Genomic DNA, 72,089 nt, shown 5'->3' with positions numbered 1-72,089 from the left:
TGCTGTTGTCTGGGACATCCAGCACTGAGAAGGCCATGGAGTTGTGACAGCTCCAAGAGACAATTACTCATACCTGAGGTCACGACTGCACCAAACCATTGTTCCAAAATTGCTAGTAATTGCTCGGCACTGTAGTGAAGGAGAGCCTGTCAGAGACCAAGCCTACACAGTGGATAACTGGAGCTTTGTCTATAGTTCTTCATCCCTCCTGCCCATACTTCTTATCCGGAAGCAACTCAAACCAATCAAAGCCTGCCATCAACCAACACCTCTGACAGCACTACCAAAGTGGAAAGGAACTCTGGAAGGTCACCTGCTCACCCTACCCCAACCTCTTTTTCCCTCTTCCTCTTTCTGGCGATGGGTTTCTCAGCATAAAACAAAGGATAGAGTTTCCTTCTTACATAGGTTTTGCTCTCTTGTCAAGGGTGTTGGGAATGAGGAGGCTTTTTCTTCGCAGAGTGCACATACGCGGGGTTCACTATACATTCTCCTCACCTTTTCTCATCGAGCCCCCACCTCTATTGTGTCCAGCCGCTTCCAGCAGGTGTTGTCACTGGAGACAGTGCAGCCCAGCAGCTGTCGAGGCAGTATGGGACCCAGCATCTCATTTTGGACATCAGGGTTTCTTCTTATGACTCACCCTGGAGACTTGAGGTCTTCTGTCCTTGACCTGAGCTCCAACACCAGTACCCCTGGTTGCCCAGAGCAAGAAACAGTCCGCCCATCAGGGAAGCCAGTTCTCACCTCCCAGTTGAGCATGCAATTATAGACTTTTCCTGACCAAAACAAGTAACACCATTCTTTTCTTAGTGGGAAACATATTCCCAAATGCATGAAATTACTGCTAGCCAACAGAACCGTAGTCAGCTCCAGGCATTAATCAAGAGGTCTGTTTCCTCAGTGCAAACACTGAATTGTCCTTTTATCTTAGCGCATAGCTTCTGGCCTGGGCCTGGCCTGGATTGTCGGGCGAGTTCTCTATGCATATGGCTACTATACAGGAGGTGAGTACATGTTGACATCTACCAAGGAAGTACATTTTATATTTATCTTTTTAAACATGTATTATGTATCTATGTGCATGTGCCCACAGAGGGCAGAGAGCATGTTAGACCCCCCTGAGCTGGAGTTGCAGGTGGTTGTGAGCCATCTGACATGATGACTAAGCCCTGGACCTTGGCAAGAGCAGCAAATGCTCCTAACCCTCACCATCTTTACCCCCACCATCTTTCCAGCCCCCAAACAAACTTTAAATTTTAAGTTACTGTTACTCTCAGCAGAGCCTTGAAAGGGATGGGATAAAGCTAGAGAGATGACTCAACTGTAAAGAGGACTAACTGCTCGTCTGTAGGACCCAGGTTTGATTCCCAGCACCTGCATGGCAGCTAACAACAGTCTGCAACATCAGTTCCAGGGGATCCATGCAAGTGGTACAGACACACATGCAGAAAAAATACCCGTGTATATAAAATATGATAAAATGTTAATGAGGAAATGGCTTAATAACTGAAATGAAAGGTCTGTTCTCTTTGTTCTTACTGCCCTAAGGATAATAACAAACCCCTGAGCATTTTCTGTGTGCCAGTTGCTTGTCTGTGAGCTTTATATATGCTATGCAACCTTGCAGTCATCTGTGTACAGCCACCAGCCTGTCTTATAGATGAGCAAGTAGGCATTGAGATAGAGTTGCTAACCATAACCCCCAGGCAAAACCTGACCACCACTGTATTAAGTGGGTAGTCTGGAAAAGGCTTTGTTCTGGAAGGAAACACTCCTCATGGTCCTAAGACAAAACTTTACTTACAGAGTTCTTCAAGGTCTAGGCAATGCCATTGTAAAATTACTTTGCACATAGCTTCTAGCATACTGATGGCCCTAGGCTAGAGTTGGTCAACCTCCCAAGAACAGGTGGTTGAATGTATGACCTCAGATGATAGAACAGAACAGCTTGTGGATATTTTGGTAACTTCTGCGCTCTTGTTTTTCAGACCCTACCAAGCGGTCTCGAGGATCCGTGGGGTCTATTGCCCTCCTTGCTTTGATGGGCACAACTGTGTGCTCCGCTTTCCAGCATCTTGGCTGGGTTAAACCTGGCTTGGGCAGGGGACCCAAACCCTGCCACTGAGGAATGGTAGGCCTTTCAACTCCCGTTCACTTTGAACGACTGACTCTCTTTCCAGTTCCACTGTTTTTTTTTTTTTTCTTTTTTTTTTTTTTTTTAAATATAATAAAAACTTACCTGGCATGAGCCTCATACCTAAACATCCTGACTCTACAGTTCTTTTTGAGTTTCTTTCCTAGATAGTTAGGCCATTTCTACTAAATGAGAGTAAAGCTGTGAGTACCCCCCTCCTCACACTGCCTGTGAGGCTGAGAAAAAGTATGATTATGGTGATGTGTTCCTGATGCCACAGTGCTGAAAAATTAAGTCTTAACTATAGTTCAAATGTGTAGCATGAGTTCTAATGGGTCTTGATAGTAAAAACCCAAAGACAGATAGTAGGGAGTGAAAGCTGAAAGATCAGAGAAGCAGAGCAGCCAGCTACTAGAGCTTGTACCTCTATGAAATCCTCCGACTGAAAGAGACAGCTCCTGGCTCCTCCCACCTTATATTCCTCTCTCCGCCCAGCCATATCACTTCCTGTTTGTCTGTATAGACCTCCAGACCTCTATGGTTAACTAGTGGCTAGCTCTACCCTCTGATCTTCAGGCAAGCTTCAGGCAAGAGTACAAACAAGATATCACCACACAAATGTAGTATTGTTCCATGCTAATAACTAACAGTATGGACTTAAAAACAAATATTGAAGATTGCTTATTTTTGCTTGAAATGTTAAGTATCAGGGATCCATCCAGTCATATGACTTAGCAGGTAAAGACACTTGCCACGAAGCCTGGTGGCCTGAGTTCAATCCCTGAGACCCACATGTTAGAACTGACTCCTACAAGTTGTCCTCTGACCTCTACAAGTACACTATTGCACATGTACACAAATAAACATAATTGCATAAGCCTTTTTTTTAAGTTAAGCAATAGATACAGATGATGTAACTAGGGATGGATGTAAGCTAGAATTACTAACAGCCCATTTCATAGAGGAGGAAGGCAGGTTTAGAAATGTCTGTGTCTGGGCTAGAGAGAGAGCTCAGCCATTAAGAGCACTGACTGCTCTGCCAAAGGACCTGGGTTCAATTCCCTGCACCTACCTGGCAGCTCCCAACTGTTAACTCCAGTTCCAGGGGACCTGATACCCATGACAAAACACCAATGCACATAAAATAATAAATTTTTATAAATTAAAAAGGAAAAAAAAGAGTGCCAATGTCTGATTAAGTACAAATAGGAAAGGCTTTACAATTTGCAGAATGATGTAAATAGACAATAAGATCAGTGCTACAAAAACTAAAGTTGACTATGAAGTGTAGACAAGAATAGTGTCTAGACCTTTGCTGTCCAACATGGCAGCCATGTCTTTTGGGTGGATAAAATACAGCAAAGCCACAGGGTCTTCATTAGTGCCATCCACACTCCACATGCTCTGCAGCCTCTGATGATCAGAGCTAGGATTTGGACAGAGGGATAACTATAAACTCCACACATTCTCCACTGTACTGAACTGTGCAATCTTCAGAGATCAAACACTGAAGAGTGGCTTCACTTTGCCTACATGGCTGTGACACCCTGGAGATTATATCAGGAAGACACTCCCAGCTCAAGTCATGAGAATTTGTCGCTGATGTACTGAGGCTTTAAATTTGCCTTCATTTTAGCATGAAGTGTTTATGAAATGATGCTGTTGTAGAGGGAAGTTTTAGGTTTGGACTAGAAAAGGTGACATCAGTAACCCCCTACAATAGTCAGATTTTATTCATGTTATATAAGAACTGACCCATATAGCAGACTTTCTTGGACCACCAGCCCCCAAATCATGACATGCAGACTTATTTTCAATTAAGAATGCTCAGTCTAATACTCCTCAAAGTGTTCCACACAATAGAAGCAGAAGGTTCATTGACAAACTCTTTTTATGAAGCTACAATTACCTTGGTACCCAAGCCACACAAAGACACAATTAAGAAAAAGAACTACAGGCCAATCTCCCTCATGAACATTGATGCAAAAATACTCAAAATATTGGCAAATCGAGTTCAAAAACACATCAGAAAAAATCATCCACCATGACCAAGTAGGCTTCATCCCAGGGATGCAGGGATGGCTCAACATAAAAATATCCATCAATGTAATCCACCAATGTAATAAACTGAAAAAGAAAAGCCACATAATCATTTCACCAGATGCTGAAAAAGCCTTTGACAAAATCCAACACCCCTTCATGAAAAGTCTTGGAGAGATCAGGGATAACAGGATCATAGTAAAAGTAATATACAGCAAACCAACAGCCAACATCAAACTAAATGGATAGAAACTCAACATGATTCCTCATTAGAGGAATAAGACAAGGTTGTCCACTCTCTCCATATCTCTTCAATGTTATACTTGAAGTTCTAGCCAGAGCAATAAGAACAAAAGGAGATCAAGGAGATAAAAATTGGAAAAGAAGAAGTCAAACTTTCACTATTTGCAGATGATATGATAGTTTACATAAGTGACTCTACCAGGGAACTCCTACAACTGATAAACACCTTCAGCAAAGAGGCAGGATACAAAATTAACTCAAAAAATATCAGTAGCCCTACTATATACAGAAAATAAATGGGCTGAGAAAAAAATCAGAAAAACATCACCCTTTACAATAGCCACACACAACATAAAATATCTTGAGCTAAGGCTAACCAAACAAGTGAAAGACCTCTATAATAAGAACGTTGAGTTGCTAAAGAAAAAAATTAAAGAAGTTACAAAAAAACAAAACAAAACAAAACAAAAAACAAAAAAAAAAAAAAACCAAATTGAAAGATCCATACTCTTGAATAGGTAGGATCAACATAGTAAAAATGGCAATCTTACCAAAAGCAATCTACAGATTCAATTAAAATCCAAGCACAATTCTTCACGGACCTTGAAAACAGACAATACTCAACTTTATGTGGAAAAACAAAAGACCCAGGATAGCCAAAACAACCCTGTACAATAAATGAACTTCCAGAGGCATTACCATCCCTGACTTTTAGCTCTACTATAGAGCTATAGTCCTGAAAAAAGCTTAGTATTGATGCAAAAATTGACAGGTAGACCAATGGAAAACCCTGATATAAACCCACACACCTACAAATACCTGATTTTTGACAAAGCAGCTAAAACTATACAATGGAAAAAAGAAAGCATCTTCAACAAATGGTGCTAGCATAACTTGATGCAGACATGTAGAAGACTGCAGATAGATCCATATCAATCTGCTACACAAAACACAAAGATCTCAACATAAATCCAGCCATACTGAACCTCTTAGAAGAGAAAGTAGAAAATACCCTTGAACAAATTGGTATAGGAGACTACTTCCTGAACATAACACCAGTAGCACAGACACTGAGATTGACAATTAATAAATGGGACCTCCTGAAACAGAGAATCTTCTGTAAGGCAAAATACACAGTCAACAAGACAAAACGGCAGCCCACAGAATGGGAAAAGATCTTCACCAACCCCACATCTGACAGAGGGCTGATTTCCAAAATATACAAAGAACTCAAGAAGCTAGTTACCAAAACACCAAATAATCCAATTAAAAAGAGGGCACAGAACTAAATAGAGAATTCTCAATAGAGGAAATCTAAAATGGCTGAAAGACACTTAAATTGCTCAACATTCTTAGTCATCAGGGAAATGCAAATCAAAACAACTATGAAATACCATCTTACTCCTGTCATAATGGCTAAAATAAAAAAAAAAAACACTAAAGACAGTTTATGCTAGAAAGGATGTGGAGAAAGGGAGAACACTCCTCCACTGCTGATGTCAGTGCAAACTCATACAGCCACTTTGGAAATCAGGAAAATGGGAATCAGTCTACCTCAAGATCCAGTAATTCCACTCTTAGGCATATACCCAAAAGATGCATGTTTATACAACAAGGACATCTGTTCAACTATATTCATAGCAGCATTATTTGTAATAGCTAGAACCTGGAAGGAACCTAGATGTTCCTCAACTGAAGAATGGATAAAGAAAATGTGGTAAATTTACCAATGGAGTACTACTCAGCAGAAAAAAAAAAATGGAATCTTGAAATCTGAAGACAAATGGACAGAACTAAAGGAAACCATCCTGAGTGAGGTATCCCAGTCACAAAAAGACAAACATTGTATGTACTCACTCATATGGATTTTAGGCATAGCAAAGGATCACCAGCCTACAATCCACACTACCAGAGAAGCTGGGAAACAAGGAGGACCCTAAGACATACATGTTCCCCCAGAGAAGGGGAAAGGGACAAGACCTCCTGAGCAAATTGGGAGCATGGGGGAAGGGGAGAGGGAGTTAGGAGGAAGAGAAAGGGAGAATAGGAGGAGAGAGGAGGACATGAGGAGCAGGAAGATTGAGTTTGGGGCAGAACAGAAGAGAGCAAGAAAAAACATACAATAATAGAGGGAGCCATTATAGATTTAAAGAGTAATTTGGCACTAGGGAAATGTCCAGAGTTGGGATGATCCCAACTAACAGCCTAAGCAATAGTGGAGAGGCTACCTTAAATGCCCTTGACCCATAATGAGATTGATGACTACCTTATACACCATCCTAGAGCTTTCATCCAGTAGCTGATGGAAGCAGAAGTGGACACCCACAGCTAAACACTGAGCTGAACTCCTGAAATCCAGTTGCAGAGAGGGAGGAGTGATGAGCAAAGGGGTCAAGACCAGGCTGGAGAAACCCACAGAATCAGCTGACCTGAACTAGGGGGAAGACATGGACCCCAGTCTGATAGCTGGGAAACCAGCATAGGACCAACCCAGACCCCTTCAACGAGTCAGTTAGGAGGCCTGGGCAGTCTACGTGGCCTCTGGTAGTGGATCAGTATTTATCCCTAGTGTACAAAAGGACTTTGGGAGCTCCACATAGAGGGATACTTTCTCAGCCTAGACACATGGGGGAGGGCCTAGACCCTGCTCCAAATGATATGACAGACTTTGAAGATTCCCCATGGAAGGCCTCACCCTCCCTGGGGAGCAGAAAGGAGTTAGGATGGAGGGGGGCAGGGGAGGAGGGGAGGGAGAGGGAACTAGGATTGACATGTGAAACAAGCTTGTTTCAAATTTAAATAAAATACAAGTCTTTTTTACTACTGATATTCGGTAAATTATCATTTATGTTATAAAAAAATGTTGGGTCTTAGTTTAGGGTTGTCCCACTAGCTCTTATAACTTTCTTTAACCTGTTTCTCATCTACATTTTACCTTGGAGCCTTTTATCTTTCATTCGTAATTCCTACTTTCTTGCTTTCTCCATGTCTGGCTGGCTGGGGGGGGGGGCAGGTGTCTCCTCATTCTCTCCCTTGTTTTTGCCTCAAGAGCCTAGATTCCTCCTCCTCCTTATTCTGTCAGCCCCCTCCCCATCCCTGTACTGCCTAGCTATTGGCCATACAGCTTTTTATTAGACCAATCAGGTGCCTGAGGCAGGCAAGGTGAAACAAACAAATGCAGCTGCACCTTTACATAGTTATAAGATTCACAACATACCCAGTGATCCTGTAGATCATGCAGATGCCCTCTCACTACAGACTGCAGGCTCAGCAAGGCAGGATGACCCAGTGCCGGTCTTGGGAATACTGGCTTCCCTCTGTGGAGCACTAGTAGTAATTGGTGGGAACAGCAGCCTGAGTACATTCTACTGACACAATCCTATGCAGGCCGCAGGCATTGTAGTTCCTAGGTATGCCTCTAGGTTAGTGATTCTCAACCTTCCTAATGCTGAGACCATTTAACACAGCTCATGTTGTGGTGACACCCAACCATAAAATCATTTGTGTTGCTACTTGATAACTGTAATTTTGCTACTGCTATGAATCATAATATAAATACCTATTTTCTGATGATCCAAGATGACCCCTGTGAAAGGGTTGGTTATTCATCAACCTGCCCCCCCCCCAAAGGGATCTAGATGTTGAGATTCTTCTGCCTTTGAGAGCAGCCAGTTATAGTCTTTGGCCTGACCACCTGAGTTCAATTCCTTTAATCCACATGGTAGGAGAAAACCCCTGGGAGGTAGGTCTCCTGACCTCCACCGACATCCACTTACGCAAATCATAAGCAGTCTCTCTGCTACATCCCTCTTCAACACTTTTGATCGCTTTCTGACATGAAAAACATACTCTCGACTGTCCAATTAACTAACGCCTGTGTTTGGCTTCTGAGAACTTAAAATGTGGCTAGAGCAACTCACATGCTTTTTGTTTCATTTTAATTAAGCTTAAGTGGTTACACGCTAGCAGCTACCGTACATAGAACTCAGAGCAGTTCTCAACTCCAGCTGCCTACTGAATCCACCTGGAAACCTTTTCTGATTCCAGATGCCCAGATCAATTATATTAGCACCTTGGGATTGTAAATGCTCAATAGGCAACGCTAATGAAGAGCCAAACTTGAGAGCCAGTCTCTCAAAGCACTGCCTGGCAAGCTATAATGCACACGACTTAGCTGAGAATCTTACTAAAATGCAGGTCTGATTGACAGGTCTGAGGTGGGTTGGGTCTGCAACTCTTAACAAGCAGATGCTGTGGCTCCCTGGGCCACACTGAGCAGCCCATGTGTGCCAGATGACCGGGCAGTTCTTGCTTTCAGTTTGCATTCTAGTTAAGGTTAGCAGATAAAACAGTTTCAAGTAACAATGGAGTAAAGCAGGGTTATAAGAGAACATGTGTGCTAGTTACATTACCTTGAAACACATTTTTAGTTTGTGGGTTTGGTTTTGGTTTGTCTTTTGAGACAGGGTTTCTGTAGTCCTGACCACCCTGAAACTTATTCTGTAGCCCAGGCTGGCCTAGAACTCAGAAAGTAACTCGCCTGCTTCTGCCTCCCGAGTGCTGAGATGAAAAGTGTGAGTCACCACCACCTGACTAGTTTGGAATTCTAAGGAGCCTGTAAGGTGAATTTCTGAAAAACATGGTCTAAAGAGGGAACAGCCTTACAGAAATAAGAGGAAAGTACAGAAGATGACATCCAGATATTGTGGATGGTGGGGATGAGGCTCATAGGCCTTATCTTAACTGCAGCTGGAAACTACAAGGGCCTAAGTGAGAGCACATTGTAATCTTAGTGACCATGAAAAGCCCTGGGATCATCCTTCATAGCATTGTCTAATTACTTTTTTCTTTTGGCAACCTCACCCCCCCCCCCAACCCAACCTTGAAAAGACAAATAGGTCTTTGTGTAAGAGAAAAACAAGGATGGATTCATAAATATTTCAGGGCAAATAACACCAAGAAGGGCTGATTTAATCATCCCAGTGCTAACTGCCTAACTCACCCATGCAGGAACAAGAGGATCAAGACCCAGTAATGACAATCATTCCTTATCTTTCAATGCCACCTTCACTATTACTCACCCAGAGAGGATGGGTGAGGATTAAACTTCATGCTTCAACTGTGCTTTCTCCTCTGTCCTTTCCAGCCTTTGAGACGTGGTGAGACACAAATTAAGACAGCAAAAAGACTAACAGTGTGATTGATTTCAATTCACTGTCATAGTAGCATACAAGTAATTCATGTATTCTAACAATTCTCTTCGGTTGTAGGACAGCAAGCTTGCAGTGCAAGGACCAGGGATAAGTGTTTGCTGAGGCATCAACTGTCTTCTCTAGCCAGGTTGTCAGATTTCTCAATGAAATGACAAGAGAACTCAGCTTTTGCAAAAGGTTTTATTATGGTGCAAGTATGAGATACGGGGAAGGGCACACCACCCTTTATGTGGGACCTGGGGACAGAACCAAGGTCATTGGGCTTCTGTGGTAAGACCTTACCCACTGAGCGGTCTTGCTAGCTAAAAACAAGTTTAAATACGAATGAATGACTTTTTCCAAAAGTATTAACACTTTTCTGACCAGGCATTGGTGGTACACGCCTTTAATCCAAGCACTTGGGAGGCAGAGGAAGGCAGATCTGAGTTTGAGGCTAGCCTGGTCTAGGACAGGCTAGCTAGTTCCAGGACAGGCTCCAAAGCTACAGAGAAACCCTGTCTTGAAAAAAACAAACAAAAATCCCACACACTTTTCTGTCTCAGGGGAAAACGAACTTTAAGAAATTTTTATCGGTCAATGAACAAAGAAAATATGTCTACTGATTCATCGGGAACCCAAGAAGGCATCTTTAGAGCAAGTTGCCATTGTTGGTGGGACAGATGTGTTCGAGCAGAGCTGTGGCCTGGCTGTTTTGAATAGTGTCTTGCTGGGGTTTGTGTAAAGATCATGGGGACTTTCAGGAAGAACAAGTTCCCTGGCTACTGTGTCTGGAAGGCACTTGTGCACATTTTCAGCTGAGAAGGGGGACTGCAAGATGGAAGACAATACTGACCCATTCCCTCATCCTGAGTGACCCAAAGCATGGATGTAAGCAGCTAATCAGTCATACTGCTGTCAAGGCAGCCAGTTCATTCCACAGCCTGGCCCTGCAGACAGGCTTCACTAGCTTTCGAAAGGCGATTCCACGTCACCCATCTCCACATACACCGTCTTTAGCTGTGTGTAGTACTCAATTGTCACTCGGCCATTCTCTCTGCCAAATCCTAAAAAAAAGAGATGGTGTCAGGGTAAACTGGTCACTACAGAGGTCTGAAGTCACACACCCTTTCCAAGGCAGGCTATGCTGGTCAGGGTGGGGAAGCTCACCCTCAAACCAGCTACTTCTGCTGGGGCCCCAAGTTTTAGGACAGGGAAGTACACAGCCTCATTTCTTACCAGAATGAGTCCGAACTTCAGGTGACTGCCACTTTGGGTGAACATCTGGGGAAAAGTGCAGTCCTCTTTTTTTTCTTTTTCTTTTCTTTTTTTTTTTTTTAATTGGTTTTTCAAAACAGGGTTTCTCTATAGCCTTGAACTCAGATCCAACTGCCTCTGCCTCCCTAGCCCTAGGATTACAGGTGTGCACCCCCACTGCTCCACTTCAATGTTTTTAAGGAAACACAAAGGCAGGCACTATAGCTCAGTGGGTAGAGTGCTTGTCTACCAAGCACAAAGCCCTGGGTTCAATCCCCAACACCACATAGCCTGCGTGTAGCAACACCTGCCTGTAGTCCCGGTACTTCCCACAGACAACGAGGCAGAAGAATCTCTGCTCCACTACACACCAAGCTCAAGGCTAACCCTGGATACATGAGACCATGTTTATAAACACGGGCCCCAAAGAGAAAACCCACTAATCTAAGCTTTCTGGGGTATGACTTTAGAAGCACCTAAGCCCTACTGATGGATAGTCCTGATGTGGAACCCGAGAAGAAGTATTTAATGCTCAGAGCAATCAATCCAACATTAAAGAAAAAGTAATTCGACCCACAAGACATACTTGAGATGTAGATCAGCCATTCACAAGCCATGACACACAGTAGAACTTCCTGGAGATGCCTGGCCTGCACTCCAGTAGACTGGGGAGGACTGAGTCTGTATTTGCTGAGGCTATGCTACTCACAGGCTGAGAAACACTGCTGTAGCAGTACTGGCTAGGATGGTTGGTTTGTACATTTCCCTCCTCCTTACCTGACTTCTTATATCCACCAAAAGGCAACTCCACTGGACTGACATTGTAGTTGTTAATGTAGCACGTTCCTACCTGAAGCTCAGCTGCCACCCTGTGAGCCCGCTGGATGTCACTGGGAGGAAGAAGACAGTACTAGTTATTCACAGTTCAAGCTAACTTCACAGGAAACATCAAAGTATAAACTCGAAGGACCTGAAATCCTGCCCAACTGTTGTTTCTTCAAACTGTTTAAAACCCATTAAACAGGCAAAGAAGATACCAGATTTTTAAAAAAAAAAAAAAAAAAAAAAAATCTATAAAATGACAAGCAGTGGTAGCACTCGCCTTTAATCCCAGCATTCTAGAGGCAGAGGCAGGTGGATCTCTGTGAGTTCGAGGCCAGCCTAGTCTATGGAGCTAGTTCTAGGACAGCCAGGGCTGTTGTTACACAGAGAAACCCTGTCTCAGAAAAAAAAAAAAAAAAAAAAAAAATCTATTAAGCAAGCAGGGTGCCACTATTCAATGGTGCGGGAACAATTCTAGCACCTCATATAAGATGATAAAGATGGAGCTCCTTACACCATACACATACATGCTCACACAGAACACAGACCTGAGAACTATAAAACGATTAGAAATACAGAGATATATCTCCCTGATACCAGATTAGACAAAGCCTCCTTAAGTATAGCACTCAAATTAACATACAAAAGCAAAAGGAAAACCCACAAAAAGGAAAACCAAAACCACAATGGAATATGACCTCACACCCAGGAAGACAGCTGAAAGAAACATGCTAATAAGGGCGGATACAGATATGCAGGAATTAGAGCCTTTTATGTTGTGTGTAAACGAAGCACATGTGTGGAGGCCAGACAACAACTCTGAGTCAGTTCAAGGCCTACTTGGGCTACAGAACTATGTCATGGCCATGTACATCTGGCAATGTAGAGCACCTAACTCAAAATAAAAAGTGAAAAAAAGGACAGGTGATGCTGGAGATATACAGTTCAGTATAGGATACATGTTTAATATTTCAAGGCCCTAGGTTTAATCTTTAGTACCCCAACACACACACACACACACACACACACACACAGAGAGAGAGAGAGAGAGAGAGAGAGAGAGAGAGAGAGAGAGAGAGAGAGAGAGAGAGCACTTAGCCCACTCAGCACTCAGTCTCCAAAGTAGAAAGCAGAGTCCCAGTATTCTTTCCAGGGCCCAAAGGGAAGCAATCACATGAAGGCCAGCTTCAGAGCACCTCCATGGAAAGCAAACTCAAGCCTTCTTTTCCAGGTGTCTGACCACAAGGCACAGCATTTGACCTTAGTAATCAGCAAATACTCTGCCCTCTCAGTGAAACCTTAGAAAACCACCTTCCTAACACCAGTGACTACTCAGAGTTTGCATATGACCTGGAGACTTGCAGACCTTTTTCCCTTTTGTGTTGTCTTACTATGTAGCCCAGGCTGGTCTCAAATATAAGGTCCACCCGCCTCGGCCCTGTTTGCTGGAGTTCTAGGCTTGTACCACTATCCAGATTATTTTGCAAGAAGCTTTACATCAAAATCATTTTTACCTCTATTATAGTAGTTAACACTTATGAACAAGGATTATTAATAATGGTACCACAATATTTAAAATTGAAGAAACATAAATATGCAACACACAAAGTCTATGTGAGTTAGAATGCACACCAGCCAGGAACTACTACACTGCACCAAAAATGACATATTTGAAGATCAATGTCCAGTATTAATACAGTTAAGTCTTCTAAATTCCGTGATGTGAATCTTTTCAGTACCTTGTCCAAAGCTTTGCAAAGATCAGAATCTTAAATATTCAATGAAAGAATGAAGCCAGAACTTTCATTAATAAAGTTTAGAGTTCATTTTAAACTCCAAAGCCATATAGAGTCCATTTTAAACTCCAAAGCCATATATAGAGTCCTCTGATCATTAATGAAAACTATAAAATTCAGCTTTGGCATCTTCCGAACGAAGAAGCACCAAACAGAGCTGGGGTGTAGCTCAGTGAGATCTTCAACATCATGAAACAAAAACAGATGCTGATGGCTCTAATGACGGCAAAGTAAGGAGGAATAAGAAAAAAAAAGATTACATATCCAAGATACCACCATAATCCTTCCCTTCCAAGATGCTTGTGGGTATCCTGATCTACATACCTGGTAAAGACACCAGCTGCTAGTCCAAAACTGGTATCATTGGCCCGTGCCAGAACCTCAGCTTCAGTTTCAAACGATAAAATGGACATAACTGGTCCAAAGATCTCTTCTTTCACACAGGTCATGTCATCTCTGCAATTAGCTACCAACATTCATAATGAAACCAGAGACAGAGAGGGGAGTATACTCTCATATATCCAAAACACATTGTCTGTAGTAAACAATGAAACATGTAGCTTTAGAGGAACAACATTTCAAGAGAATACAGCTACCATCAATAACAATTAGACCTTCCTTTTGCATGGCAATTTGGTAATACATATTAAAAGAGCGTCATCCTCTGTGCAATTCTAAAATGACTTTTTAGAGTTCCTAAGGAAGTACCCAGTGAGGTAAACAGATTTACTTAAAAAAATCTTCACGATAGCATTAGTTAGAATGATGAAAGAGGGAGCAACAAACCAAATGCCCAAGGAGGAGGGAATATTCTCAAACTAGACACACCCTAACGATGAACTCTTAGAAGGCTTCTTAAAAAAAAAGTCTTTGAAGAAAACATTAAGTAGATGTTCATAAAAAGGTCACCGAAAATGATCCAAAAATACATCAACATTTCTGTTAAAATGCTATATATATATATATATATATATATATATATATATTAATATATATATATATATAAATATATATATATATATAATATGAAGGTATATTTGCTTTGATAAAAAAATGCACTTAAATATTCCTATAAATGACTAACTCCCTAAAACCATTTAATTCACATTTGCCATTTAAATTTTGTACTTAGAACTCAGGGAAACACCTGTACTGATCCTCAGTGAGCCTCCAAAGGGGGGAGGGAACATGAGCCTGCATGATTTCAGCAATGCTCACAGAAACAGTTTTGAGGAAGCTGCATGGATAAATGACGTGCTTTGAAGTACTCTTAGACACTCTGGCTCATTATAGCCAGAATCTAAAAGACACAGTCTACCAAAAAAAAAAAAAAAAAAAAAAAAAAAGATTTACAAAGATGACAGTTTTAAAATCTCTTCAGAATTGGGGGAGTGGAGGGAGAGGAGGGTACACTTGGTATATATTATATGAAAGAATAATAAACTTAAAAAAAGAATCTCTTCAGAGGTAGGTTAGATGCTGCTCTATACACAGTACACTGTATCAGTGCACAAAGACACCTGTACTTCAAGGATATGTTAGATTGTATTCTCAGATAGCTGGATGCGTTCTAAGTCTTTGAAAACCAGTAATCCACATATAAGTTTTATTTAGTTACTCAAAACAATGAATTACCAATCATCTCTGAAAGTATTTTATCAGTTTACAAAGGTTGCTTACACAAATGGCTCTGTAGGCCATGAGTTTTACCCTGGAGAGCTAAAGGGAATGGGTATAAAAGGCAGCAGTGTGCCTGTCTAAATATAATCAGTCCTTCATTCTTAAATTAAGAGCCAGGAGGTGGGGGTGCTCGCCTTTAATCCCAGCACTCAGGAGGCAGAGACAGTCAGATCTCTGTTAAGTTCAAGGCCAGACTGGTCTACACAGAGTTCCAGGCCAGACAGAGTCACACAGTGAGAACTTGCCTCAAAAAGAAAACAGAAAAGTAGTGTTTACAATAAGGGTACATGTATACCTGACTGTCCAAAGCAGAGTTTTAAGAGTGAAAAGATGTACCAAAACTTAATAAAATTACATCTGACAAATTGGTTTTGTTACAACGATATGTTGTAGTTCAAAGGAAAAGTATGCTTTACATTTTACATTACTAAGGAGTTCATTACTTTTTTTTTTTTTCAAATCAAACATATTTGGGAGGTGTTTTGTTTTTAAAGTGTGTTCCAAGAATAAGTGTCTCCACTACATATGTTGGTACTTAACCATAAACCAACACACATGGTTGCCCTAGCAGAAGGGTACCTAGAGGGTTTCAAAAGTAATGAAGTAGCTCTACTTCTTAAACCTGGGTACCTGGGTAGTGGAACCATTCAATTTGCCAACCCTTTCTCTATGGCATTACACAGTTCATAAATATCCATTGTTATCTATCTACTATTTAATTCAAGTCATTTAAAAGCAAACAAGAAGACATACTTAAAATGCAAGGTGTCATGTAATATCCAAATTTTAATTTAGGATCCGTCGGAACATACACATCTCCACCATACAGCACAGTAGCACCCTAAGTGAAAAACAAAAGACAGGCATTTTCTGTATTGAACACACAATACAGATTTGAACTCCGTATGTGTTCTCACAAGGCAAAAGGCAGCCTGAGCAGATACACACAGCATTTACCCTCCCAAAAAGCAGCACACTGATGGACGGTAACCACCGATGTCCATGTGGGAAAGGACATGGGGAAAGCAGCCTGACATAACCCCTGCCCCAGCTTCCACTCATGCCTCACCTGCTCCTTTGCTAACTTTATAAACCCAGAGACCCGTTCCAGATGCGGACTATTGATGAGTGGCCCCATCCTAGTGTCTTCTAGAAGGGGGTCTCCGATCTTTATCTTTTCAGTCTGTTTCACAACTTCTTCCGTAAATTTATCAATAATTTCCTTTTGCACAAACACTCTGGTGCCATTACAGCAAACCTAAAGGAAAGACATAAATTTGTGCATATCTAAAAACACTTTAAATGACTCATGACCCATTTTTTTAATGCTTTATTTTATGCATACTAATGTTTCACCCGGATGTCTGTCTGTGTGCGGTGTGTGTGCCTGGTACCTGTGGAAGCCATAAGAGGGCACTGGATTTCCTGGACCTGGAGTCACAGATGATTGTGAGCCACCATGTGGGTACTAGGAATCGAACCCAGGTGCTCTGCTAGAGCAACCAATGCTCTTGACTGCTGAATCATCTCTCCAGCTCCACAACACATTTTTTGAAAAATATTTTCTTTTCTAAAACCTGTCCATAGTAATTGGGAAGGATCACATGTGATTGTGGACATGATCTGCCCTCTAACAGAAAGGTTAAGTCTTACTCGGCTTAAACTGTCTTAAGACCATTAATGGCCACAGGATCAGAGCCCGCTCTCACCCTCCCCCAATAGTACCAGCTGCTCATTCTGGTTGTTTCTGTAGGAGGTAAGAGGGGACATAAAATAAAATGGGGTTAAGAGTATAGTCTTGAACATTTTAGTGTTATCTCTGAAACTGTACATAATCACTACTTATTCATTCTTGCACAAATGAACATGAATACTGGTCAAATACCACACACATGCAATAGAATAGAACAGAGAGTGAAGTCCCAGAAACAGATGATCCCTATGAAGTTAAATGACATGATTCCCAGGATATATTAAGTAAAAAATGGTACTTTTTGTTTTGTTTTGATTTTCGAGACAGGGTTTCTCTGTGGCTTTGGAGGCTGTCCTGGCACTGGCTCTGTAGAACAGGCTGGTCTCAAACTCACAGAGATCCACCTGCCTCTGCCTCCCAAGACCTGGGATTAAAGTCATGCGCCACTAAAGGCTGGCAAAAAATGGTACATCTAACCCGATACCATTTGTGAAAGAAAGTAGTGAAAATAGAAATATACAAATATCTGGTCATTTTGTTCAAGGAGCAGAATGGGAAAAGTAGGGATGGTAACAGGTAGAAAAATGAGGAGTTACAGTTCTCAGTTCTGAGTGAGGCTCTTTAAAAAAAAAAAATCCTGACATTAGGAACTATGTTCATCTTTTGCCTGATCAAACCAAATTTTAAAAAATCTTTAAAGGACAGAGGAAAAGACACCTCAAATGAAATAAAAACAGAATCCAAAGGACCCACTATTCTAACTGAACACCGTAACCAAAGTAAAAGCAGGGGACAATAGAATAGATCTAAGTTAACTTCTGAGTGTAGCATTCAGCCTGTACAAAAAAAAAAAAAAAAAAAAAAAAAAGATGGGTAATGGTGGGATTAATCCCAGCACTTGAGAGGTAGAAACAGAGGGATCTCTGACTTAAGGCCAGCCTGGTCTATACAGTGAGTTCTAGGACAGCCAGGGCTACACAAAGAAACCCTGCCTTAAAATTAATAATAATAACAAAACAAGAAAAACACAAAACAAAGTATGTGCAACTATGTCTCATATACATACAGACATGCATTCTCTAGCCCTGGCCTCAGAATTACACACAATATAGATACCACAGTAGCAATGAAGAGCCTGGCACTGACTGAGGTCTTGGTGGTTTTTTTCCCTTGGCAGTACTGGAGGTTAGACTCAGGATCACAAAAATGAAGTAAGCAGTCTATCACTGAACTACATCCCCAGACCAAGAGCTTAGTTTCTAGGTTTCACTTACCACTCACTGAAACCAGGCCTGCCTAGACAAGTGGCCAATTCCAAAGTTCAGGTGGAAAAAATAATAAGATGGGTCTAAAATGCCTCAATGTGTCAGAAATCAAAGAAGTTACTGGGGTCAAAGAGTTAAAACCAGGTGTGATGGCTCATGTCTGTGACCCCAGACTTGGAAAGCTGGGAATTCAAGGACAGCCTGAGCAACACAGAGTCTCGTGAAATCATAAACAATGCTAATTGCTCCAATTATTTCAGATCGAGTACCCATCACTTATCATGACACATGTATCGGATTACCACCTTGTACCACATACTGTGTATAGTTTAGAGAAATAATAACTAAGGCTGGAGAGATAGCTTACTTGTTTCCTTTTTTTGTTTTTGGAGATGGGATAGCTCTGTGTAGCCCTGGTTGTAGAGCAGGCTGGCCTTGAACTCAGAAATCTGCCTGCCTCTGCCTCCCAAGTACTGATGGCACTGTATCACCATCACCACCACCACCACCACTACCACACTGGCTTCACTTGTTGCTCTTGGAGGTTCAGTTCCCAGCACCCACACAATGGCTCACAACCATCCATTAACTCCAGTTTCAGGGGGACCAAACACCCTCTCTTCTGGCCTCCAGAGGCACCAAGAACACCTGGAATGAACATTCACATACTCAGGCAAAAGATTCACACTCAAAATATGTCTAAAGAATTTTTTAAAAAAAGAAGTAACCATGGGGGGGGGGCAAACAAAACAAAATATGAAACCTAATGTTTCGTCATCTCAATTCACTGGATTCTTGTGTTTTTGTGGTATTATGAAAGTGCTTTACCACCATACTACAGCCTTAGTCCCTTCAGCTGGATTTTATCCCAGAAAAAGAAAGTCGTTTTCTCTGACTAATCACACTGTACTTATGTAAAAGAACATGGTTTTTGGCTACACTGCAGTATTTGACAGTTAGGGACCTTGTGTCTATAACTTCCTCTGATAGTTCAGGAAAACGTATTACTTTTGTATTGTGTATATAAACAGATTTAGAGAATGACAAACAGGTAAGTTTCTACAGTGGTTCTCAATCTGTGGGCCACAACCCCTTTGGCAAGCCTCATTCAGAACAGCAGCAAAAATTACAGTTGTGAAGTAATGACAAAAATAATCTTATGGTTGGGGGTTACCACAACAGGAGGAACTGCATAGAAGGGCAGCAGTATTAGGGAAGTTAAGGGCCACTCCACAGAAAGTCTTCTGTTTGTTCACAACTATCCTGTAATTCTTAGTGTGTCTGGTGTCACCATGCTGTTAGGAGGAGAGGAAGGCCTTCCTTCCTCTCCCTCCCAGGAAGAGTTCTTACCTGGCCTTGTGAGAGGAAGTTGGCCAACAACGCCCCCTTCACAGCATTCTTTAGGTCACAGTCTGAGAAGATGATAAGAGGAGATTTGCCTCCAAGCTCCAAAGTGACAGGTTTGATTCCTTTAGCTGACATCTCCATGATCTACAGACCCAAACAAGGCACCCGGAAGTTTAGCGTAAGTTAGGTCAACTCAACCTGAACCCACCAGGTCATGTTGGTCTGACAGAGCCCAGAGCCTGTTCTCATGTACTCTGGGCCCTTCATCCTCTTAGAAAGCTCTTTGGCAAAAACTCCTGAGAATTTACGAACTTCACTTCACACCCTGAAACAGGAGTTCATTTCGGATATATTGACAGTTCCCAGGATTCTCGAAGCCAGGAATTCTCTTTGTGTTTTTACATTTAGGGCTCTTTAGAACTTGGAACAGAAATTCATGTCAAGAGTAGCAAATCCTGAAGTAACCATAGTTAACTCACCAAACAACAGAACAGCACAGCCCAGACCCCAATCCTGCACACATATTCTCTCCTGAGGCAGGTGGAGAATTTCTACCCCACCTGGCCTACCACAGACCACCCACACACACATGCTCTCTTTCCCTTCTCATGTGCACATGAAAAGTAGAATTTCCTGGCCCATTCCCAACATAAACTAGGAAATCCAAACTCAGCAAAATACACAGCAGACAGGATCGGCTTTGCCAGACTTAGCCATTTGTTGTATTGAACAAAAAAAAATAGTTTCATCTGTACCTTCATGCCAGTAGGCACACTTCCAGTAAAGGAGACTTTGGCCACATCAGGATGCTGACACAGAAACTGGCCTGTAGCAGCCCCACCCTGCACCACATTGAAGAGCCCAGGAGGCATGCCAGCTTTGGTGTAGATCTCAGCCAGGAGCAAAGCAGACACAGGTGTGAAGGGAGAAGGCTTAAAGATCATGGCATTACCTGCAGAAAAGCAAATGCTCTTCTTAAACAAGACTACACAATCTCACCTGGTTCCTGTTTTTCCAAATTCACCAAAGGATGTTAATTATAGAAATGTCTGGGACTGAAGCAATGACTCAGTGGTTAAGACCACTTTCTGGTCAGGAAGAGGATCTGGGTTCAGCTTCCAGTGCTTAGACAAAGGATAACTTAGAACCAGGGAATCTAGCTCCTTCTTCTGGCCTCCGCAGGTACTAGTGGTCCTCATGGACCACTATATACATGCATGCAAAACACTCATACATAAAAAAAAAAAAAAAAAATCTAAAATTAGCTTTTTTTTTTTAAAAAGGACATATCTTGTTTTCCCACCTTGGGTTCTCTGTATCATGGTCTTTACACATGGACTATCCCATTTAAAGCTTTCAACTTCACCATCAGTCTCATTCTAAAAGTTAAACCAAAGACCAGGAGCTTTCATTTCCCTTAGTTCCAACACTAGAGGGCTGAATCAAAAGGATAGTCTAGATGACACAGCTAGTTCCTACATCAGAAATAAACCGGATAGATGCAAAATAGAAACACCAAGACATAACCTATGTGTGCAACCTAAACTTGAAATTCCTTCAGGGGCAAGGCAAAACAGGAACAGACCCACATCCTCTCTGAGATTTGACTGCCCCAAGGCAGGTCTTTCTGACTGAGGAGGGGTGAGTGGGAGGGAAGGCTCACTGTGGAGCAGTAACTTATGCTTACCACATGCCAAAGCAGGAGCAGACTTCCAACAGGCAATCTGGAAAGGGTAGTTCCATGCTCCTATCCCCACACACACCCCAAGTGGCTCTCTTCTGGTGTAGCCAAAGGACCCTCCTGGGAGTTGGACATGCTCTCCTAGGGGTAAAACAGAATAAGAAATATTGCAAGTCTATGTTCCCCACCATTTCGCTGGCACATTCATCCGAGTTCATTTAAGTCTCTCACAGAACCCCCTGCAGGGGCTGGAGAAATTGGCCAGCAGTGAAGAACACTGGTTGCTCTGCCAAAGGACCCAGGTTCAGTTCTCAGCACCGGCATGGTAGCTCACAACCATTTGTTAATTTCAGTTCCGGGGAATCCTACACACTCATTTGGCTTCTGCAGATACCAGATTTGGAAGTAGTACATGACGTACGACGCAGGCAAAACACCCATACACATATAATTTAAAAAAATAAAAGCAAGCCAAGTATGGTAGTGTAAGCCTTTAATCCCAGCTCTGAGTTAAAGCCAGCCTGGTCTATATAACAAACTCCATGCAAGCAAGCCAAGGCTATGTAACAAGACCCTGTTTCAAAAATAAATAACATTTAAAAGCAAACAAAACAAAATCTCCTGAGTGCTACTAGGTAACTTAGATAAATTAATATGGAAATAAGGGGACAACTCGGCAATAGAGAAAGTCTGAAACTCTGGACTGCTCACTTATCCCATGTGGCTCAGTTGGGCTCTACCAACCATTCAATATGAACTGCTGTAAACATCTGTTTGAAATAGAATTCATTTATCTCAGGCTGTCCTCAAGCTCACTATGTAGCTGAGGATGTCCTTAACCTTCTGGCCCTCCTGTGTCTACCTCCTCAGGGCTGGGATTATAAGTGGGCATCACCACACTCAAGAGTATGCAATATTTGGAATTGGACCCAGGGCTCCAGGCACACTAAGCAAACACTCCACCAACTTAGCTACATTCCTGGCCCAGCCATGAACTGGATAGCAATAGTAAGTTTGATAAGGACTCTTACAAACTAGTGTTTCAAACCATTTGGTCAAAAGCTGAGGTTCAATGCTGGGTACTTTTCATGTACTCTCTCAGAGTCCTTTAAACAACCCAGGAAATTAGGTATTATTAGGTGTTATCATCTCTACCTTAGCTATGGAATGATGAAGTAACTTAAGCCAACTAAGTAGGTAACAATGAACCTAAGATTTTGACCTTCACCACCAGGCTCTACTCCTCTACCCTCTAATCAATAGGTCACCTGAGGCCAGGCCACAGCTCACCTGCCATGGATGCAGCCAGTCCTGCATAGTATTCCAGGCACTGCCAGGAAGTGTCAACATCCAGGCGGGCCTCAAATATGGACTTTCCATTGTTGATTGTCTCAATGGTGGCAATTGCATTCTTCTGCTCCTGTGGGTAAAAGAGAAGAGATTTAGTACATTATTAGGATGTCTCAACACACCCAGTGCTTAAAAAGAATATGTCACTTAAGTTCTACACCTAGAAAAGGCTGGCACACTTGCAAGGAAACTCGACAGAATAATTGGTGCTGCCCTGGAAGATAAACCTGCTGTCACAGAGTGACTCTCCTCTTCCTTTCAAGTTCATCAGGTGACAATGATTAAAACCACAACCTCACTTAGGTATAAGTTAGAAAATGAAAATGGTCTTTTTGTTTTGTTTGTTTTGTATTACTAAGACAGGGTTTCTCTGTGTGTTCCTGGCTGTCCTGGAACACTGTAGACCAGGCTGGCCTCAAACTCAGAGATCCACCTGCCTCTGCCTTCTAAGTGCCACTGCCTGGCCAAAAAAAAAAAAAAAAAAAAAAAAAAAATTAAGAACTATTAAATGAGTATGGATAATTGAAACATCTGAGCATATACTCAGACTTTTCTGCCTGGCCCAGCTATCTGAGCAAAGAACACGCTGAGGAGCAAAGGCCACGGAAGACAGAGACTGAATGGCCCCTAGAGAGAGACCTTTGGAGCTAAGATTTCTTGCTCCTAGAGTCATTTATTTATCATCCAGGGTAATAACTGTAGTGACCCTTCTCTCTGAGTCCCAGAGACTTGCTTGATGAGCAATTAATCCCAATACCTCCCCAGAAGATGAGGAGACACACAAAGCATTCAGGTACACAAATCCCCTGTGGTACCAACCCCTGCACCTCAGGCTGTCACATTTTGTTGTAATGAGCCTTTTTCTCTGGTCTCCACAGCCTCGTGTGTTCTATCAGAATACATGTGTGCACTGAAACATTGCTGTATGTGTATAAAGATATTTGGATACACACGTATGGCCATGTGCATGCACACACACACACACACACACACACACACACACACACACACACACACACACACACACGCAAGCAGGTTAATTCTCAGACCCTTCCAGGTTTCTCACAGCAAGTTTACGATAAGAAAAAGAAACCCTACATTCCCACCAAAGACACAGTCCATGTTCTGATGTATATCACTCTGAATTTTCCAAGTTTCCAATAACCTTTTTTCTAAAAGAAGGATACCTATGAATCTGAAACCTTCCCAGGCAATTAAGGTAGAAAACAAACCTGAAAGATAAGCTTAAATATCATCAGAAGGAAAAATAACAAGCAACCACCATGGCTGATGAGATGGCTGAGTCAGTAAAGTGCCTGTTGTGCAAGCATGAGGACCTGAGTTCTAATCCCCAGCTCCCACATAAAAGCCAAATGTCCCAGCACCAGAGCCACATCACCAGAACTAGGGAGGCACAGCAGACAAATCCCTGGAGCTCACTGACGAGCCAGTCTAGCCAAGTTGATGGACCCTAGGTTCATTGACAGACACTATCTCAAAACTCTTCACACGACTGTACATATACCCACACTGCACAAATAAATATACCTCTAAATAAGAGTAATTTAAATCAAAAGGAGTACCCACACTGCACAAATAAATATACCTCTAAATAAGAGTAATTTAAATCAAAAGGAAGTAAGCTATCAAGAGCACATTACAATTCAAAACAAATTCAGAAGAAATAAAAAGCATGCCCAGGAAGCTGTCCAAGAGCCACGGTCTCATGGAGCACTCAGTGGGTACTTGTTTCACATACCAAGGTGAGCATGTGGGAGTGCCTCCATTTCACAGAAATATCACAACCTAAAGCTGCATCAATTAACCGCAACTGCCTTTGGAGCATTAGAAGAGTAGTTTCTCGAGAAGAATATTATTGGTACACACCTTTATCATCCGGGCAGCCTCTAAAAGGACTTCGCAGCGCTCCATGCCAGATTTCTTACTCCAGACTTTAAAGGCAGCCTTTGCATTTTTAACAGCCAAACTTACTTCCCTCTCTCCTGAACACCGTAATGTAGCTATCACTCGGCCTATGAAGAAGCAGAGAGTCAGTTTTATCTCAAGCACCTGCAACACATTTGAATTGTTTCTAGCATTCTCTGGGAGATTCCTTTTGACCATGGTCTCATTTAGTTCTTAGCTTTTTTGAGACCAGGAATCCCTTTAGAGTCCAATAAGGCTGCATACCTACTCCCAGCACTGGAGAAGCACAGACAGGTGGGTCTCTGTGAGTTCAAGGCCAGCCTGGTCTATACAGCAAGTTCCAGGCAAGCAAGCCAAGGCTACATAACAAGACCCAATTTCAAAAATAAATAACATTTAAAAACAAACAAAAGGAAACCTAAGTGCTACTGGGTAACTTAGACAAAATAATATGGAAATGAGGAGACAATTCAGCAGAACAGGAAGTCTGAAGACCCTGGAACCCTGGACTTCTCACTTAACCCCATGGGGCTTAGGTGTGCTCTATCAACTATTCAATGTGAACTGCTGTAAACATGAGACGTTTCATTTATCTCAGGTTGACCTCAAACTCACTAACATACAGCTGAAGACGCTCCTGCAGGCTCAGTTCTGAAAACTCAAGATACCCAGAGCTCCTGCACCCAACTCCTCTGCACCAGCCACGCAGTTACCTCCCGACCCCCACCCCACCTCCCGCGCATCCACCTGCTCCCGCTTTTTCATGAGCCTCTGCAGCACTCTGCCCCACATTGCAGCCATGCAAGTCCAGAAACCCTTTGTGGAGAGAGGGGGACACGGGGCATCAGACTGAGTGCACAAGGAAAGTCCACGGGGAGGGCCCACTCCACCCGCCTCCAGCCCCGGGAGAGCGCAACCCCACCCGCTTCCATCCCCGCGCGGTTACCGGTGGCCGGCTCGAACGCCTTCTCCGTGCCGCAGCTGTCCACCGGCTCCACACGGACCCCGCCGCGGTAGTTGAGCGGCTCCAACTGGACGAAGGTGCCGGTGCTCATGGCGGCGACCGCTGCAATCCCGGGAGTGCGGAAGAGCGACGTCAGCCCACAGCCCACTGCACAGTGAAGCATCTGTAGAGTGTGCGGCGTCCCAGGAAACCCCTATCAGTCACGCGCGAGGAGGGCGGGGCGAAGGGGTGGGACCGGTGAGAGGCGGGGTCGAGGGGGCGGGGCCATGAAAGGAGGTGACCCTGGGCTTGTTTGGACCACAAGAGGGCGGAACCTCCGGGAAATGTGAGCCGTGAGTGGGAGGGAAGGGCGTGGGGTGAGCACGGAAGGCCAGTAGAGGTCGCTGGGAAGAAGCGGCAGTAAGGAGGGGCGGGACCGCGTGTAGGCGGGCCATGGGGGGGGGGAGGCGAGAGTGAGCCACGAGGGGGCGTGGCGCGGAGCGAGCAGCGCGGGAGGGGAGGGTGGACGGTGAGCCTAGGATGAGTATCGTGCACCCAGCTAGCATAGTTAAAGAAAGTCGAGGCGGGTCGAGGTCTTCTGGAGTTGGGGACTGGAAGATTTCTGGCCTAGCTGAGAGTACCGAGCACCAAGCACCACACCATCCAAGTGCTCCACTCCAGAGCCCCAAGAGGCTCCAGAGAGGTGAATTAGACTTCCTCCGATTGAGCCTGCAGGTTTTTGCAAAAGTTCTTTATTTCTCTCACCTACACAGCACCAGCACAGTGCTAGGGAATGTATTCTTCAAATTTAATAAACTTTTTAGTCAATTTTTTCCAGCTCTAGGTACTAATTAGCCTTTTCAGTGCTACTGAAATATGTAGGTTTGGGTTTTCAAATGGAAACAGTGGGGGCCAACTCGAAAGACCCAGCAATGTTCGTGTCCATCAGAAACCGATTGGAAACATCTGGCCTTGGTGGCTAAGACAAGACTCGAGACCTCAGAACTGCAACAAGGGTGGCCATTGCCCGGCATCTCCTTTTATGGCCAGTCCTGTTTTAAAATAATCTGCCCACAATCCCGAGTTGATTTGTCACACTTAGATGTTCTGATGTGTGCTTCAGAAATGTGACCATGGCATCTGTTGATCTAAACATGGCAATAAAAAATGGAGTGTGGCCCAACCTTATGAAGGTCCCCTGCAAAATTTGCTTTTGCTCTACCAGGTCCAGAGTTTTGTTGGTATGAAAATTCATTCCTATTTGGCACCGGCTTTTTAAGTCAAGAAAATGAGAGCATTTTGAAACCTCCTAAGCGGGCCCCTGAGGGAAAATTTAGAGTGTATAAATGTCCTAGGAATAATGGCTAATATTGTCAACTTGATGCAATCTAGACTGATCTAAAGGACAAACTCCTAGGCATTTCTGTAAAAGGATTCTAGATTGGGTTAACTGAGATGTGAAAACTTAACCTAAATGTGGGCAGCACCATTCCATGGGCTGGGTACCAGACTGAAGAAAAAGGAGGCAGGAAACCAAGTATCAGTATTCATTTCTCTCTCTGCTCACTGTGAACAACCACCTCACTGTCCTACCAGGCCTTCCTGCTATGATGGACTGTATCCTCAAACAGCAAACCAATATAAACCCCTAAGTTGAAAAGAAACCATAACCTGCAATGCATCTGGGAAACCACAGAGGTTCATCCTGATAATTCATAAGGAAGACCAAAGGAGCCCAGAAGGACAGAGGAGAAGCATCCTTAGGCAGGTGTTTGTTGTCAGTAAAGCATTTGGGTAGAAAGATTTGCCTGGGAAGGGCAAGAGGAGTTTCAGAGAGATGGCCTACCCAGAAGGTTACTTAAAGCCAAGCTGGGGGTGGGGCATTAAAGTCCCCTCACTTCAATGTTTTCTCCCTGGATAACTGGAGATAAAGAAGAAATATAACTTGATCACCTTCCCATCTCCAGGCCTCTCAAGGAGAAGGTCCTTGAGAATCCATGTTGTTATCTGAGGCCAGTCCACCCCCGAACCCCCAAGCATCCTGGTGTCAGGCTCTTTATTGTTGTGTTCAGTTTCACGTTAGTTACACTCCTGCACGCATGCGCGCGCGCGCACACACACACACACACACACACACACACACACACACGACTACCACTCTTATTTCTTCAGTAAGCCAGAAAATTCTTCCCAAAGAAATACAGGAAGAAGAAAAAGAGTATCCAAAATCCCCTTCCAGACCATTTCCACTGGCTTTTTTTCTTAAAGCAGCTTACATATTGAATTTGATGTTAAGTGTCTTCACATTCTTTATATATAGAATATAACTTTCTTACTTGGGACCTAGTAGGTTTCCACACAGCCTAGCTCTAGGATCAGGTTCTTCGTGAGTATTTGTTGAATGGGCAAATGAACAGTAACTAAAACCAGAACTGTTACAGACCTGAAACATCTGTTAGGACTCACTGAACCCACCACCCCAGTGACAATGTCCCCTGATGTTGGTTAGGCCTTTCTAACTTGAGAAGATAGTCAAAAGAAGTTTTGAAGATAGGTTTAACACCTAAAGATCCAATGGTATTAGATGGGATTATGGTACTGATCCAAAAGTTAGAAAACACTATATAACTGTTATTATAAGAGCAACACACACACACTTGGGAGGCAGAAGCAAAGGCAAATGGATCTCTGGGATTTGGAGACTAGCCTCGTCTACATATTGAGTTCCAGGACAGCTGGATCTACATAGTAAGACCTTGTCTCAAAAATACATCAATGAGCCAAAAAATGTAAACAAGAGCAATTTCCATGTTTTATCAGGCTATCTTGGTTTGTCTGTCTGTTTCCAGACAACATTCAGAGTCGTGCACTTTGGAATTACCTCTCAGAGCCAATAATAACCTAGAAACTGTAGGTGGCTCCCAGAAACATTTAGAACACCTGTGTTAACTGAGTGAGCTGGGATCATTTCAGTACCCTTTATCTGTGTTAGATATATCCATAACTGGTCATCTCAGCATTTATTCTAGAACCACGAAGAACTTTATCTAAATTCATGTGTGTTTTCATGTATAAGTCAGAAACAAAATTTTAGAAGTTAAGCAATTACTTAGTGTAATTTTCTAAGTCTATAGCATTTCAAAATAAGTTACTAAAAAAAATAAACTTCATGATCACTGTAGTAAAAAATAGATTATTTTTTGGTACTACTAATTGAACCCACATGTCCAACAACCCATATGGCCTCCTACACCTTAGGCAGATGCTCTGTTAGAGGCAGATTCCCAGCCCTTAACCATATATGTGAATTTTTGTTTATTCACTTTTTGTTTTGTTGTTAATTAAATCATATATATTTTTAAACATGATCTCACTATCAAGATCTCTTGCTCTCTCTCTCTCTCTCTGTGTGTAGCTCAAACTGACCTCTAACTCCTGATTTTCCAGCCTCAACCTCCCAAATTACAGGTTTATGCCATAATGTAAAAGTATGTTTTTTAAGAAAAAAAAATTACTTCATTGACCATAAATGATTTTAATAGCTAGACCTTACCAGACATACTGGCTTAGTCTATTTAGGTGTTTAAAGGAAATGCCTTCAGCTCTGTAAGTAATAAAAAAACAAAACCAGAAATTGATTTCTTACCGTTCTGGACACAGGTCAGCAGCACATTCAATGTTGACTGTGTACCCCCTCTATTCCAATGGTGCTGCCTTCTTGCCAAGTTCTTTTATTGCATAAGGGAGCTAGGGGATTTTCTGATGCATCAATTTTTTGCAGAAAAAATTGTGTATATACATTGTACAAAATGATAGGCGTTTTATGGTATTGTTATTGATGTATAGCATCTACTTTGCTCAAATTCTCCCCTATTGCTGATGTCCCTGTCCTTTGGTTCCCTTCTTCCCCCTAAGTAGTTCCACTTGTAGTTTCATGGTTTAGATGTATGTTAAATATTTTTAATATATATAATATAGTATATATAATTTTAAAATATAAATTGTAGATAAGTGTTATGAAATATTAGTTGAAGATGTGTTACATTTGCTTGTGCTGTGGAACATTTGTTTAATGATGCAAAGATTGTTGCATTCTTTTATGTCGCATTTGTTTAACTGTGAAGTTGTGTTACTTCACAACACATGGTTGATTTACTAAAGAGCTGAATAGCCAATAGATAGCTAGACAGGAGAGAGAAATAGGTGGGGCTGGCAGGCAGAAAGAATAAACAGAGGGAGAAATCTGGGAAGAGAAGATGGAGGAACAAGAGAAGGAGAAGGAGGAGAGAGGACATCAGTGGCCAGTTACTTGGCTATACAGCAAGGCACAGAGTAAGAAGTAAAGAAAGGTCTATAAAATAGAGAAAGATAAAAGCCCAGAGCCAAAAGGTAGATGGGATAATTTGGAAAAAAATCCAAGCTAAAGCCAGTCATTCATAAGAAAAAATAGGCCTCTGTGTTTGGGAGCTGGGCAGGGCCCCCAAAGAACAAATAACCAACTACATATATGAACAAAAACATGTGACACCTGTCTCTCTCAGTCTGGCTTATTTTGCTTAACATGACTTCTCGTTTCATTCACTTGTCTTTGTAAATGGCAATTATTTTGTTCTTTATTACTCCATTGTGTATCCATCCCATGTATTTTTTTGTCTATTCATCTGTTAGTGGGCCTTTAGGCTGGTTCTATAGCCTGGATCTTGGCTTACTTTACTCTTAAGCTACTTTATTTTCTTATGAAGTCACAAGTCCCAAACGTGAGTTAGCCACACTCTTGACAAAGCCACCTCCTAATAGCCCCCAACCATTAATAGCAGCACACTGCATTAACTATATTAGGTTTTTTTATTTATTATCTCATGGCTCAAAGTGATACCAAGAGTGGCTCACTTTTAGCATGCCCTTTCCAAAAACCGTGTGCTGAAAGCTTGGTTCTAAATGGGACTGTATGGAGAAGTGGGGCCTTTGGGGAGTGATTTAGGCTGGGCTGGCTCCATCCTCATGAGCTGAGAAATAACTCCTTGGGGGCAAAGTAAAAAACAATCAACTCTAATCCCCCAGAGGGACCTAGAGGCAGAACAAAGCTTCTGCCATTGGCTGCCATTCCTGTTTTGCCCCTCCACCCTCCAGTAGAGAGAAAGTCTCCTGAGTAACTAGCACTTTCCAGCCAGCATGGTCCAACCTATCTTGCTTCCCTATTGGCCAACCGTGCTTTATTCATTAACCAATAAGAGAAACATATTTACAGAATGATATCTCCCATCATCTCCTCTTTTCTGTTAAAGTAAAAAGAATGCTTATAACTTTAACATAGTAAAATGTATAACAGTTATTAAGCAAGAGCTATAATATTTAGTAGTCCAATAACATTTAGCAAGATTTAAAGAAAATAGTTTATCTTTGTGAGTCTAAAGTCTTATATGTAACTTATCTTTTATCTCAACTAAGAAAAACTATAACCATGACTATCTGTCTTCAACTCCATCAAAGTCCACAGAAGGATAGTATATAAATTCTAGAATTGACAGAGACAACTCACTGCCTGGTCAGTCACCTGAAGTTTTTCTGTAACCTTCCATCTTCAGCCCTTAGGCCATAGTGTGTCTGGCAGATTCCTCAGCAAAGCAGGAAACTTTAAACTGTCCATCTGTAGTGGCAGTTTGTCAGTCACTTTTCTCTGTGTCCTGCAGACTGTCTAGCAGATTCTTCCATGAAGCAGGAACCCTGCAGTAATGTCCATCTTGTTTCAGCAGTCACTTTTATGTAGGTTCTGCATGTCCATTTTATACAGCATAAAATCCAACAGTCCTGACAAGAGCAGTTTCTTGCCCAAATGGCTGGTCTAGAAAGAGTTTCTTCGATGTCCATCTTCCTTTGTGACACAGGTGGTGTTGCCAGGAGCAGTTATGTCTTACTGTCAAGAAAAACCCTGAACAATTTTAAATGCCATATTCTGTAGGTCTTTGAAAGGTTTGAAGGCTATTTATCCATCTCAAATATACCTCTGTATATCTAGAAAACCTAACTAACTTACGTTTGAACTATTGTAGGTGACTATAATTTGTACTTAATTATATTACATTTTTAAATGAGCTATTCAAACACAATACCTAAACAAGAAGAGAAATATACATATAACAAAATTGACCTGAAATTTATATCAATAAGCTAAATGCCATACCAATGTATTCATTTCTATATTATATTCCCCTTTTTTTTTTCTTTAGAAAAAGATTGGTTGTGAACATTAACCATTTATAACCAACCCCATTTAAATGAAAACAAACATTTATGGACAGTGTTTGGGAATGTGGGTGTCGTTCTCTCCAAACTGCTTCCTGCTGGTTGGGGATGCTATTTATACCATGGGGATCATGACAAACATAGAAACCTGGCCAAGTCCTTGTTTTTGTAGTCTGTAAGGCTGTGTCGTCCCAGCTGTTTTAGATGTTGTATCACCTGGCACACTGCTTCAAGGGGGTCTTACTTTATCAAAACATGTTAGTCTGGAAGGAATTCAAGCTTTTCATTTTCTGTGGAAACAAAAGGTAGAAATTCTTTTCCCAAGTTACCTGTCCTTAGACTTAAATTTTGAAATGAAAGAATTTTCAAAATATATAAGTTGGATTAACTTAGCAGTATTTATAATCAAATGTGTTTTAGTAGTTGTTGCTATTTCCTCAGCAGTCAAACAATTCAAAGACAACACAATAACATATAGTATCCAGACTTTCTGTATATTTTCCATCTTTACATGGGCTTATTTATTTATTAATTATTACTGTTTCTTTTACTTTTATTTTTTCCTTTTATGAGATAGTGTTTCTCTGTGTACTTTTGCCTGTCCTGGAATTCACTCTGTATACCAGGCTGGCCTTGAAATCACAGAGATCTGCTTGTTTCTGCCTCCCCAGTGCTGGGATTAATGGTGTGTGCCACTGCACCCAGCTACTCTATTTCTTTCTTCTTTTTTTTTTTTTTTAAACCACTTTATCCTGTTTCTTTTTCTTTCTCAAGCCCATGTATATTTTTAAACACACTGTAAACCTTCAGAGGTTTTACTTTTTCCCTCTGAATCTGTCTTTACTGTAAATCTTGATCTTTTTCTGGCCACAAGTCTTTTATCTGCTAAACAACATTGCTAAAATTAAAGCTGCAGCTGTTTTGTTATAACAGCTGGCTCTCAAAGATGATGAGTACATTTACTGCCAGCACTGAGAGCTGTGCTCACCGCCTTGGGATGTGCTACCATCCAGCAGCATGCTGCCGGCTTGGAGATGTGGTCACTGCCACAGCCAGCTGCTTGTACACACCATTCAATTGTTAGCAGGGCCTCTTAAAACAGCCTTGCAATTTTTTTTTCTGCTTATGCTGAGTCAGGAGCCTCGTCAGTGTCTGCTTGTCTCTAGCAAAACAGAGACCACCTGAGAAAATGCTGCTACCAAGAAGCAGTGCTTGACTTTATTCTTTTGTTTATAAAATCCTTTTAAGCTTTTGTCATTCTATGTGGAAATTCATGCCGCTATCTTGTGGTGCCATCTTGTAATAAGCACTTTCCCACCAGCCTAGTCCCACCTATCTTGCTTCCCTATGGGTCAACAGTGCTATATTCATTAACCAATAAGAAAAACATATTTACAGAATGACATCTCCCATCACTGTTGAAAAATATAGTTACAGAATGACATCTCCCATCACTCTTGACCTGTTGCCACCAGACTCTTCCTGCCACAGAATCCCCTGGAGGGACCTGGAGGCAGAACAAAGCATTCTATCAGCTGCCATTTTTGTCTTGCCCCTCCACCCTCCAATAGAAAGAAAGGAGAGGATAGAGCCTTGGACCCATCCCACCAGGAGAGGGAGAGACCCCACCTGTACCCACTGGAAGAAGAGATGGGAAACTGACAGTATAAGAACACATCCAACAACAGAAAGACTTATATGACACCAGAGTCTAGTGATTCTACACCAGCAAGACCTATACATCTCAACACAGATGAAGCAGAAGAGAATGACCTTAAAAATAACTTCATGAAAATGATAAAGGCCCTCAAAGAGGATATGAGAAGATCCCTTAAAGAAATGGAAGAAAAAAAAACAAACAAAAAAATGCAAGAAATCAACAAATCTCTTAAAGGAAGCATGGAAAGCCAAGAAAAAACAATCAAACAAATGAAGGAAAAAATTCAAACAGAAATAGAGACAATAAAAAACACACAAACAAGGGAATGTTGGAAAGAGAAACACTGGATAAACAATCAAGAACTACAGATGCAAGAATAACCAACAGAAAACAAGAGATGGGAGGGAGAATCTCAGGCGCTGAAGATAAGCTAGAGGAAATAGATTCATCTACCAAAGAAAATCTTAAATCCAACAAATCCTTAACACAAAATATCCAGGAAATATGGGACACTGTGAAAAGACCAAACCTAAGAATAATAGGTATAGAAAAAGGTGAAGAAGCCCAGCTCAAAGGTGCAGAAAACATATGCAACAAAATCACTGAAGAAAACTTTCTCAACATGAAGAAGCATATGCCTATGAAAGTACAAGAATCTTACTGAAAACCAAATAGATTGTACCAAAAAAAAAAAAAAAAACCCTCGCCACATAATAATCAAGAATATAAGAAAATAAAGAATGTTAAGAGCAGTGAAGGAAAAAGACCAAATACCATATAAGGCAGACCTATAAGATTTTTCTATGGAAACTCTGAAAGCCAGAAAGTCCTGGATAGATGTTCTACAAACACTAAGAGACCACAGATGCCAGCCCAGACTACTATAGCCAACAAAACTCTCAGTCACTATGGATGGAGAAAATAAGATATTCTATGACAAAAAACAGATTTACATGATACATATGCACAAATCCAGCCCTAAGGAAATTTAAAGAAAGAAAACTGCAACCCAAGAAAGTTAACTACACTCACAAAAACATAGGCAATAGATAATCCCACTTTACCAAAAGCCATAAAAATGGGGAAAATTCACACACAATACCACCACCAAAAACAAAGAAGAATCAACAATCAATGGTCATTAATATCCCTCAATGTCAATGCCTTAACTCACCTATAAAATGGCACAGGCTAACAATGGATATGAAGACAGAATCCATCCTTCTGCTGCATACAAGAAACATACCTCAACTTCAAAGACAGACATTACCTCAGAGTTAAGGGTTGGGAAAAGATTTTCCAATCAAATGGCCATAAGAAACAAGCTGGTGTAGCTATCCTAATATCTAACATATTAGACTTCAAACTAAAATTAATCAAAAGAGATGAAGAAGGTCATTTTGTATTCATCACAGGAAAATCCAACAAGATGAAGTCTCAATCCTGAACATCTATGCCCCAAATACGAAGGTACCCACATTCGTAAAAGAAACATTACTAAAACTCAAATCACACATTAAACCCCATGCACTTATAATGGAAAACTTCAACACCCCACTCTCACCACTGGACAGGACCACCAGACAGAAATTTAACAAAGGATCTAGCAGAAGTTATGACCCAATGGGGCTTAACAGACATCTATAGAATATTCCATCCAAACATAAAAGAATATACCTTCTTCTCAGCACCACATGGAACCTTCTCTAAAATCAGCCCCATACTCAGCAATAAAGCAAACCTCAACAGATACCAAAAAAAAAAAAAAAAAAAAAAAAAAAAAAAAAATGGAAATTTAACAATGTGCAACTGCACCACTCCTGTGTAAAGCAAGGAATAAAGAAAGAAATCAACGACTTCCTAGAATTCATTGAAAATAAAGTCACAACATACCCAAACTTATGGGACACTCTAAAAGCAGTACTAAAAGGAAAGTTCATAGCACTAAGTGCCCACATGAAGAAACAGGAGAATAGCCACACTAGAGAATTAACAGAATACTGGAAAATTCTAGAACAAAAAGAAGCAAACTCACCCAGGAGCAGTGGATGCCAGGAAATAATCAAATTGAGAGCTGAAATCAATAAAGAAGACACAAAGAAAATCATGCAAAGAATCAATGAAACAAAGAGTTGGCTTTTTGAGAAAATCAACAAGATAGACAAACCTTTATCCAACCTAACCAAAAGGCAGAGAGAGAACAGGCAAATCAGCAAAATCAGGAATGAAAAGGGGAACATAACAGACACTGAGTAAATCCAGAGAATCATCAGGTCATACTTTGAAGACCTGTACTTCACATATTTCAAAAATTTAGCTGGGCATTGGTGGTGCATGCCTTTGATCCCAGCACTCGGGAGGCAGAGCCAGCTGGATCTCTGTGAGTTCGAGGCCAACCTGGTCTACAGTATGTATTCCAGGACAGATTCCAAACCAATATGGAGAAACCCTGTCAAAAAAAAAAATCCATCAATGTAATCCTCCACCATATAAGCAAAAGAAAAACCACATGATCATCTCAGTAGATGATGAAAAAACCTTCAACAAAATTCAACACCCCTTCATGATAAAGGTCTTGGAGAGATTAGGGATAACAGGGTCATACCTAAACATAATAAAGGCAATATACAGCAAATCAACAGCCAAAATCAAATGAAATGGAGAGAAACTCAATAGGATTCCTATAAAATCAGGAACAAGACAAGGTTATCCACTCTCTCCATATCTCTTCAACATTGTACTTGAAGTTCTTGCTAGAGCAATAAGACAACAAAAGGAGATCAAGTGGATACAAATTGGAAAGGAAAAAGTAAAACTTACACTATTTGCAGATGATATGAAAGTATACTTAAGTGACCTGAAGAATTTTATAAGGGAACTCCTATAGCTGTTAAACACATTCAGCAAAGTGGCAGGATACAAGATTAACTCAAAAATAAAAAATCAGTAGCCCTACTATATATAGACAATAAAAGGGCTGAGAAAGAAACCAGAGAAACATCACTCTTTACAATAGCCACAAACAACATAAAATATTTTGGGGTAACTCTAACCAAACAGGTGCAAGACTTATATGACAAGAATTTTGAGTCATTAAAGAAAGGAATTAAAGAAGACGCCAGAAAATGGAAAGATCTCCCATACTCTTAGATAGGTAGATCAACATAGTAAAAAGGGCAATCTTGCCAAAAGCAATCTACAGATTCAGGGCAATACCCATCAAAATCCCAGCACAATTCTTCACAGATCTTGAAAGGACAATACTCAATTTTTTATAGAAAAACAAAAAACCCAGGATAGCCAAAACAACTCTGTATAATAAAGGAACTTCAGGAGGCATCACCATCCCTGACTTAGAGCTTTACTATAGAGCTATAGTAATGAAAACAGCTTGGTATTGGCACAAAAACAGACAGGTATACCAATGGAATCGAATTGAAGTTCCTGATATTAACTCACACACCTACGGACACCTGATTTTTGACAAAGAAACTAAAACTATACAATGGAAAAGAGAAACATCTTCAACAAATGGTGCTGGCATAACTGGATGCTGGCTTATAGAAGACTGCATATAAATCCATATCTATCGCCATGCACAAAACTTAAGTCCAAATGGATCAAAGACCTTAACATAAATCCAGCCACACTGAACCTCTTAGAAGAGAAAGGAGGAGGTACCCTTGAATGAATTGGTACCACTTCCTGAACATAACACCAGTGACACAGACACTGAGATCGACAATTAATAAATGGGACCTCCTGAAACCAAGAAGCTTCTGAAAGGCAAAACACACAGTCAACAAGACAAAGCAGCAGCCCAAAGAATGGGAAAAGATCTTCACCAACCCCCCCACCCACCTGACAGAGGGCTGATTTCCAAAATATACAAAGAACTCAAGAAGCTAGTCATGAAAACATCAAATAATTCAATTTAAAAGTGGGGTAAAGAACTAAACAGAAAATTCTCAATAGAGGAATCTAAAATGGCTGAAAGACACTTAAAAAATTGCTCAACATCCTTAGCTATCAGGGAAATGCAAATCAAAACAACTCTGAGATACCATTTTACTCCTGTCAGAATGGCTAAAATAAAAAACACCAAACACAGTTTATGCTGGAGAGGAAGTGGAGAAAAGGGAATACTCCTCCACTGCTGGTGGGAGTGAAAACTTGTATAGCCACCTTGAAAACCAGCATGGCAGTTCCTCCAGAAAATGGGAACCAGTCTACCTCAAGAACCAGCATATACCCAAAGGATGCACATTCAAACCTCAAGGACATCTGTTCAACTATCTTCATGGCAGCATTATTTGTGATAGCCAGATCATGGAAGCAACCTAGATGCCCCTCAACCAAAGAATGGGTACAGAAAGTGTGGTACATTTACACAATGGAGTACTACTCAGTGGAAGAAAACAATGGAATCTTGAAATTTGCAGGCAAATGGATGGAACTAGAAAAAACCATCCTGAGTGAGGTAACCCAGTCAGTCACAGAAAGACAAACATGGTATGTACTCACTCATATACGGATATTAGACATAAAGCAAAGGTTAATCAGAATACAATCCACACCTCCAGAGAAGCTAGGAAACAAGGAGGACCATAAGAGAGACACACAGTCCCCCAGTGAAGGGGAAAGGAACAAGAACCCCTGAACAAACCGGGAGCAGAGGGTGGGGGGAGTTAGGAAAAAGGGGAGGGGAGAAAAGGAGGGAGAGGAGAACATGAGGGATTGGGAAGATTGAATAGTGAGATGAATAGAGGATAGCAAGAAAAGAGACACATCAATAGAGGGAGCATAATAGGTTTAAAGAGAAATCTGGCACTAGGGAATTGTACAGAGATCCACAAGGATGACCCCAACTAGTAATCTAAGCAATAGTGGAGAGGCTACCTTTAATGCCCTTCCCTGATAATGAGATTGATGACTACCTTATATGCCATCCTAGAGCCTTCATCCAGTAGCTGATGGAAGCAGAAGCAAACATCCACAACCTAAGCACTGAGCCAAACTCCTGGAATCCAGTTTCAGAGATGGAGGAATAACAAAGGGGTCAAGACCATGCTGCGAGAAACCACAGAAACAGCTGACTTGAGCAAGTGGGAACTCATGGACCCCAGTCTGACAGCTGAGGAACCAACATAGGACCAAACCAGGCCCCCTGAACGTGGGTGTCAGCTAGGAGGACTGGGCAGTCTATGGGGCTTCTGGCAGTGGAACCAGGATGTATCCCTAGCCTACAAACAGACTTCAGGAGCTCATTTTCCATGGAGGAATACTTCCTTAGCCTAGAGACATGGGGGATGGCCTAGGCCCTACCACAAATGACTTGACAGATTTTGATGATCCCTCATGGAAGGCTTCACCCTCCCTGGGAAGTGGAAGGGGGGAGGGGTTGGTGGGTTGGTGTAGGTCATGGGAGGATGGGAGAGGGAACTGGGATACATATGTAAAATAAGATTGTTTCTAATTTAAATACAATTTTTAATAAAAAATAACAAGAAACCCAATCAACTACAATAGGGGATGGAGGGAGTACTGTTCTGCCCCCATAGACACTCAAATGAAGTCTCAGTACCCAAATAACAAGCAAGGAACCCCTACAAACACCTTTAACCTCGGTTCTGCAGTGAGTGCAGGCAGAAGAATCACTGGGGTTTATGGCTTCCAGCCTAACCAAGATGAAAGCCTCAGCTTCAGGGAGAGCATTGCCTCAAAGAAATAGGCAGAAAGTAATAGAAGGCACACAGTGCCTTCTTCTGGCCTCTGAACCTGTGCACGGGTGTGTACATCTACACACAAATGTACACATACACACAAATAATCTTTAGAAAAAAATAACCTTTAAAAGAAGACGTAAGAAAACTGGAAATCTGTCCTTACCAGGGCTACATATAACAAAAGAAGAGTCCCAGAAAATACAGATGCTGAGTAGATGAATTATAAAGGATCAGAAATTCTGCAGCACGAGGCTTTTGAGCATTTCCTTTCCCAGCATATTAGGTCTGCTTTTCAGAAGACCTTTAAAACATTTTATTACATTTGTGTGTGGAGTTGGAATGAGGGACTTACCATGGTGAAAGTGTCATGTTACAAGTGTGGAGGTCAGAGGGCAATTTATGGACTTCAGTTCTTTATTCCATCATGTAGGTCCCAGGGATGGAACTCGAGTCTTCAGAGTTATTGCCGGGCCACGGCGGTGCATGCCTTTAATCCTATCACTTGGGAGGCAGAGGCAGGAGGATTTTTGTTAGTTCGAGGCCAAACTGGTCTACAGAGATAGTTCTAGGACAGCCAGGGCTACACGAGAAACCCTGTCTCAAAAAAACTAAGAAAACAAGTGGTGAGGTGGGGGGTGTTGGTGGAGCACACCGTTACTCTGGAAGCAGAGGCAGGTGGATCTCTGTGAGTTTGAGGCCATCATGGTCTACTGGTTCCAAGATAGACTCCAAAGCAATACAGAGAAACCCTGTCTCAAAAACCCAAAAACAAACAAATAAACAAATAAAAACTTAAGAACAAACAAAAAACCCAAAACCAAAGAGTAGCTCTATGAAACAACAGAATTTCAACATGCTCAAACCCTCTAGATAATTGGCCTGTTGGTTTTTGTTTGGAGTCTTTTTAACATCCGTGACTACTGGACCCTCTCAAGCTGCTTTCTGGGCTGTTGCCTGTGGTGATATATTATTTATGATCTAATAAAGCCACTGGAGATAAAAATGCAAAGCTAGCCACAGCTATAGAGCCAGGCAATGGTGATACACACCTTTAATTTCATCAGCCATACTAGCTATCCGTAGAGGCCAGGCAGTAGTGGTACACACCTTTAATCCCATCGTGGGTGGTGCCTTCTCTGGGCTGGTGGTCCTAGGATTTATAAAAGAGCAGGCTAAGCAAGCCATGAAGAACAAGCCAGAAAGCAGCATCTGTAGTGAGATATCTACCCGGCCCACACCTGTTGCACTGACCATGCCCATTTGGTTCCAGTTGGGTCATGGAGATTAGCCCCAGCGTGGATACTTGGAGCGGGAACTTGGGAGTCATCGGTTTCTCATATAAGTGACTTCTCCTCGAATAAAATATAATAACCCATATTACAACCTCATCCCATGTATCATAATCTGTGCATCGATGAGCACTTTCCATGGCCTCTGTATCAGCTCCTGCTTCCAGGTTCCTACCCTGTTTGAGTTCCTGTCCTGACTTCCTTTGATGATGAACACTGATGTGGATGTGTAAGCCAAATAAACCCTTTCCTCCCCAATTTGATTTGGTCATGATGTTTCCTTACTGTAGTCGTTATCTTAACTAAGACAAAGGGTCTAGTTTCACTTAAATTTTGAATATTGAGTCTTTTATACATTCTAGTTTATATTTTTCTTCATTTTTATATCTGACCATGTAACTTTAATCTTTCTTGGATAACAAAAACAATTGTTAATGGAAATATTTCTACTTACTGGTATATGAGTTTTTCTTACTCTTCTTGCTAGGAAACGTTTCCAAAGAAATAGTAAAAAGAAGCAAATACAATAGAAAACTCATACAATAAAGACTACAAACTCTAGTTGCAATGTTTATTTTATGTGTGTGGTGGTTTGAATAAGAATGATCCCCATAGGAGCACATATTTGAATGCTTGATCAGAAGGTGTCATTATTTGAGAAGTATTAGGAGGAATGGCCTCGTTGGAGGAAGTCTGCCACTGGGACTTTGAGAGTTCAAAAGCCCATGAAGCTTAACTCCCTCCCTCCCTCCCTCCCTTCCTCCCACCTCTCCAAGTCTTCGCTCCCGTCTCTCTGTGTCTCTGTCTCTCTCATCAGGATATAGCTTTTAGTTACCTCTCCAGCACACACGCTTGGCACCATGCTCCCTGCCATGATAATGGACAAAGCCTCTGAAACTGTAAGCAGCGAGCCCCCAGTCAAATACTCTCCTTTATGAGTTAGTGGTATCTTTTCACAGCAGTAGAACAGTGACTAAGACAATGTGCATTGGTATTTTGCTGGCTTGTTTGTCTGTGTACCACATGCATGCAGTGCCCATAGATGCCAGAAGAGGGCATTGGATCCCTGAAATTGTTAGTTGTTACTGGAACTGAACCTAAGTCCTCTGAAAGAACAGCCCTTGCTTTAATCACTGGACCATGCCTCCAGCACATCCCTATATTCCAGCTTGTAATGATGCAATTAAAAAGTCTTTTTGAATCAGCATTTTTTTTCTTTATCTGAGGTACTGGGGACTCAATCCAGAGCCCTGTCAACCCTAGGCTAGGCAAGTACTCTACGGCTGAGTAACATCCTCAACTGTGACTTCTTACATAGTAATAAGCATGCAAAGTGATTTTAACACACACAACTGAAACACACTCACTACAGCTGAGGCCTTTCTCAATGTGTTACAAATGATGAACTTTCCTGTGGTTGGCAGAAAACGGAAAAGAAGATAGGATTATTGCAAAGACTTCCCAGGTGGCAGAGAAGCAGGATTGCAGGGGAGGGAGTCAGTGCACACACGGAGATTTTGTATTTAGTAATGCAGAGTTTTAGGTGGTGGTTAGGTAAGTTCATGAGAACTAATTGTTGGAGTGAATTGGAAGGGAACATTGCTTCAATAAGGACTATTTGGATGATGTAATGAAAAGAGAAAAATCTTGGTTCTGTCTCAACAAATTTTAACTTTGATGCTTAATGCCTTTGCTGTCTGTTTTCACCCCCGTATTAAGAGGAAACGGTAGCCATTTGTAAGGAGCAGTGTAAGATAATAGAATGCATAAAGTATCTAGCATCATGGCCTTGATAAGTGGCAAGTATTCATGATGGACTGACCAAGTGTATGGATATTATAGGGATCAGAAGTGATGGCAGGAAAAGAATGACAAAGAAAAAACACTGCCTGTGATTAGGTCTTCAGGCTGACTCCAAGGTAGCTCTGTGTGTGTGTGTGTGTGTGTGTGTGTGTGTGTGTGTGTGTGTGTGTGTCTATGTGTGTGTGAAGCTCTTTGAGAACCCAGGCAATGCAAAGTTCCCGCCAGAGCCGCTGGGAGATTTCTGATCCACAATGCTCCATATTCTCACCTGCCCTCAGCAGTGGCAGACTTCAAGTTCCAACTGTAGAAAGCTGAGGCCAGTTCATCTTTCTGCTTTAAGGAGTGGGAAAGTTGGAAAAGATATAGGAAAAAAAATATTTGCAGATAACTCTATATAGGGAGAAAATAAAGTGAGCAGACTGAAAAAAAAAAAAAAAAAAAAAAAAAAAGGTGGAGCAAAAAGAGTAAATGCCCATAGAACCTGATTTTCCTGAATTGGGGAAACTTAGCTCAGAGGTCAGGAAGGTCAGGTTCAGTGGTCTTTGTGAGTCAGTATCAGAACGGAGGGAGCTTTATAACGAGAGTTTGGGGGAGTTGTAGAATTTCCCCCTTTTATACCTGTAGCTTTAAATTGTTTGGGGGAGCCCAGCTGTTAAAAAGCACTGGCTACTCCAGGTTTAATTCCCATCACCTGCATGGTGGCTCACAGATGTCTATAACTCCAGTTACAGGAGATCCAATAGTCTCTTCTGACCTTTGAGGGCAATACACACTGTGGTTCACAGATATACACGCAGGCAAAATACTTACACATATAACATACATCTTTTTGTTTAAAGTGATTTTATGTAAGGTGTAGAGTGGGATGCACATAGATAGTGATGGGATACCACAGCCAAGCTACTGAACATCCATCCAGTTACCTTTTGGAATGTGGTGTGTGTGTGTGTGTGTGTGTGTGTGTGTGTGTGTGTGTGTAAAACATTTAAGCTCTCCTAGTAATAGCCAAGGAGTAGTAAAGATTGAGCATCTTCTAGGAAAAGAAAATTTGAACTCTTATAAAACCAAAGGTCTGGGAATACAGATCAATGGCAAAACACCTGACTAATGTGTTTAAGAGCCCAAGTTCAACCCCTAGTAACACACACACATACCCAGATAAAATAGCAAGGGCCTTCATTCTTTTTCTTGCCATCCTAGAACCCAGTCACCAAGGCCAAGATTGGTACCCTGATTACATAGCCACCTTTCTGGACAAAGGGACAATGTGATGGATGGCTTTTGTATTGTCACCCAATTGTTGCTTTAAAAGAACACTGGAAAAAGCAGCTTAATAAAGGTAGGGTTTGTTTTGTTTAATGTCCAAGGGTGTTGGCTGTTATCGCAGAGCGTGATGGCAGCAGGAGCTTGAGGCCCTGGTCACACTGTCAGGAAGCAGAGAACCATGAAAGCCAAAACCCAGTTAGTTCCCCTTTGCCTTTGTGTTCAGTTCAGTGATTAGAGTGAGTCCTCCCACCTCATTTAACCTAATCTAGACTAGATATCCCTTGCAGGCACACTTGGAGGCTTGTCCCCTACATGATTCTCAATCCTGTCAACTTGACAGTCAATATTAACCATCACAGCCCTCCATGGTATTATGAAGTAGGGGAGGTTAAGGTTCCTGCCATAGTTTGAACATCAAATGTCCTCACAGGGTCAAGTGTTGGCAACATTGTGGAAATATTTTGTTTATGATCTAACAAATAAAGCTTGCCTGAAGATCAGAGTGCAAAGTTAGCCACACTAGTTAAGCATAGAGGCCAGGTAGTGGTGGCACACACCTTTAATCCCAGCACTTGGAAGACAAGAGGCAGATGGATCCAGTCTAAAAGAAAAACAGAGTTCACACAAAGGTGATCCCAGCACTAGGGAGGTGAGGACAGAAAGAGGTATAGGTAGACAGAGAGAGGAATAAGGCAGGAGAAGACAGGAGCTCAGGGCAGTCTTAGCAGCAGTCAGTCTGAAGCAGTCTGAGGGTGCAGTAGTCTGTGGACAGGATCGCCCCTTCAGTCTAAGGCAGAGGTAAGAGCTAGTGGCTGACTGCTTTACTTCTCTGATCTTTCCGCCCCTCACTCCTGATGGGAGATGCCATTATGTATATATGTTTCTCATACTGGTTAATAATAAAGCACTGTTGGCCAATAGGAAAGGAAGATAGGAGGGACTAGGACACAAGGAGGAAATAGGAAGGAGTAAGGAGGAGTCAAGATGGAGAGCCCGGAGAGAGCAGTATGTGGCAGCTGGCTCCGGGTAAGAAGACCACGTGGGTGGACATACATAGATTAACACAAATGGGTTAATACTTAAGACAGAGCTAGCCAATAAGAAAGTAGTAACTGGCCAACAGTATAATATCAAATACAGAGTCTCTGTGCATTATTTGGGGCGGCGCGGAGGCAAGATAAGACCAGCGGCGGCGGGCGGAAAAACTGTACTTGTTACACACTCCACCCCCAATATCTGACTCTGGGTTTTTGTTAAAACCAAAGAGAACTTGTGCTAGACAACATGGTTGCCAGCTGACAGACTTTTGGGCAGTGAATGGCTCGTGGTAGCTCCTATGTCATCAATGGATTGATTCCCTGATAGACTCATAATATGATGACATTACTGGGAGGTGGTAAGAGTGGAGAGTGGATCACCAGGGGCATGTCCTGAGAAGAGATAGCTTGCCCTTCTCTCTTCTCCGAACCACCATGATGTGAATAGCTTTGCTCCCATATTATTCTACCATGATAGACCTCAAGGCCATGATAGACCTAATTAAGGCCATGATAGACCTCATCACGGCTGAAGATGCTGAGTATCTGTGGACTGAAAGTGAGACCAGATGAGCCTTTCCTTCTTTCAAGTTGTCCTCTCAGGTTTTGGCCATGGCAATGTAGAAGTCTAATGGTTCCCTAACGGAAACTGATGAATAGCCAAGGACAGCAGGAGTAAGCAAACACTCTTCCATCTTTTACTTCTTAATTCAGGATCTCACTAAGTTGCCTAGGCAGGCCTTAAAGTCCCCATCTTCCTCTCTTAGCCTTTTGAGGAGCTGAGAATACGGGCCTGTGCCACCAAGACTGGCTATGGTTATGTTGCACCATTTTAGTTAGCACACAAAATAATGCATTTTGTTGTGGCATTTTGTTTAGTTTTTTTGGTTTTTGTTTGTTTGTTTTTAGAGACAGGGTTTCTCTGTATTGCTTTGGAGTCTGTCCTGGTACTAGCTCTGTAGACCAGGCTGGCCTCGAAGTCACAGATTCCCCTGCCTCTGCCTCCAGGGTGCTGGGATTAAAGGTGTGCAACAGCGCCTGAAGATAAGCTTCTTCTGACTTACATTGACACAAGACTTCCCCAAACAGAACCAGTGGCTGGCTTCCTTCTCTGTATACTTAGCTCCATGGCAGAATGTGTTGCCAGCACTACTGCTTATCTCCCTCCACCAGGACACTGTATGTTATTAGTGGTTGCAGAGTTGCTCTGACAAGGGTAAAAAATCACCATAGGTAAATAATATTCACAGTGCAAGCACACTTGAGGACTGAGTTGTAGGTGAGGAAGGAGTCGAGATGATCTGCAGCCATGAACTTTTTTCAAAGAAGATGCAGTAGTAGTCCTTATTATTTCAAGTCTTCTAGGTGTTTTAATCTTTCTTGTGCATCAGCAAATCTTCTCTACTGAGATAAGCAAGGGATTGGTCTTATTTATCATTGGAGAAGAAGATAAGATTTTTTAATTAACTGGTATGTCTTAAATTATCTAGTGAACATGGAGAGGGTGCAACTAAGCCTAGAAAGAAATGAAATGTGTGCACTCACAAGCCTAGCACTTTATCAAAAAGATTTACTGGGTAACGCTTTTGGACAAAGAGACTGTGAACAAACTAATCTGTATCTCTGGGAGCTGACTCTCCGGTAGAACAACTGACTGCTAACTTGGGTTGTTTTTGCTTCCTCCAAAATGTTTCACATATTTATCATTGAACCAAACTACTAGTGCAGATTAAAGAAAGGAAAGAACATATTAAATATGTCCAAATCCAAGGAGAGCTGACATGCAGCTTGTTATAGTAACTATGATCTGAATTTAGCATAGATACATTGTTATGTCATGTACTATTCCGGAGAGACCCAGCTTGGTTCTTCTCCAGAGTGTCCTCTTGGAGGTATGTCTGCTTTTATCACTAATTTCATCTAAACCCTTCAGGGAACGTTGTGATTGACTCTGTGATCCAAAAGTCTTATGAAAAGTCATAGGGTACTGAGTCAGTGACATGCACCATGATGCCAGAGGAGACACTCAATTAGCTTTTTGTCTGACTATTTTGATAACTTTGAACCTTTGACCTTTCTCACAGCAGCTACTAGTTGTAAGATTTCAAAGCAGATTCCTACACAGTTCACTTGCACAGAGGTGTCAGATGCCCATGCATTCAAGGAATGAATGCATGCACTTATTCCTTGATGCCTACCAGCGGCAGAGGCTGCCAGAAAGTAGACTCCTGCATCATCGGAGGAAAGAAGTCAGACTCCTGGATAATGCCTTTCTAGGAAATTCGTTGTTTTGGCTTGACCTTTTTCACTTAGTTATCCATTAACCCATTCAAAGCCTTAATTAAATAACACCTCCACAACTGAGGTGAGCCATGTTCTCCAGTGTCCCAAGATTTAACAACAAAACAACAAATTTTTGATGGGGTGTTGCAGAGGTTATGTCTGATTCATGAATTCATGTGACCCTCCCCTTTCAGTTTCCCAGAAGCCAGGACTAAAGGAGTGGCTAACTCACCACACTCTTCCCAATTCTTCTAATAATACTTAAGTCCACAGAGAAAGTTCTTATTTCCTTGGTTTAGAATGGGTTTTCCTTTTTCCTATCTAGTGCAATCAGAACTTATATGGTAAAGTTTTGTGGGTTATGACCACTTTTTTGAAAAATGAAGCAGTATTCAAAACACATAGAAGGAAATATTATTTCACAAAACTTCTGTATTTGGATTGTAATAACAAATGAATCCCTTTGCCCTGGGTTGTAGTTTAAAAAAAAGAAAACAGAAAACCATGGCACTGAAGCATTTATCGCACAGTCTTGCTTTAAAATTTCTTAGAATGAAATACTCTACTAACAGGTCAAGCAGGTCAGAGTTCTAACTTCGTAAGAAATCTGTGAAGATCAATTTGGCTGTTCAGAATGGTTAGAGTAATTATAAACCTGAAAATTACTTTTGTGCTGAGTGGGGAAAAAGCCTTTGATTATATTGAAGAATTTCTTCAGCAGCAAATGAACCCCAGAGTCAAGTATTTCTGCATTTAAAAAAGCATATTTAGAGTCCACCTGCAAAAGCCAGACATTTGAATATCATCTCTTACTAGCCTCCTATTTAATCCTCTCTTTATCCATATGGTAGCAAGATAAATAAATTAAAGAAAGCTTTAATTTATAATTAATATAAACTATTCAGATAGAGATACAGGAACAGGAAGGCATTTTAGCAGAATAGACAGTCTTTTATAAGGGTTTCCAGACCTCGACTTATCTTCCATGAAGACATTTGAACATGGAGTAGTAAGTCCAAAGACTCAGATACACAGAGATTGTAATGAGCTTTCACAAGGTTATTCACTCCATTTTTTCAGATCAGAAAGGTCTTAGAAAGGCTTAGCAAGGTCATTGTTAACAGATGACTTTTATGAGAGTCTTAAACAGAAATATAAGGAAGTCTAACTCAACCATGTCAAGGTCAGAGAAACCTTGCACATAGTGATGGTGACTTGTAAGACAGCAGGAAAAAATCAGACATAAGAACATATCAGACAGAGAAGGCAGGCAATAAAGCCCCCAGAGCAAAACAAACTGTGGTGCTATTTTGTTTATGATCTAACAAATAAAGCTTGCTTGAAGATCAGAGTGCAAAGCTAGCCAGAGGCAGTGATGGTACACACCCTTAATCCCAGCAGCCACACTGCCTTAGAGGCCTGGCAGTAGTGGCACACACCTTTAATCCCAGCACTTGGGAGACAGAAGTAGATGGATGTCTGTTAGTTCAAACTGATCCAGTCTAAAGAAACAGAACTCGCACAAAGGTGATCTCAGCACTTGAGATCCCATGCCTTTAATCCCAGTACTGAAGAGGAATATAGGTAAGGAGAAGACAGAAGTCTCCGTGAGTCTGAGGTTTGGTGGTTCGCCCCTTTGGTCTGAGCATTGATAGAGGTGAGAACTCTCTAGTGACTGGTCGCTTTGTTTGTCGATCTTCAGCTTTAATCCCAGTATCTGTCTCTGGGTTTTTATTATTAGTACCAACTATTATTTGTGCTACAACAAACCAAAAAACCGGAAAAAGAATTTGTTCAGTCAGCCTGCATAACTGAAGCCTAGGATTCAGGAAGTAAGGTATAAAGGTGTGGGAGGGAGATAAAGTGTGCCCAACAGTTTAAATTGACTTAAAGGATAGTAGGAGCCACGGGGGTGACTGTTCTCAAAGGTGTAAGACAACCAGATATGGGTTATACAAAAATCATTGCCAAACCAGAATGAATGGGATACCAGCTAGAGACCTGGGAGATGAATGCAGGGGCAGTGATGAGGACCTGCATGAGCAAGGGATGGTGACAACCCCCTCATAGTGGTTTCTTTATCCAGTTTGTGGGCCGTCAAATATTGGTAAAGAATAAGGTAGGAATATCTCCTGAGACATGCGTGGCTTTTGGGTTTGACCTAAATGGTCAGTGACAGAGAAAATATGGGATCAGGTAGGCTGTGCACTCTAATGGAGACACACCATCAGACAGGAAACTGGATGTTTGTTATTTAAGAGACAGGTTAGCTCATCTCTAGCTAGTATTGGTCGTGATGTGAGGGGGAGAGGTGTAGGGGAATGGCCTCAGACTGAAGTCATCAGAGAGGAGAAAGCTGTAGATGACACTTTTGAACATAGCCAGTTTCCATATCAACAGGGAGGTCTTGCCATTCACATGCATCTGAGACATTGGGTCCTTGTCAGGGCTGTGCTCATCAACAACAAACACACACTCAGGACTTCGCCTGCTCCCCAGAAGGATAACTGCAGGGTGTGCTTGATGACCTCACTTGGTTTAGAACTGAAATTGTTTGGGGTAACTTTCTGCACCTGCTCACTGTCCTCACATGTAGAGTCTTAAGAACAGAGCTACACTCATTAAGTGTAACCATCTCCATCTCTTCAGGTTTTTGTTGGTAGTAGAAACCCATCAAAACACTGTAGACGTTGGCATTTTCCCTTTCCTTTCTACTCTTACTTTTTGTGCTGGTGAGTCTTTATTGTCAACTTTACATAACCCAGAGTCACCTGGCAAGAGGGAACTTCAATTAAGAAATTGCCCAGATCAGACTGGCCTACAGTCATGTCTGGAAGACACTGTCTTGATTGATGAGTGATGTAGGAGGGTCTAGTCCAATCCTCTCTAGTTATGGAGTTTTTTCTATGGGGGCCTGGGATGTATAAAAGTGAGCTGAGGCAAGCCAGAGAGTGAGCTGGAAAGCAGCGTTTCTCCATGGCTTCTGCTCTGGTTCCTGCTCCAGTTCTAACATTTACTTCCCTCAGGGGTGAACTGTGACCTGGAAGTGTAAGCTGAAAAAGCCCTTCCCTCCCCCAAGTTGCTTCTGGTCACAGTCTTTATCAAAGCACCAGAAAGCAAACTAGAACATTTTCAAATTGCATACTAGGACAATTCTATATTCTGAACATATGAGACAAGGTTAGTAAAAGAACACATGACAAAATTTTATTTTAGCTCTTTTTGGGCCAATGCTTACCCTTATATTCAGATTACAGAAAATATTTTTAATATGCAAAAAAATCAAATATCTCTCTAAATGAAACAGCTAAAAATTTGGCTTGTTATCAAACATAAATGACATATTTGGCTTTTTAAAAATAGCAAATACTTCCAATTAAGTTGTTACACAAACTGTTTTTTCTCCTATTGCCTAACGTTCATGGATAGTCTGCTTCTATGATACATGGCACATACTCAGGCGTGATCATAAGTCCCATAGAAATACTTAAGTGAAAGAAAGATGATATTTGTGGTTACATAAAAATTATCCAAATTTAACTAATGAGTCAACTTATTAAAGAAGTCATCCATGATCAAAAGCACTATTCCAATAGTTAAGTGCCATTCTCTTTTTGATCATATCCAAAAAGCTGAGAAAGAACTCAAAACTAGAATGTGGCCAGGTGCCTTGCCAGTCTGTGAATGTCCAGAAAGTATGACAGGAAATAAAGAATTCTGCTTTCCTTCAAGAAAACTTTCCAGAAGGAGGTGGGGGACCAAGAAATCCACCAGCCTGTTTGGTGGCAGCTCGAGAAGGGGCAAGGCCAAGAATCTTCTGAATGTTCTGTAAAGAAAGAATAGTAAGATTTGATTTTAATATAAGCCATAAAAAGTGCTTTACATCCATCTCAGCAAAGAGAATGCATACAAAACAAAAGCACTGTTACCTGCAGGATGGTGACTGTCATTTTCTAAAACAATGAAGATCCTAACAACAAGAGCTGTATATTCGTGATGGGACATGGGTCTGCTAATCCAAAGATGACTACTTTTGTTTATTTTTGAGACAGGGTTTCTCTGTGTAGCTCTGGCAGTCCTGGAACTCACTCCGTGACCAGGCTAACCTTGAACTCACAGTGATCCACCTGCCTCTGCCTCCGAAGTGCTGGGATTAAAGGTATACACCACTGTCACCACGTCTCATAATTTTTTTTATAGGAACTATTTCAGAACTTTTTACAAAACGGAATAAATTTTTGAAAAACCTATTTGTTGTATTAGATACTGTTGGCAAAACTTTCTGTCCCACTAGGAGCTCCCAAATAAGTATACTTAAGCTCATATTAATTACAAATGCTTGAGCAAAACCTCAGACTTATCACTAACTAGTTCTTACATTTAAATTAACTCGCATTCCTTATTTACACTCTGCCATGTGGTGGTACCTTTATTAGTATGGTACACTCATCTCCTGTTCCCTCTTCATCTGCCTAGCAACTCCAGACTCATCCCTTATGCTTTCCAGCATCTCCTAAATCCAGCTCTCTTGCTTAACCTTATTCCATTCTCTGTGAGTTCAAAGACAGCCTGGTGTACAGAGCTAGTTCCAGGACAGGCTCCTAAGCTACAGAGAAACCCTGTCTCGGAAAACGAAAACAAAAAACAAACAAACCCAATTATGTTCTGTTTTCTTTGTGGAATATAACATTTAATTGCATAGTTTTTGAAAAACAATGGACTTTTGGAGCAGACAGGCGTGGGTGTGCTAAACAGCACTCATGAACAGACAGCTGACTAAAAATCAATTGGCATATGCTTTAACAAGAATGGAGAGGGCTTATGAATGGGCAAAGGTTAAGTAAAGGTCAACTGTAACCCAGTATTTTTAAAAAAAAACCTTAGGGATTATCTCATTACTCAATTCCTTCATTTGGAATTTGAAAAAAACTAACCTTTGGAAAGGAATAATGGCTTCTCCAAAATAACAAAGCTAAATTAGAAGCAGAGGTAGAGTGGGTGTGTGACGCATATCAAGAGTTCAAGGCCAACCTAAGCCAGGCACATGATTTCTATTTCAAAACAGTTATACTTTAAACCCATATGATTGATTCTTAGTTCTCTTCTGCCACACTTACTATTAAAATTCTGGCCTTGAGAACAAATGATACTCACTGTACACAGTTTCCTCCTTCATTGTCTGCTGCAATTAAAAAACTGGGAGAATGCCCAGACTAAGTCTCCTTTGGAAATACATACTTTCTTAATCCCTTGTCAGAATATAATGAAGTAACAAATACAACTTAAAGAACCCCCGTAAATTGTTTTTATCATAGAGCATTTAAATATATGTAGCATATAACTCATACTTTAAAGAGAAATTTTAAAATGAGTTAGGAAGACCAATCATTAGTAGGTCAGGCTAGAGAAATATCTGCATTTGTATTACCTGTATATTAACTTCATATATATCTGTTAAAAAAAATTAAAAACAAAAAACAAAAACACTACACAAAACAGTGAGAAAGCTAAATGATATTCTACCAATTTCCAGAGTTTGTTGTTGTTGTTTTGCTTTTTGAGACAGGGTTTCTGTGTAGCCTTGGTCACCCTGGAACTTACTCTGTAGATATATTGGCTGACTTGAACTCAGATCCACCTGCCTCTGCCTCCTGAGTGCTAGGATTAAAGGCACATGCCACCATGTCTGACCAATTTCCAGTTTTTAAAATTTGGGCATTAAAAGCCAGGTGTAATGGCATATGCCTGTAATCCCAGCACTTGGAAAGTAGAGGCAGAAGGATTAGACATTTAAGGCCAGCTTGGGATATGTAAGATTGTCTCAAAAAATAAAATTAAAAACAAATAAAAATTGACAAGTATTTCCTGGGTACCTACCATGTACTTAACATAGGCTAAGGATTCTGAGAAATAACAATCTGAAATAAGACATTAGAGAACACAGAATGATACCATATTTGTCCAGCCAGCACACATAACAATACAATTCTAGACAAAACAAACAAGGGATCTTTAGTCGGCTATTCAGCAAAGATAGGGGTCAATTAAAAGTCCTTGTCATTTTCCAGAATAAAAACTAGTTTAAAAACTCTGATGGCTTTTTAAATGACAGATTTACTGAAGCAAAGTAGAAAATGGAAATGAAAGGAAAGCCTATTTGGAGAGACAAGACACTGAGTGGGTAGATTAAGAGATTCGTTTTAAGATGGGATCTCTCTCTATATATAAGAGATTCGTGCTACTGCTGAGACCTTTACTCTGCAGCAGTGCAAACAAGTCCCTCCATATTTTGTGCTGCTCTCAACCTTGGCCACTGAAGCTTCCTTTTGCAGTGAGCGGGGTTAACACAGTGACTGTGAGTGGTCAGCTCTAAGTGGGATGGGCATATCACCCCCTCCCTAAGCCTCGGAGAACATCTTGGAAGAAAGAATATGGAGAGAAGTGTTGTAAATGGCTCTTTTCTGAATGTGACGGAGCCACAGCAGTCATGAACTCATGACAGTTGTTACCTACACAAGATCAGTCAAGACTCCAGCTCAGATGCTTGGACAGAGGTTTATAAGTCCTCCAGCTCAGCTAAGGAGTTAGTGGCAATTGATGGTTGCTCAGGGAGAAAGAGTCACTTTCCTTTGGAAGTGTGGTGATTGGGAGGCTGTGACCACTGGTCGGTTGCCCATGCTCTGGTGGATGGCCTTATACTCATTTGCATACAGGTTGTGCTCATTGGGCCTAGTAGGGAAGGAAGGAAGGAAGGAAAGGAAGGAAGGAAGGAAGGAAGGAAAGGAAGGAAGGAAGGAAGGAAGGAAGGAAGGAAGGAAGGAAGTAGAGAGACACCAAGTTAGGAGGAAACATGTCAGGCATAAATCTGGAGAAGTTAAAGTGAGGAACAGGGGTTAGATATACAAAACACATTTGGAACATATGATTGTCTCCGGAAATAAAACATATTAAGATGGGCATGGTGATAAATGCACTTGGGAAGCAGAGGCAGGCAGATCTCTGGGTTTGAGGATAGCCTGGTCTACAGAGCAAGTCCCAGGACAGTCAGAGCTACATAGAGAATCCCTGTGGGAACCAAAGGCAGAAGGATCTCTGAGTTTTGAGGCCAGCCTAGTCTATATAGCAAGCTCCAAGAAAACTAGGACTATATAGAGAGATCCCATCTTAAAACAATAACAAAAACTTTCAACAATGAGAATAAGCCAGGTGTGATCCCATTATCCAGGAATAGAGGCAAAAGAACCCAGGAGGTGGAAGGCATCTCAGTTACAAGTTTGCCATCTTGGGCTACTTAAGACTGCCTCAAATCAACAATAAAAAGGATGAATTACAGATATTTTCAGAGCGAGGCAAGGGTGTCTAATGCCTTTAATCCTAGCACTCAGGAGGTAGAGGCAGGTGGATCTCTGTGAGTTCAAGGCCAGCCTGGTTTACACAGCTACACAGAGAAACCCTGTCTTGAAACACAAACACACACACACACACACACACTTACTTTCAGATAAATGAAGACTGCAAATTTGTTACCAACAAACACAAGAGGGCTGGAGAGATGGTCAAGCAGTTAAGAGTACTGGCTGCTCTTCCTGAAGTCCTAAGTTCCTAAGTTCAATTCTCAGAAACTAGAAACTACATGGTGGCTCACAACCATCTGTAATGAGATCTGGTGCCCTCTTCTAACATGCAGGCATATATGCAGACAGAACACTATACATAATAAATACATCTTTAAAAAAAAAAAAGATACAAGAAGGAAACAGAACAGAACAAAAAAACCCTGAATCTATGAATAAGCCAAGTATAGAAGAACCATAACATAAAAAAAAGTGATGAATAGCACACCCACAGCCACCATACTAAATGGGGTAAAACTGGAAACATGTTCTTCAACATCAGGAACAATAGAAAGTGGCCTACTCTTATTACTCTTATTCAAAAATGGTGCTTGAAATCTTAGCTAGTAGAGACAGGGAAGAGAAGTAAGAGGGATGTGTGAGATGGATATCCCTGTTTGCAGATGATGTGAGCCCATGCTGAGAATACCCTAAGTATCCCACTGTAGAACCAATCCTTAGAAGAGATAAGCAAGGGTGCCCAGTGGCACAGTGGGCTAGCTCTCTGTACTTACAAACAGTTAACAAATTCAGCAAATTAGCAGGATACAAAACCAAAGTACAGAAATCAATAGCTTTTCTATGTACTCCTCTATAATAGCCCTGAGAAAGAAATTAGGAATAGAATTCATTCTTAATAGCCCATGCCTCCAAGCTTTCTTCCACTCACACTGCTTCCTATGTCAAGAACACTGGTAAGATTATTCATCCCTCAGGACAGGATTCAAACAGTCCTTTTGCATAAAATCCTAGTTTGAGGAACAAATCCCCATGGCCACCGTGTTGCTAATTCCTACAGCATTGTGCACAGATGGAGGTAGGGACAGGCAGTAACTACTGCACTGTATACTAATGGAGGTGAGGATAGGCAATAACTACTGCTACTTATTGCTTAGGTATAGTTCTCTACCTAGAATTCAAGTCTACAGTCCATAAGCTTTTAACTTAGTTTCAAAGAATTCCAAATATAGCATGAGACCTAGAATCCACTGTAGGTACTGACAGAAAAACCCAAGTCTTTAGTACCTAAGCTTTATTTCAACTATAAATAACCTAAAATTACTAAATTATTGATGATCCTGTGTCAGAGTGTGCTCTAAAAATGGAGTCGTGCAAGTGAAATTCTGAGTGCTTGTGAGAAAACTCCAAGAAACCAAGACAAGTCTTGTGACCTCAGTTCCTTCAAAAACACAAAATTGGGGCATTGATGGCGAATGCCTTTGATCCCAGCACTTGGGAGGCAGGGGCAGGTGGATCTCTGTGAGTTCGAGGCCAACCTGATCTACAGAGCTAATTCCTTGACAGGCTCCAAAACAGAGAGGCTCTCAAAAAAAACCAAAAAAACAAAAGCAAAAAATAAAACAAAACCAAACAACCAACCAGACAACCAAACCACAAACTTGTTCTTGGAATGTGTCTTCATGCTCCTCCCAGGGGCAGGTGTGGCAGACAGGAGTGATTACCTCATATTATTCATTACAACTGGCTCTTGTCATTTGTTCATATACCTCTATGGAAAAACATGTTTTTGCTGCATGAGGCTTGTCCTTGTGATTGTACACTTTATTCAAGTGAATCTTCTTAACCCTCAGATTATAAATTGTCTGATGCTCTGAATAAAGTCAGTTATTGCATGAGACTTTAGTCTGTTTTATTGTTAGGCTCCATTCTCCCTGGTCCCACTGCCACAAGGGCAGTAAACACTCTTGAACTGACAAAAGGCACTAATACATGGTAGAGAAATGACACTGAAAAGAATGAAGACACTGTACTTTAGACAGATAAAATGAAGAAACCCAGAGCTCAAGAATGGGGTGTGGAAGCCATGCCTGGTTTTACAATTCTCCTCACCCCTGAAGTCCGTAATCTATCTAGATTTTCAGGCATTTGATATAGTTATAAACAATACAAGAACTCTAAAATGAGCAACTGAAAGAACTCAGTAGCTCAGATAAGTATTCCCAACATAACACAAGTAAAGCTAGTTGAAGCAGTGACAGAAAGGAAAGCTACACACATTAAATAAGGGTGTGGATACTCACTTGTCGAATTGACATAGTACAGAGAATATACAGGAAGATAAAGGAGCAGTCTGTGGTGTCATCTCCCAGCAGGTTTCGATGAGACAACCCTTGGATGTAAGAAAGAGGCGTGAAGGGGAGCTTTGCCACCACTCTACCATCAAATCTAAAATGGAAAAATAAGCAAAGAACTGTTATTTTTAGAAAAAGAATCTGGGCACAAGCAGAACCCTTTGACCAAGGCTGAACGTGCAGTCACGCGGGAAAGAACCCAGGCTAATCAGTGCTCTCTAAACAAGTGGTTCCCCATGCTTCTGTATGAAGAACCTGCACACACTCAAATTACAGAGGACCGACCCAAAAGACTTTTAGTGTGTATTTTATAGCTATTAATATATGCTGTATTAGAAATTGAACTAAGCTGGGTGTGATGGCACACACCTTTAATCCCAGCACTCAGGAGGCAGATAGGAGGATCTCTGTGAGTTCAAGGCCATCCTGGTCTACAAAGTGAGTTGCTGGACAGCCAGAGTTGTTACACAGAAAAACTTTGCATCAAAAACAAAAACTAAAAAAGAAAGAAAGAGGGGAGGCTGGAGAAATAGCTCACTTGCTGCTCTTCCAGGTGACCAGAGTTCAATTCCCATCACCCACATCATGTCTCACAACAGTCTGTAACTCCAGTTCCAAGAGAGGTCACCTTACCTCTACAGACATCAGGTTTGCACAGGGTACATACATGCAGGCAAAACACCTATATATGTGTCTTCTTAAGTAGCAAGAAACCTGATATATGTTGACATGCATATTTTAATGAAAAGTAGTTTTGAGGGACCAGCAGGATGGTTCATTAGGTAAACGTGCCTGCTGCCAAGTCTGCTGACCTGAGTTCCATCCTAGAACCCACATGGTGAAAGAAGAGAACCACCCCTGCAAGTTGTCTCTGACCTCCACATATCCCAAGTTATCCCCACATCTGTAATCTTTCTGCTTCAGCCCCAATTCTCCTGCCTTCCCCCCCCCCCCCAGAGCTCCTTGGCAAAGTCTTACTTGTAATTGAGTGTTTCCCCCCAGAGGATTAGGAGATTTTATGAGGAATAGCTAAACATTGTGTCCAATCTAATAAAGGAAAGAGTTGGGGCAGGGTAGATTGTTAAGTAACTTAAGATTTGCAGATCCAGAGCAAGACTGCAACTCAGGTGTAGGGCTACAGGGAAGCCTATTCAGACTCAGGAGTAGGGGTACAGGGAATCCTATTCCAACTCAAAAAAGGTACTATTTTCATTTTAAATAACAGAGTGTAATTTAGCCTAGAGTAACCACAGAGAACTTTGAACCTCCTGCCTCCGCCCCCCAAGCGCTGGGATTGCAGGATTGTGCCACCAGGCCCAGTTTATGCAGTGCCAGGCAAGCGAGCGAGCGAGCAAGCAAGTGAGCAACTCTACCAACTGAGCTATATATCTCCAGCCCCAGGAGTTCTTTTCCAGATCCTAAAACCTACTCACAAAGTGTGGGCTCTCATGAAACATTAAGTTCCTCTTACAGAAATAAAATTTGGAAATTTAACTGCTAGAGAATTGTTGACAGTTTTCTAGTTCTAACCTTTTATTTCCATTTTATGAAAAGAGAAAAGCAACTTGAAAAGAAAGCACTCTCTGGCATTATGGCTGTGTCCCTAACCCTAAGAGCACACATCTTTCCCTTCTTAGTCTAACCGTGGGTGTTGTTTTTCCTCTTTGAAACAGGGTCTTGCTGTATATTTGAAGCTGGCCTCAGGTCTGCTGTGTATAATATAGTCTCTAAGTACCCACTTTTTAATCTTAACATCTGTAGACTGACAGGAGATGCTTTAAGAAAAAGACCTGCTAAGTGTGTTAGTGAACACCTGTAAGCCTAACACCTCTTGGAAGGCAGACAATTACATTTTCAAGGACAGCCTGGACTACATAACAAGATCCTGTCTCAATTTATTTAGAAGCAAGAATTAAAACAATAATGATATCATAATACTCACCACAATCTACTTATATACTGAAGAACCAAGCATTAAAAGATAAGATATATGAAAGACTAACTTGGTAAGAAGCTACAAAATATACATAAACAATCTTACCACACATAAACAGAAATACTATACTCTTTCATTAGAACATTAAAAACTACAGCATGAGGCAGGTGAATCTCTGTGACTTTAATGCCAGCCTGGTCTACTTAATGAATTATAGGACAGCCAATACTATGAAGAGAGACCTCATCTCAAAAAACAAAAAAGTACATGTTAAATACTCCAAAATTAATTTAGAAAAGTTTATTCTATTTTGCAGTATTTGTTCTCTCCTTCCACTTTTATATGGGTTCCAGAGATCAAACTCAAGTTGCCAGGCTTGCATAGCAAGCCCGTTTACCCACTGAGCCATCTGGCCAGCTACCCTAACAATACTTGCAGCAGAGGGAGTATGACACTTCAGTATATGTATAAAATTTGAAATGACTACAATATGGTTATCAACTATCCCTCAAATGTGTATTGGTTCTCTGGGGTGAGAACATTAAAGATTCTTGCTCCCAGCTACTTTTAAATATGCAATAAATTGCTAAACATAGCTGCCTTACAATGCAAGAGCCAACAAAAGCTAAGCTCCATCCCAGAAGCCCACATGGTAGAAGAAAATCAACTCTTAAAAGTAGTCCTTTAACATCTACATGCATACTGTGGCATGCCCTTCAGTACCATACACAAGAACAATAACTAGGGGGAAAGGGAATTATAAGATAGATACCATGGGAAGTCCAGATACCCTGGAAAGGTATTTAATTTTCCAATGTCTTCCAGCTCTAAAGGTAAGGCCTATGATTCAAAGAATGATTAGCTAAGTAAAATTTGTGGGAGTTTTTATTTTCTTTTTGAGATAAGGTCTCACTATATAGCTCTGGCTGACTTGAACTCACTATATAGACCAGGCTGGCCTTGAATTCACAGAGCTCTGCCTGCTTCTGCCTGCCCAGTGTTGGGATATTAAAGTCACATGCCATCATGCCTGGCTAGAAATTTTACATTATCTAAATCCCACACCTAGATAAAAAGTAACCACTTTCTTCTCCCTTCCCTACTATACCTCCACATATTTCTATTATAATACTCATCAATGTATCATTGGTTTATTTCTCTTCCTAAAAATTTTTTGGTTTGTTTGTTTTTCGAGACAGGTTTCTCTGTATAGCTCTGACTGTCCTGGAACTTGATCTGTAGACCAGGCTGCCCTTGAACTCACAGATCCACCTGCCTCTGCCTCCCTAGTGCATGCGCCACCACTGCCCAGCCTTCCTGTAAAATTCTGACAGCACTGAAACGGAAGAAGAAAGGGTACACTTTGGAAGGAAAAACAGAAGGACAGACAAAAAGGAAACGTGAGGAAAAAAAGAGGAAGGCAAGGAGACAAGGAAAGTCAGCAATAATTCTACTGATGTGGAGTATGTAGTCAGGTGAACTCTGGATGTTTGTCTCGCTCAGTCAAAGCAAGCAGTGCCACAATTGCTCCAGTCTGCTACGGGCTTGTTTAAACAGTCATCACAGAACAAAATTATAGTTGTTAGGTTGTTAAGACTATTTTAAGAGTCAAAACATTTTTATATGAATACCTTCAGTTTGAAGAAGCATATTAGTAAGCAGTTTAGAAAGAGGAGCATACTGAATTATTTTTAAACACTATATAATACCTAAGCTTTTATCTAATAAAGTAGGTTTAAAATGTTATTATGAGCCAGGAGTAGTGTGGCACACTCCTTTAGTCTCAGCAATTGAGAGTCAGAGGCAGGAGACTCTTGAGTTCAAGGCCAGCTTGGTCTACAAAGCAAACTCAGGACAGCTAGTTATACAGAAAAACTGTCTCAACACCCCCCCCCAAGAAAACCCAAAATGTATGTCAGTGGTTCTCAAGTTCCTAATGCTGCGACCCTTTAATACATTCATGTTGTGGAGGTCCCAACCATAAAATTATTTTTGTTACTATATAACTGTAATTTTGCTATAATTATGAATAATAATGATATAAATATCTATTTTCTGATGGGCTTAGGTGACCTCTGTGAAAGGATCATTAGAATCCAAGGGTTACAACCCACAAGTTGAGAAGTATTGTATTATGTGATTATATTCTTTTAAAATGAAATTTTTATTTACATAATTATTTTGAAGTTAAAAAAATAGGATGGCAACATGGTTCAGAAAGTAAGGGCACTTGCCATCATACCTGACAAGCTGAGTGCAAATCCCTGGACCTATCTGACGAAAGGAGGGAACAGATTCCTGCAAGTTGTCCTCTTGACTAACACACATGTACTGTAACAGGCATGATGTAGTTACGGAAGCACAAAGCCTATTGTGATTATGAAAGCTATATGATGGGGAAGACATACTCAAAATACATTATATACTCATAAAAATCTCTTTAAGAAGCCGGGCAGTGGCAACCCTTTAATCCCAGCACTTGGGAGGCAGAGGCAGGTGGATCTCTGTGAGGCCAGCCTGGTCTACAGAGTTTCAGGACAGCCAAGGCTACACAGAGAAAACCTGTTTTAAAAAACCAAAACAGCAGACAGTATAGGGGAAATATGTTCAATGTACAACATATACTTGTGATATAGTACCATGTACAACAAATATATACAATGAAAAGGGATTTTTAATATGTGAATAATGTCTGAGGAAAAACAATAATGTATATGAGAAAAAACAATTAAGGTGAAATAACTGTAAATTTGGTTAATAGATATATTGTTCTTGTAACTTTACTTTAACTGAAATTTTGTTTTTCTTTCTGCCATTATTTTTGGCAGAAGATTTGGCTATGAAGTCTAGGCAGGCTTCAAATTCAAAGTACTATGACTAGCTTTCTGAGTACAAGGCTATAACTTAGAAATTCTGACAAATAAAATATTACTGAAAATCTTATACTCACTTAAATGCAAACATAGAATATCATAGAAGAATATAAAAGGTTACTCACATCGAATTAAACATTCCCATTAAGGCAGTAAAACAAAAGCCAATTGCAAACATGGATTTCATTCGTACCTACAAGGAAAACAAACAAATGGTCATTTCACTAAAAGTAAAAAAATAAGTAATGCCTACTAAAAAGTTGAAGTTTCACAGCAAGTTCCAGGACAGCCAGGGCTTACACAAAGAAACCCTGTCTCAAACAAACAAACAAACAAACACAAAAAGGAAGAAAGAAAGAGGAGGGGAAAAAAAGAAAGAGGAGGGAGAGAGTAGAGGGAGAGAAGGGAGGAAGGACAGAAGGACTGACGGACTTAATTAAACACAATGTATTTGATACAAATAGGACTTGTGTTTAAAAAAAAAGAACAGCTTATGTGGCTCACGTGAAGTTATACTCTGGCTCCACTCTTACCATTGACAGATCTCTATTGTTGTTCTTTAGTTTCTCTTCTTGTCTCTCTGAAACGAATTAATAAGCTGGTTAGCCGGAAAGTATTGAACGGAGCATAATTCTTGAATAAATTATCACTGTTTGGAGATTACAAAAGCATTTTGTTTCAGTATCACTCAATAAAATGAAGTGAATACATGAGTTGTTACTTATTTTATACTAACAGAATGTTTAAATGTAACAGTGCCAAACTATTTCCATGTAATAAAAGTGCTATAAGTGGCGCTCACAGATTGGTGGTAACCAACAGCAGTCTGATTGGACTCAAAGCCCACTAAACAAGAGGGAAACCATGCTTAGAAACCTAGCCAACTTCCTGGGGCTAAAGAAATCACAGACAAGACTAATAGGGCTAGAGAGACAGCTATTGTTATTCCCAGCACTCACATGGAGGCTCAAGTGATAAAAGCTTGAAAACAAAGAAATAAAAGAATTTATTACCACCATTTTGGTAGACCAGCATAATTCCTTACTACACTCTAAATCTTACCCTTATATCCACAGCTAAGTGTAGCCACCACCCTCATCAAAGAAGCTTCTCTTTATAGCAAATGGAGATCACAGAAAACCACAACAAAGCAGAGATCAAGAGATCATGGAGACCCATCTCCGGTAATTGCATCTACATCACAACTCCTGCATCTATGCTCAGGGAACATCACAAAAGAGGGAGAAAAAAGATTGTAAGCCAGAATACCAGGAAGTCTGCTGTGAAACAGTGTGTCCTAGAAATGGCTGCATAAACAAGACTACAACAATGGCAGTATCAATAGACATGTAAACATGGAAGGGAGAAAATTTCACAGGGTCCCACCCCTAGACAAACAACCGTAGGCAACTAATGACTTCCGGGAGAGGGAGAATTAGCCTTGTTCAGTGATATGCCCCTTATTGGTTATCCAATACAAAGCAGTCAGCCTTGAAATCACATACACACAAACAACAAAAGCAGACAAAGCAGACTGCATTTATATAATTGTGCGTGCATGTACATACATGTATGTAACAATAGTTACAAAGAATAAGAAGCTATCAATTTGAGCATGGGGGCAGGTATGGGAAGAGTTTGAGGGATGGCATTTGGGAGGTGCTGGAGAAACGAAAGGGGTGAAGTAATACAGCTAGTTAACTTAAAATATATTAAAAAATAAAAAGATAAAAAAATCTCAAGTTTTATTTAGGTTACTATCTTACCTATCTTCTTTTTTTGTTGTCGACCAGCTGACTCTGTTATAGTTTCCTTCTTCTTTTCTACTGTAAACATAAACACATAAAACTCTATAATAAAAGGATGCTTTATCACAGATGAATTACAAGAAAGTTACACTGACTAAAGAACCATGCCCTAGCAGCATTTTCATGCTAGTAAGTAGAAACAAGCAACAAAGGTGACTTTGAAAATCCTGGAAGAGAGTCATGTTTGTGAAGGTAATTATAATAAATTTGGTTTTAAGTATGGTGAGCCACCACTATCAACACTGAATAAAGAATGGTGAACTGTAATTTTAAAGGTCTATGCTTGAAAACAAAAGCCCAAGTTTAGTCTCCAGCTCTTTGTTTTCTTGTGATGTAAGTCTGTCATTAGCTTTCTGCATCTCAATCTCCTGTCCTGTAAGGTGGATATGTTTATATAACCAACCACAGTGGTTACTATGTGAATCACTGCTGAGGGTTGATCTCAAGGCTTTGAGCATGCTACACAAGCTCCACAATAGAACTCTACTCCCAGCCCCTTAAGGAAGACAATTTAGGTAGGAAGAAATGGAAAGAGAGCCAAGGAATGCACCTCAGCTGGTACAGTGCTTGCTTATCACTTGCAAAGCCCTGAGTACAAACCCTAGCAATCCTAGCACCTAGTAAGCAAAAATGGGAGGAACAGAAGTTCAAGGTTAACATCAGCTAAATAAGAGTTCACAGCAAGCCTGAACTACATAAGATCCTGTCTAAAATAAAAATAAAAAAAAAAAAAAGCACTCATAAAACTAACAAAGAGAAGCCAGGCAGTGGTGGCATACGCCTTTGATCCCAGCACTCGGGAGGCAGAGGCAGGCAGATCTCTGTGAGTTTGAGACCAGCCTGGTCTACAGAGCTAGTTCCAAGACAGCCACCAAAGCCAGAGAAACCTTATCTCAAAAACAAACAAACAAACAAACAAACAAAACTTACAAAGATAGAAGGAAATGATAATAAAGCCAATTGTAGGAATTCTAAGAAATCTGACGTGCTGCGGTTGTCAGTTGTGGATGGATGGCTGTAATTCCATCACTTGGAAGGTAGAGTTAGAAGAATCACTTCAAGATCATCCTTAGCTACATAATGAGTTCAAGACCAATCAGTGCTAAATGAGTACTGCCTCAGAAAACAAAACAAAAATAATACTGGATACCAATTGTGCTTATAAAGAGCCATTCAATAGGCAGTGGTGGCGCACACCTTTAATCCCTGCACTCAGGAGGCAGATATAGGTGGATCTCTGTGAGTCAGAGGCCAGCCTAATCTACAGAGCTAGTACCAGGACAGGCTCTAAGGCCAAAGAGAAACCCGTCTCAAGAAAAAAAGAATTACTCAAAGTCCCTGTAATTGGGGAGCTGAGGTTGAAGTATCATGCATTTGAGGCCTGCCTGGGCTATATAAGGCCTTGTTTTATGATAAGTTGGTAACCTGCTGAATTTTTTACTTTACTTCTAAGGCAGTGAATTTTACCTATTTTAATAATTTTTTAAAATGTTTTTCAATTTTCTCACCCAACTGAAACTTCGCTTTCCTAAAGGGTAACACTCACAATGACATTAGTCATATGACCTAGTCATAATTCTCTAAACACAACACAGTAAAACCTCCATGTTTACTAATGTGATTTCTCCTTTACCTAGAATTTCCTCCCCCTAGCTTACTTTCTATCTACATTCTAACTTGACCGCAAGGGACTTTATGACCACCTGCATCATGAGGCCATCCATGGTCCTTCACAACAGAATAGGACCTCTTCTTTTGCATGAAGACTGCACATATATATATCTGCCATGACTCCCTTCCCAGTTAGTCCCCGCCCCCACCTTAGGCAGGGTCTCAATATGGGGCTCTGGCTAGCCTGGATGGAATTCACTATATAGACCAGGCCTGCCCTATCTCTGAGATAGGATTAAAGTGGAGCTCCACCACACACAGATTCCCTTTGGATTTATTAAAGACAATGCACAACTGTGTGGTGGTGGTTCACGCCTAGAACTCGGGAGGCAGAGGCAGGGGGATCTCTGTGAATTCAAGGCTATCTTGGTCTACAGAGGGAGTTCCAGGACTGGCTCCATAGCTACTGAGAAATCCTGTTTTGAAACAAAATAAAACATCACTGCATAAATTCTATTTTTACCAAGTTGGATTATGGTTTGATTGTAAGGTGAAACCACAATGGCTTGGAACTCACAATCTGTCTTGAGTGCCATGAATCCAGCATGTGCCCCAACTAAGTATACTGGACAATTTTTGTATTCCTAGTATCAGTTGGTGCTCCTAAAATAGCTACCATGAACATAGACTCAATGAACTTTAAACACGTTGAAACTACCAACGTGTACCATACTCACATTTTTTACTTTGTTTTTCCACTTCTGCCTTCAATCTCTTGTACTTGTCTGTCCTGTAAACCAGGACCCAGGTTATGCCTAAAACATTAAAAGGAACATGCTAGTGAGAAATTATTGCAATGATTCGCAACAAACTGTCTTTGTGAATGACGGATACAAGAGGGTTTCAACATTTGCTCTATACCAGTAATTAACCTTTCCAAAGTCGGATCAAAACACTTTTTAAAAAATGTAACCACAAATATGTCAAAGGAAATCGGACTCCACACTATCCTCCCGCTTCTGTCGAGGAAGCGAGCAGTTTTTGTCTTGTTTGTTGTTCTTTTGTTTGTTTTTGCAACAGACCACGCAGTCTGCTGTAAGTGGGGCTCCCGATCTCTGCTCGGGGGCGCGAAGGTTCCCGATGCCCTTCCACCCCGAAACTAATGGAAGGTCCAAGAAACAGCCGCTCTCACCCTCGGCGAGCAGCGCGGTGCACACGGAGATAAAAACGATGAGCAGCGTGTCTGCAAACATGGTGCTCATCTCGCTCGTCCGTCCCAGCGCTCCCACCCTACACGGGGGAAGCGCTCAAGAGCCAGCAAGAGAGACCTGGAAGATGCTTCGCGGGACCGACCCCCGAGGAACACTCCAACTTTGACAGCACGGAGGCTGAACTTCCGCTTCCGGGACACCGACCCGGAACTGCAAGTTTCACTCTCGCCGTGTGGCCCCTTGTACTGGAAGAAACCAACCCACAAGTCTCGGAGGCTGAGAGCGCGCGCTCAGACCGGTCTCGCGAGAGTCCCCTCTAGGGCTCGCGGCGTCGACGTCTGCTTCTCGGTTTCGGTCGCCAACCCTTTTCGGCGCCGGGGTCGTGTCATTTGGCGTCTGGATTTTACCATCAGCTCCGACCTCCGTGGCCAGAAAGTTAGGCTAACACGTACCGAACGCCAGGGGTTGGATGCTCGCCCCGGGTCGTGGAGCTGGGCGCGCGAAGATGAGGTGACAGTCATTGGTCGCTGGTTAAAACAAACCTTTGTTACGCCGGAGGAAGGGCAGTGTCTGCACACGCCGCGGCTGAGTTTTACTGGAAGCGTGGCCAGAGGTGTGCGGTGGCGCTGTTGACTGGGAAGGAATGGGAACGCTGGATTCGAGGATTAGAAGCGGTTTTAGAAAAAGTAAAGAACTTTCTAGGCTAAATGAAGGGGGGAAACGCTGTTTGAAAATGCATGGTGTGTAAAAGAGCAGCAGGTGGAGTGTCTCGAGAGAGGGTCATAAATTCCAGCGTCCTCTGTGGGGGACTGTAAATTACCTCGTGCAAGCAGGACCGAAGAGAATGATAAGTCCTGTGACGGATAAGAGCACTCGGTGTCTCAGAAAGGAGCGTCGGTCTAGGTCCTAAACAGACGGTCCTCATTGGAGAAACAACACCTGGTTTTTCTGATCTGGTTTTGTTTGCTTTTTCTTCAAGAAAGTGCAAGTGTTAATTTGTACATGTGTGTTTGTTTTTGGATGGCACTGTGTAGCCCTGGCTGATTTGGAACTCAACAGAGATCCCACCTGCCCCAGCCTTCCACACCAGTGTGTGCCACCATGCCCAGCTTGACTTGCGCTTTCTGTCTCTTGCTCTTTCTAATTCACAGCGCACGATTTATAACTCTTCCGTTAACATTCGTTTAAATTCTCCCTTGCCCTGTCCTTAGCAGCAGCCCTTCGAACAGACGCCATTGAGTTCCTATATGTCAGGAGCAGGACTGGGCACTGTAGGGTCAGAAGGATGTATTAAGATATAGCCCTTGGCACAAGAGAGATGGCTCAGTGATTAAGAGCACTGGCTGATCTTCCAAAAGACCTGGGTTCATTCCCAGCACCCACATGGCAGCTCACTACTATAATCCCAGTTCCAGAGACTCTAATACCAGGGACATGCATGCTGGCAAAACACCAATGCGCACAAAATTTAAAAATAAAATGTTCAAGATAATATTCCTTAACTCCAAAACTCCCCAGGAAAGTCCTGTGCTAATAGTAACATATAATAGAGTTATTCTTTTTTGTTTGGTTGGTTTGGTTTTTTGAGACAGGGTTTCTCTGTAAACTCTGCTGTCCTAGAACTCAACTCTGTAGACCAAGCTGGCCTCGAACTCAGAGAGCCACCTGCCTCTCCCAAGTGCTGGGATCAAAGGTGTGCGACACCACCACCTGGCTAATAGGGTGGAGAGCAGGACTGGTTCTTCCTGGAGGATTTAGAAAGGTCGAATCTGAGCTCAGTTTTGATTTGATTAGTAGTTCAGAGAAGGGTATGTTTTTATTCAACCTTGTACATCACCCAAGGTAAATGTTGAGATAGGACAAAAGGGTAACCTTTGAAATCTGCCAGATTTTCAATTCTGGCTCTGCTGCTTAACAGTCACTTTTGAATATATTATTTAGCACCTTTGATCCTCAGTTTTCTGTAAAACGGTATGACACCAGCAGCATAAAACCATTAGGATGCTTGAATTAGAGAATATATTACATATATATATATACACACACACAGCATTTAAAGCTATGACTGGCATGGAATTCAACAAGATGAACATGATACTGATTGTATACTTCTAAAACAGTCTAGTTAAACTGTTCCACACTGTAGCTAGATGCACCATCCTAAAATTATGAAAAAGCAAATGTTAGAATCAATGAAATGGCGCTGGAGACAGGGCTCTCTAATTAAGAACACTGTCCTGTCCCCCCTTGCAGTAGATCTGGTTTCAGTTCCCAGCACCCACATAGAAGCTCATAACCAACTTTAACTCCAGTTTCATGAGATCTGGCACCATCTTCTGTCCTTTGCCTGAATGCATTAGGCATGCACATACATTCCTGGGGTGGGGGGAACAAATTGGGCGTAGTCATGCACACCTTTAATCCCAGAATTTGGGAGGCAAGGGGATTGCTGAGCTCGAGGCCTGTCTGATCTACAGAGTGAGTTCCAGAATGGCCAGGGCTACACAAAGAAACCTTGACTAGGAAAAGATTAGCAATACATAAGCTTTATTTTACAAATAAATGAGGACTGGAGAGATGGTTCAGCAGTGGTAAGAGCACTGGCTGCTCTCTCACAGAATTTGGATCCAGTTCTCAGCACCCCATAGCTACTGTCACAACTGTAACTCAAGTTCCAAGGGATCCTACCCCCTCTTCCAGCTTCCAAGGGCAATATACATGCAGGTGAAACACCCAGACACATGAAATTAAAAAAAAAAAAAAAAAAAAAAAACATTTGGTCAGTGAAATTGATTGATAAAAAGCATTTCAAGTATTACTGTGTAAACAGCAAGTGCTAAGACACTTATTAGAACGATGATGTAATGAAATAACACCACACATCATTGACAGACAGTCTTAGTTCAAATAATGCTCTCCTGACAGCTTTTACAGATAGTATTTAGATTCACAAGTTTTTCACCTGGAAACCACCCTCCCAGAGCTCATTGTCCTGCCCCAATCTCTAGGACTGCAGCAATGCTTTTGTCTGTGACTTCCTTTATTCTCTTAAGTAATGTCTAGTATTGTTGGTGATAGCTAGTGCCCTCCTTAATCTATATTTGCCTCCTGCTGTGTTATCACTTCTTGTGGAAGGTAGGCAGTAACCTTCAAATGTTCATACATTATTAGAATTCATAGTACTATTCTTTAAAGAGTGCCAGACTAGCTATCATAAATGAAATATTTCAAGAGAATTATCTCTATTTATACTCAGGTATTTAACAATATGGGTACTAAGTTTTGATCTTAGCCACTATTTAATTGGTTACTTTTACAAGTTACTGCATTTAATTTCTTTGAGCATTTTGAAAACAAAATCTGTTCAATGGGAGTAAAATACCTTTATTTAATAGTTACTGTGAGGATATGTAAGATTAAGTGTGAAGTTCTGAACTCAGAGGTAGTGCTTTCTTTCAAATCTGGAGCCACTGATGAACTAGATATTTAATTTTAGGCAGCTAATGACCCAAGTGTAATGCAGTTAAAATAGAATAATGGTTATGCTAGTGCTTAAATCCAAATGTTGTATTTATTTTACTGCAACATAAAATTTGTGGCACACTTAAAATCTCACCTGAAAAAGACTGACCTTGAATATGTAGAGACCCACCCACTTTTTTTTTTTTGTTGTTGTTGTTTTTGTTTTTGTTTTTGTTTTTTTTTTTTTTTGAGACAGAGTTTCTCTGTATTGCTTTGGAACTAGCTCTGTAGACCAGGCTGGCCTGGAACTCACAGAGATCTGCCTGCCTCTGCCTCTTGAGTGTTGGGATTAAGGGATCAAAGTTTGTGCACCACCAATGCCCTGCTGAGACCCACTTTTGAACAACAACAACAACAAAAAATTTACCTGCTGGGCATAGTGCTACAAGCCTTTAGTCACAGCAGTGTGATAAGGAGAGGCAGAGGCCAGCCTGGTTTACATAGTGGTTACCAGGGCTGCCAGTCAAGGGCATATAGTGAGATCCTATCCAAAAAAAAAAAAAAAAAAAAAAAAAATACTTTTTTTTATGCCTGGTCTATAATGTAATTGCAATTATTGATAATGGTTGCTAATGGCATTATTGGTTCTGTTAAAAACCACTGAATACATAATCCTTGGACTGACATTTTATTCATTTAAATAACCCAAAATGAGCTTGTATATTTTCCCCCCAAGTATCATCTCTCTCTCTCTCTCTCTTTAGTGAGCAGCACCACCATCTAAGTGTTTTGCAAACCCGAAATGAAGGCACAGTTCGTAGAAACACCCTCTTTGTCTAACTCGTCTACATATCAAGTCCTATGGAGTTCCGTCTCAGCTATCTCCTCAGTCTACACACATGCAGTCATCTTTAAGACTGATTCCAACCAGGACAGTCATTTGTAGTATAGCTTTCTAGTCAGGCTTTTATACAAAATTCTGCTCCCTCACCCAGCCACTTTTCCCATGTCAGCAATAATGATCATTATCAAATACCTAGTGACTGGATAGAGAGAACCCTAGAGAAGGAATTGAAGACATTGCCCAGATTCTTTGTTCCCCTAAACACTTGAATATATTCACAGCAGAGGAATAGAGCTTTTAGGAAAAGATCCCCCATCCCCATTTTTTACTAACAAAACTAAATAACTTCATAAGCCTGAGCATTAAAAAATTGACAAGTCTTTTTTTGTTGTTTTGTTTTGTTTTTCAAGACAGGGTTTCTCTGTGGCTTTGGAGCCTGTCCTGGAACTAGCTCTTATAGACCAAGTTGGCCTCGAACTCACAAAGATTTGCCTGCCTATGCCTCCCCAGTGCTAGGATCAAAGGCGTGCGCCACCACCACCTGGCTGCCAAGTCTTCTTAAAGAAAAATTACAATACTAAAATGTCAGTGTACTGTGGGTTTTTAAATTATATTCTTCCCCCAAATAATATCTGGGTTTGTGTATGTTAGTCTTAAGTGCATATTTAATTTGCTTTTAGGGTGATCAATACTGTTTTGAGGATGGAGACATTACTTTTATCATTGCTTCCTTAGCTTTTGAAATGTGACCTGGGATAGAGAAACTATGAAAAATGATATTTGAAGGAACAAATGATTCTTGGGTGGGAGAGAGGGTGGTGGTGTAGAAGTATCTTGAGAGAATCAAATTTTAGGACCCAGAAGAAAAGGTAAAATTTAATAAAGATACAGACAGGAAAAGCTGTGATCAAAAGCATTGAGTTGGAAATGAAAATGTGCTCCTTGGGAGCAGATGTATAGCAGAAGCATTCAAAGTGTTTCAAGAGGACATGTATTTATGGAAATAGGACTGAAGGGCTAGGGAAGTCACTCGGAGAGTGCTTGCCAGCATCCCAGGTGGGCTGGATCTGATTCCCTTGATGTATAAAAACCAGGGGTAGTGGAACTCTGCAGTCCCAGCACTTGGGAGGTGGACACAGAAGGATCAGAACCTCAGGGTCTTCTGGGATTAAAGGTACACACCGTCACCCAACTCAGGATTGTATTCTGACAACTTCCAGACCCTGTTTTAAAGGAGGGAGGTGGGGCTTGCTGGAGAGTGAGCTCAGTTGGTAACATGTTTGCAAAAGTACAGATTCAGTCCCCAGAATCCACATTAAAAATGTCAGGCATAAAGCAGGCAGTTACGATGCAAGGCTTTAATCCCAGCATTTGGGAGGTAGAGACAGGCGGATCTCTGGGAGTTCAAAACCAGCCTGGTCTACAAATTGAATTCCAGGACAGGCTCCAAAGCTATACAGAGAAACCCTGTCTAGAAAAACAAAAAATGTCAGGTATAGTGGCTCACCCCAGTGTCAGAGAGGCATTCTCTAGGACTTAGTGGCCAGGTAACAGGCGACTCAGTGAGTTCCAGGGCAGGGGAAGACCCTGTCTCAAACAAAAAGGTGGATGATGCCTGAAGAACAAAGAATGCAACAAAGTTATCCTCTGGCTTCACAAATGTGTGCAGTCTACATGCATACCCACACACGTGAAAATGCATATACTAAAAGGACTAACTGGCAAGGTAAGATGAATTCAGATCATAACTAAGAAGGGCACAATTAAATTTGAGGAGACCCATGAATAAATATGCTGGTACTTTATGTATAACCTTTTATCTGCACTTTTTTTTAAAGATTATTTATTTATTATGTATATAGTGTTCTGTCTGTATGTGTGTCTGTAGGCCAGAAGAGGACACTAGATCTCATAATAGATAGATGTGAGCCTCCACATGGTTGCTGGGAATTGAACTCATAA

At 41.3% G+C, this 72,089-nt stretch overlaps 3 protein-coding genes across 4 annotated transcripts in view; 1 reads left to right on the top strand and 2 right to left on the bottom strand.

The window, feature by feature from the left end:
- Nucleotides 1-2,265, top strand: part of Mgst3 (microsomal glutathione S-transferase 3) — a 19,034-nt gene extending 16,769 nt beyond the window's left edge. The window contains exons 5-6 of the mRNA XM_051186196.1: nt 935-1,007; nt 1,992-2,265. Of these exons, the coding sequence (XP_051042153.1) occupies nt 935-1,007; nt 1,992-2,128 (210 nt within the window). The 3' untranslated portion in view covers nt 2,129-2,265. The remainder of the gene's footprint in view (nt 1-934; nt 1,008-1,991) is intronic.
- A 7,906-nt stretch (nt 2,266-10,171) lies between these two features.
- On the bottom strand, nt 10,172-25,578 carry Aldh9a1 (aldehyde dehydrogenase 9 family member A1). Of its 2 annotated transcripts, XM_051186194.1 has the most exons (11): nt 25,373-25,578; nt 24,388-24,533; nt 22,441-22,570; nt 21,157-21,291; nt 20,225-20,421; nt 19,473-19,613; nt 16,234-16,422; nt 15,918-16,005; nt 13,809-13,950; nt 11,644-11,756; nt 10,172-10,676 (listed from the first exon to the last, which is right to left on the bottom strand). In XM_051186194.1, the coding sequence occupies exons 1-11, from the start codon at nt 25,551-25,553 to the stop codon at nt 10,576-10,578; spliced, it is 1,563 nt and encodes a 520-aa protein (XP_051042151.1). In that variant the 5' UTR covers nt 25,554-25,578; the 3' UTR covers nt 10,172-10,575. The 2 variants fall into 2 exon arrangements, with proteins under 2 accessions (XP_051042151.1, XP_051042152.1); XM_051186195.1 differs by lacking the exons at nt 10,172-10,676; nt 11,644-11,756 and having other exon boundaries at nt 13,876-14,019.
- Nucleotides 25,579-49,857: 24,279 nt separating this feature from the next.
- Nucleotides 49,858-66,009, bottom strand: Tmco1 (transmembrane and coiled-coil domains 1). The gene is made up of 7 exons (XM_051186193.1): nt 65,803-66,009; nt 65,348-65,425; nt 62,958-63,017; nt 61,725-61,771; nt 61,317-61,384; nt 56,332-56,476; nt 49,858-50,502 (listed from the first exon to the last, which is right to left on the bottom strand). Exons 1-7 carry the CDS (start codon nt 65,870-65,872, stop codon nt 50,404-50,406), a joined length of 567 nt encoding a protein of 188 aa, XP_051042150.1. The 5' UTR covers nt 65,873-66,009; the 3' UTR covers nt 49,858-50,403.
- Between the last annotated feature and the right edge of the window lie 6,080 nt (nt 66,010-72,089).

Source organism: Phodopus roborovskii, unplaced genomic scaffold (assembly GCF_943737965.1).
Source record: "Phodopus roborovskii unplaced genomic scaffold, PHOROB, whole genome shotgun sequence".
NCBI lineage: Eukaryota > Metazoa > Chordata > Mammalia > Rodentia > Cricetidae > Phodopus > Phodopus roborovskii.
This window is presented reverse-complemented; position numbering and strand designations above follow the sequence as displayed.

Bases quoted from the DNA above. Each gene is read 5' to 3' on its own strand.
- Tmco1 (XM_051186193.1), bottom strand. From the start codon at position 65,872: ATGAGCACCATGTTTGCAGACACGCTGCTCATCGTTTTTATCTCCGTG. The intron at 61,772-62,957 runs GTAAGATAGTAA...AATTCGTTTCAG, and splicing joins ACAACAAAAAAAGAAGATAG to AGAGACAAGAAGAGAAACTA. The intron at 56,477-61,316 runs GTGAGTAACCTT...TTTCCATTTTAG, and splicing joins ATGGGAATGTTTAATTCGAT to ATTTGATGGTAGAGTGGTGG.
- Aldh9a1 (XM_051186194.1), bottom strand. From the start codon at position 25,553: ATGCTTCACTGTGCAGTGGGCTGTGGGCTGACGTCGCTCTTCCGCACT. The intron at 22,571-24,387 runs GTGTGTACCAAT...TTTTACCCACAG, and splicing joins AGGCTGCCCGGATGATAAAG to GAGCAGAAGAATGCAATTGC. The intron at 20,422-21,156 runs GTAAGCATAAGT...GCTTTTCTGCAG, and splicing joins TGCTCCTGCTTTGGCATGTG to GTAATGCCATGATCTTTAAG.